This window comes from Rana temporaria, chromosome 2 (assembly GCF_905171775.1).
Source record: "Rana temporaria chromosome 2, aRanTem1.1, whole genome shotgun sequence".
Lineage (NCBI taxonomy): Eukaryota > Metazoa > Chordata > Amphibia > Anura > Ranidae > Rana > Rana temporaria.
The window spans coordinates 58926894-58998982 of NC_053490.1; the positions used below are offsets into that span (position 1 = coordinate 58926894).

Here is a 72089-nt window from a genome sequence, read left to right on the forward strand (position 1 = left end):
TCTTCCGGCAACCTAAAATAGATTCGACCTCAAATTCTTTTTCACCTTCAATCTCCACTGGAGGAGGTGGAAGTTCCTCCCTTCCTGGAAAAGAGTCTGGAATAACGGGTTTGAGCAGAGATGCGTGGAATACGGGGTGGATCTTGTATGACCCTGGTAATGTTAGTTCAAAAGCCACAGGATTGATCACTCTTTTAATTTCGAATGGGCCTATGAATCTGGGACCTAATTTCCGAGAAGGAATGGGTAACCTAAGGTTCGTGGCTGATAGCCATACCTTCTCCCCGACTTTAAAAACTGGACACTCCTTCTTTCCCTTATCGTAGGATCTTTTGTAATTTTCCTGGGCCTGTTGCATGTTTTTTTGAAGTCTTTGAAAATTTTGTTGTAAAGCAACTATATGTTCTTGGACAGCAGGTACAGGAATCTCGGGAATTGTATTTGGAAGAAAAGTTGGATGGTAACCATAGTTAGCCCAAAATGGAGTTTGGTTAGTGGATGAATGTAGAGAATTATTATACGCAAATTCTGCGGATGGTAGCAAAGACGACCAGTCATCTTGCGACGAGGAGCAGAAGCAACGGAGATACTGTTCCAACGTTTGGTTGGTCCTCTCTGTCTGACCATTGGACTGCGGGTGGTAAGCTGATGAAAGGCAGATTTTAATCTCCAGAGATTTACAAAGTTCCTTCCAAAACTTAGATGTAAACTGCACACCTCTATCCGAAACAATGCTTTTGGGTGTTCCGTGGAGTTTCACGATCTCTTTGAAGAAAACTTTAGCGGTTTCTGCTGCAGAGGGTGTGCCAATCATGGGTACAAAATGTGCAAATTTGGACAGCCGGTCGACCACTACTAGGATTGTAGTAAAGCCTCCAGAAGGTGGTAAGTCTACAATAAAATCCATAGAGATGTCCGCCCAGGGGCGTTCAGGAACAGGAAGAGGTCTGAGTAAACCCCAGGATTTGGCGTTTGGGCCTTTGTAACGCTGACACCGAGAGCACGAAGTTACATAGTCTTTACAGTCCGATCTCCACTTTGGCCACCAGAAGGAGCGGCTAACTAGTTCGGCGGTTTTCCGAGCTCCAAAATGGCCTGCTAGTTTATGGTCATGGAATATGCTCAGTACTAGTTGTCTCGTTTGTTCAGGTACAAAAATTTTGCCTCGAGACCATAGTAAACCGTCCCGTCTTTCAAGAGAGAGTGAGGGTACATCGGTAATTTGAGTGGAAGCCGTCTTTAAAGAGGAAAGTAGATCCAACTGAGAAATCAGAAAGAAATTTTGGGACGTCAAGATGGTACTGGGTTCTGACTGATCAGGGGTTTCAGTGAACATTCTGGATAGGGCGTCAGCTTTTCCATTCTTAGATCCTGGTCTGAAGGTTATGTGAAAGTTGAAGCGGGCAAAGAACAAGGCCCAACGGGCTTGCCTAGGTCTCAGACGTTTGGCAGATCGCAGGTATTCCAAATTTTTATGGTCTGTGAAGATCAAGATGGGATGAAGAGCACCCTCCAAGAGGTACCTCCACTCTTCTAGAGCGAACTTAATGGCCAATAGTTCCCGGTCCCCAACATCGTAATTTCTTTCCGAGAGATTTAGTTTTCGTGAAGCGTAAGCTACGGGGTGCAGTAAGGATTTGGGTCCTTGCCTTTGTGACAGGATAGCACCGATGGCTGTCTCCGAAGCGTCGACTTCCAGGATAAAGGGCAAGCTTGGATCTGGATGCCTAAGGATAGGGGCTGAAGAAAACAAGATTTTTAACTTTTTGAATGCTTCTTGAGCTTCCCGGGACCAATGAAAACGAAAACCTTGGTGAGTTAGACGAGTGATAGGGGCCACAATGGATGAAAAACCAACAATGAATCTTCGGTAAAAGTTGGCAAAGCCAATAAAACGCTGTACCCCTTTTTTGTCAACTGGCGCTGGCCAATCCTGAACTGCTTTGACCTTTTGTGGATCCATGGATATACCGTCGGTTGAAATGATGAACCCCAAAAACTGAATTGTAGTCTTCTCAAATTCGCATTTTTCCGCTTTAAGATAAAGCTTATGTTCTCTGAGGATTGTCAGGACCTTCTTAACGTGGGTGCGATGTAGTTCGAGTGATACCGAAAAAATGAGGATGTCGTCCAAGTAGACGACTAGAAAATCATCCAGATATTGACGAAAAATGTCATTTACCAGATGTTGGAAAGTGGCAGGAGCGTTGCAGAGGCCGAATGGCATTACCAGGTATTCAAAGTGCCCAAACCTTGATCTAAAAGCGGTCTTCCATTCGTCCCCATGCCTGATCCGGATAAGGTTGTAGGCCCCACGGAGATCGAGCTTAGAGAAAACCCGGGCTGATCGGAAGCGTTGAAAAAGTTCCGGAATGAGGGGCAAAGGATACCTATTTTTGACGGTGATTTTATTTAGCTCCCTGTAATCGATACAGGGCCTGAGGGAACCATCTTTTTTCTCAACAAAAAAGATTCCAGCCCCGGCTGGGGAAGATGAAGGGCGAATGAATTTCTTTCCTAAATTTTCATCAATATAGGCCTTTAGAGCCACCAATTCAGTCTCTGAGAGTGGGAAGATTCGACCAAAAGGGATTTTAGAACCGGGAAGTAAATCAACGGGGCAATCGTATGGCCGATGTGGGGGAAGGCGGTCAGCCTGTTGCTTATCGAACACATCCTTAAAGTCCGAGTATGCAGCAGGAACGTGTTGAAGATCCGATGGTGCAGACATCAAGGCGGAGCAGGAGGCTTTAACGGGAGGAAGACAATGCTGAGAACAGAAAGCAGAAGGGAATGTGATGTCTTTTTTGAGCCAGTCTATAGAAGGTTGATGCACTTGTAGCCAGGGTAAGCCCAAAATAATAGGGAATAAAGGGGAAGGAATAAGATCAAGGCACAGATACTCTCGATGGCCGGTGTCGGAGATAGCGTGGATGGGCAGAGTTTCCATGGTAACTAATCCAGAGCGGGGTAGAGAGCCGTCTGCCAGATGGATCTGTAACTGAAAGTTTTTTGGCCGGTATGGGACATGCAGCTTCTGGGCTAGGGCAGAATCAAGGAAGCAGCTGCAAGCCCCGGAGTCAACGATGGCTGGCAGCCGGACCGCCCCCTGCGGGAGCTGTAGGGAAAGAAAAAGTACAACGTAAGTCTGTGGTAAGTTGGAAATATGGCAATTGAAAAAAGACGGTAGTCTTGACTTACTGGGTCTTATGGGACAGGTGCGAAGAAAATGTCCTGCAGCGCCACAATACAGGCAGAGGTTGGACTGCCGTCTACGTTGTCTCTCTTCAGGGGTGAGAGGTGCCCGGAGTAGACCGAGCTGCATTGGTTCTGGATCTGAAGACGAAGCAACAGGTGGAACTGGAGCAGGTGGAGGAGCCGGTGAGAATCTAGGCGGAACCCAATTAGGACGGGATGTCTGGAAGCGTTCCTGCCGGCGTTCTCGAAGACGTCGATCAAGCTGGGTGGCTGATTGGATTAAGGCTTCCAGATTGGCAGGCGGGTCACCTCTGGCTAGTTCGTCCTTGAGGGATTCCGACAATCCTTGGCGAAACTGGTATTTTAGGGCAGTTTCATTCCACCCTGTATCAGCAGACCATTTACGGAAGTCGGCGACGTAGTCCTCTACGGGTCTCCTCCCCTGGGTCAGTTGATGGAGAGTAAGTTCTGCGGTAGCTGAACGGAGAGGATCATCGTATAACTTGGATAAGTGTTCAAAGAAAGTGTCCATGGTGTCTAATATCGGGCTCCTTTGTTCCAACAGACTATGGGCCAAAGCTTGTGGTTCATCTGCAAGGAGGGAGATCACAAAACCAACCTTTACAGCTTCTGAACAAAAAGTCCTAGGTTGAAGAGTCAGATATAGGGAGCAAGCGTTCTTAAATGCCCGAAACTTCTTTCGGTCGCCAGCGAATCGCTCCGGGGTAGGCACACGTGGTTCAGGATGAGTTACCAGCACTGGAGAAGCAGAAGAGGGTTGAGAAGAAGTAGGGCCTGTAGCTAATGCTGCGGAAGCAGTCGAGGATCCGGGGGTGACATTCATCTGTTGTAAGCGACCGTCTATATGCAGATAGCCTTCCTGAAGTTTCTGTACCGCTTCGGTGAGGGCTGAGACTTGTTGGCATAGCGTCTCAAAAGGCGAGCGCACCCTGTCGGCCTCGGACATCTGGCTGGTTTGTACTATCAGGTACTATCAGGTAGTAACAAAAGTACACTTACCAAGGCCAAGATGCTGAGGGTGGCTCCCTTTGCGACCCGGCGCGGTCTGCCCCCTGAATTGGGGACAGGGGAGCAGACGCACCAGGAGGCACCGGTACCGATGGGAAGGTGAAGGTTCGGTGCGTGAAACAGGAACAACCAGGCAGTAGTCCACTAGGGAATGGCTGAAGATATGGCAGGGAATTCCAGGAGGTCCGGGAAGCAGGATTGGTAGGAAACAGGGAAATCCAGAAAACAGGCTGTGGTCAAGGAAGTTCAGATAAACAGGGTAGTCCAAAGTTCAAGCCAAAAGGTCAAGGGCAGGTGAGATCAGAATAGTCCAATAGGCAAGCCGAGGTCAAGGTAGGAGAAGGCAGCAATCCGGTAGAGTATAGCCAAGGTCAGGTAAACAGGAACAAGATCAGATAAGGTTTTTCCAGGATCCAGGAAACACTCCAAACAAGCGCTGTGACAAACCAGCAACTAGCCACAGGAAAGGGAGAGGTTTAAATAGCCCGCTCAGGGCTCTGATTGGCTGGACGGAACTACAGATCTTGCGCGCCCGTGCGCGCGCACCTGCACGCGCCCGCGCGCGCCAACACCACGCACGCGCGCGCCAACACCACGCACGCGCGCGCGCGGCGCAAACAGCCGCGATTGCACCGTTCTGGAAGGCAGGTAAGAGTTAGTGCCCTGACACCACCATTCCTGGCTCAAACTGGCATGCTGTGAACCACCTCTGGGCCTGCCCTTGTACAGCTGAAACCATCTCTGCTCCGGTGTGGCTCCTTTCCTCTAGACAGACCAGCTGAGGCACTGCATGGCATCTTTAAGCCTGACTTATTGAATAGCTCCTTGAACACTTAGGGGGTACTGGTGGCTCATTGGACAATTCAGCAGAGGAGGGCATGAAGGAGGAGGGGGTGGAGCTGTCAAATCTCACTTCTAGCTGTATGGAGATGTGGCAGCAAAACAAGCTGCAGCACTGAGCCCTGCCCTGGATCCTTTCCGAGTTGCAAGCAGAGTTACCCAGTGTGCAGTGAACTAAATATATCGTCCCTGACCATGCTTGCTAGACCACGTGTCAGCAGTAACATGGACCTTACGGCTGAATGCCTTACCCAACGATGCCACAACATTGCCTTCCATGTAATGGTACAGAGCTTGAATAGCCTTACGTGAAAAGAAATAGCGACCAAAAACCTGCCATTGTGGCACAGCACATTCTGCAAATTCACAGAAGGGGACAAAATCCACCAGACAGAAAGGCAGGAGTTGTAAAGCCAGCAGCTTTGACAAGCTGGAATTTAGACGCTGGGCATGTGGGTGGCAGTGAATGTTATTTATTTTTCCGCTGTAGCAGCTGGGGCAGAAACATTTGCCTGCTATACTTTACAGCCCTTGGTGTGATGCTGGCAGATTGTCACAAACTATGGTGAACGAGAGTGAACCACAACTACGGTTAGGAAAAGGTTTCAATGCACTACTCTATGTAATGTGATTTTAAGTACTGGGCCCCAGGCGTCACTCTAATCAGAGAAAAAGAGGAATAGAGCCCCCATTGTTGGTTTCAATGGGAGGAATAGTGTTCCATGGTTGGTGTCAGTGGGAGGAATAGTGTCCAATCATTGGTGTTAGTCAGGGCTCAAGTCCTGCGGGAACGCGTGGGAACGGAGTTCCTGCACTTTTCTCACAGCAGGAACGCAGTTCCCTTTGCAGGACTAAAGCAGCCGAGCCACCCGAGCCAATCCTTCACTGAGTGGCGATGCCCAACTTGACTCACTGTCAGGGGCAGGCGAACCTTAGTAATCCTTTATGTTACTGGACGCTTCCTGTATATGGATTTATCGGGTAGTGTGCGGGTATTCCCTCACTTCCTCGATGCCGCAATGTCTCCTGGGAGCTTTTATCATTGTTCCAAGGAGACATTGCGGAGGTCTGCCGCAAATTATTGTGGGATTTAGAAAGAACTTGCTTTAAAAAAAAAAACATGCGCTTTAGTAATTATGCATATGAGCGTATCATTTTTTTTTTTTTGGTGGGGGAGTGGATCTTGGGTGGGAGTTCCCACACTTTTTTCCCCAGGACTTGACCCCTGGTGTTAGTGGAAGCAATAGTGCCCCAGTGTTGGGGTCAGTGGGATGAATAGCGCCCTAGCCTTTGTGTTAGTGGAAGGAATAGCGTCCCATCATTTGTGTCAGTGGGAGGAATAGAGCAACATCATTATTGTCAGAGTAAGAAGTTATGCCCCATTGTTGGTGTCAGAGGGAGGAGAAAAGTCCCAAGGGTCAGATAAAGGCATGCAAAGGGCTGCATCCAGGCTGTGGGCTGCAGTTTGGAGACCATTGTAGAAAATGCAAAGCAGCTTTTTATTATTAAAGTATTAAAACATACATTCCAAACCTACTTTAATACCCATGCCAGTTTCATGCAGCAAAGTGCTGAAAGTGGGCAGAAGCATGCAAGTTTGTAATGTTTTTAATAAACTGACAAAAGCTACATTTTATTACTAAAGATCCAGCAGCTGATGTGTTAAATAAGAGCGATCTATGGTCCTCGTCTGTGTCATATCCAGAGTAAATTGCTTTTTGTTTTTTTTTCACGTTGACAAAGTAGTGTCTGCTACATACTCACTGAACCTGAAAAGAACAGGTTTGAATTGTATGTCCATCAAGGATAAATGTGTTTTTTGTGATGAATGCACTTTTTTTTTTATAACAGGCTTCGTTTTATATTTGTGCTAAAAATGAGGCCTCAGGTTTTTCTAACAAAGTTGGAGCCTCATATGGACCAAAGATACGACATTCCAGCTGTGGGAGAACCAGCACCAACCCGGGTGAATGGAGCACTCTTATGTCGGGTACACATGGGCTGAATATCTAAATCAGCAGGTACAGTAGAAATCGGCTGACATTCAGCCCATGTCTACAGCTCCCTGTCCGGCAGAAGCCAGTCTTATGGCCCACTTCTGTCGAACTGGCATGCTGGAAAACCAGCATCCGATCAGTGCTTGCAGCCAATGGCTGAGATTGCTGACCCAAGTGTTCTGGGGGGGGGGGGGGGGAGGGGGTCCTCATGTCAGAACACAATAGCACAGCGGGGGAGATCGCTGTACTAACATTGCTTGTGTTAGTATAGAGATCTGTCAGTTCTTTTCATTTCAGCCCGCTGGGCTGAATGAAAAAGAAACGTATTGTGTGTACCAGGCTTAAGGACTGTATTTTTCTCTATCAGTTTGTGCTGGACACAATATGATTTTTACAGAATTTAGGTTCACCTGAATTCTGCTACCCTACCCATACATTGCACCCTACCCATACATTGCACCCTACCCACACACCTCAGAGAGACTCTTTCATGTTTAACATTCATAACACACATTCATGCATTGCATGAATGTATGTTATTGTTGCCAGCTGCCGCTGGTCTATTCAGATGGCCGGACCTTGAGCGCCGACCACCTGAATAACGGCAGCTGGTTGGCTGTGCGGAAGTGCCGCTGGCTCTCATAGGCTTTCCGAGTACAGCCCTCGTCTCCTGGATGCTTATCCTCGGAATGTACGGGGGGTGCGTTCCTTGGATAAGACTGACGGCCGTCTCAGCCAATCGGGTTCACCGATTCTAGTTATCGGTAACCTGATTGGCTGAAGCGTCACCAAGGTGGGAGAAGACATTGATGGACATGGAAGGAGAAAGGTAAGTGCATTTTACAGGGCACATCGGCGACAATGGGCACAGAGGCGACAAAGGGCACAGTGGCATCAATGGGCACAGTGGCGACAAAAGGCACAGTGGCATCAATGGGCACAGTGGTGACAATGGGCACAGTGGCAACAATTTAAGGGCACAGTGACATGCACAGTGGCGACAATTAAAGGGCACAGTGGTGACAATTGGCACAGTGGCGACAATTAAAGGGCACAGTGGTGACAATTGGCACAGTGGCTGCGTATGATGGCATGAAACAGTGGCTGCGTTTGATGGCATGGCTCAGTGACTGCGTTTGATGGCATGGCACAGTGACTGCGTTTGATGGCATGGCACAGTGGCTGCGTTTGATGGCATGGCACAGTGACTGCGAATTGATGGCATAGTGACTGCATTTGATGGCATGGCACAGTGGTGATAGTTGATGGCACAGTGGCTGCGTTTGACGGCATGGCACAGTGGTGACAATTGATGGCACAGTGGCTGCGTTTGATGGCATGGCATAGTGACTGCATTTGATGACATGGCACAGTGGTGATAATTGATGGCACAGTGGCTGCGTTTGATGGCATGGCACAGTGGTGACAATTGATGGCACAGTGGCTGCATTTGATGGGCACAGCAGCGGCTGTTTCAGGTCGGTTTGCAGGTGCTATTTTTAGCGCAATGGCGCCTGCAAAACGGTGCAGTGTGAAAGGGGTCTAAGGCTTAGTTTGCACTTGGCAACCGCTTCATGCATATATACGTCAGCAGAATTGCTTGGCTGGGCAAAGCAGCGTACCTGTACGTCGCTTCGAATTACATGAGCGCCTGCAGCAAGCTTCGTGACTGTGCCCGCAGGACCCGCAGACTCGATGTCCTCCGGGTGTCCCGCGATCGTGTCACGGAGCTGCAGAACAGGGGGATGCCTCTGTAAACAAGGCATTTCCCTGTTCTGCCTTGTGACAGGACACTAATCTACTGCTCCCTCTCATCAGGAGCAGTGATCAGTTTTCATTATGGGGTATTGCTTCTAGAATCTAGCCCATTGTGTGTAAATCTGCATGTAAAAACACATAGCACCAAACAGGGTATTGACAACCTCAGCTGTGCATGTTTCCTTATGAGACTGTGTAGGGCGGTGTCTATTCCCTCCATTCAGGTCTTGGATTACACTTAAAGAGGAAGTAAACCCTACAAAAATAAAAAATAAAACCCTGCAAGATAAAGGCATAATCAGTCAGTATGCATAGCGTACTAGCTCATTATGTATCACTTACCTCAGATCGAAGCCCCCTGCAGCCGTCCTCGTCTTCCCCTCCGGCCGCTGACAACTCTCCCGGTGCTTACTTCCGGGTATCTTGGCTCCGGCGCTGTGATTGGCCGGAGCCGCGATGACGCATGATGACGCGATGACGCATGCGTGTGGGAGCCACCGGTAACGGCACACGGACTGAAGCAATGGCACATAGGTGCCATTGCTTCAGTTTTCCCCAGTTTTCCCCAGTTTTCCCCAGTGCGCATGTGCCGATAACAGCGGCATATGCAGGGAACAGGTAATATCTCCTAAAACGCGTAGGTTTAGGAGATATCCTGGGTAGCTACAGATAAGCCTTAACCACTTGCCTACTGTGCACATACACCCCCTTCCTGCCCAGACAAGATTTTAGAATTTTGAAAAAAAAACCACAATATTTTCTACTTTTTGCTATAATAAATATCCCATTTTTTAGGCCGATACGTATTCTTCTACATATTTTTGGTAAAAAAAAAAAATCGCAATAACCTGGTTTGCGCAAAAGTTATATTGCCTACAAAATAGGGGACATAATGATTTTTTTTTTATTATTAGGAATGGCGGCGATCTGCGTTTTTTTTCGCGACTGCGACATTATAGCGGACACATCGGACACTTTTGACACATTTTTGGGACCATTCACATTTATACAGTGAACAGTGCTATAAATATGCATTGATTACTGTATAAATGTGACTGGCAGGGAAGGGGTTAACCACTAGGGGGCGGGAAAGGGGTTAAATGTGTATCCTGGGTGTGTTCTAACTGTAGGGGGAGGAAGGTGACTGGGGGAGGTGACCGATCTGTGTCCCTATGTACAAGGGACACAGATCGGTCTCCTCTCTCCCTGACAGGACGTGGAGCTCTGTGTTTACACACAGAGCTCCACGTCCCTGCTCAGTTACTGGGCAATCACGGGCACCGTGCACTGTGTTCCCAGTGACGCAACGGGTGCGCACACGCGCCCTAGAGGCTTTAAATGACAGGACGTCATATGACGTCCTGTCGGAACAATAGAGCATTCCGCCCGCCGTCATTTGACGGCGGACGGGTGTTAAGTGGTTAATATAGGCTTACCTGTAGCATAAAGTGGTTGTAAAGGGTTTACAACCACTTTAACTCTCTGCTCTATGCTGTGCAGTGTGTGACATCAGATCCTGTCCAATGCCTTATGAAGCTCATAAATGCTGTATAAATTCTAAACTTTGAACGACTTAGGCCCCATACACACGATAGAATCTATCCGCAGATAAATCCCATCGAATGGGTTTCAGCGGATAGATTCTATGGTGTGTACACTCCGGCGGATATTTATCCGCGGATATTTCTGAATTCCAGCAGATAAATATTTGTCGACATGCACAGAATATCTATCTGCTGGAATCGGATCCCACGGATGGATCCGCTCGTCTGTACAGACTCACCGGATCCATCCGTCCAAAGGGATTCCCCGCACGCGTCGTAATGATTTGACGCATGCGTGGAATTCCTTATATGACAGCGTCGCGCCCGTCGCCGTGTCATAATCGCGGCGACGGCGCGACACGTCATCGCCAGAGGATTTCGGCGCGGATTTCAATGCGATGGTGTGTACACGCCATCGCATAGAAATCTGCTGAAATCCTCGAGAGGATTTATCCGCGGATACGGTCCGCTGGACCGTATCCGCGGATAAATCCTCTCGTGTGTATGGGGCCTTAGAGGGGAGAGTGCTGCAGATAAACATGTACAACTTATATAGGCACATTTGTTTCATCTCTATGTGTCACATGAGGGCAGTCATTTCACTGGGTATATGTAAGGATTTAAACCACTTCAACTCTTGCTATCGGGGCTGCAGGAGCATAATTCACTGATGTTTTTATTGTTTCAGTTTTAAGTAGACTGCAGATGTCAGTTAACCAGTGTAACTGGAAGCACATTTTTTAGACATTTACACATATTATTGTAAATTTAATGAAGGCGATCAGCTCTACATACACACCTAAAAGCTTTATAAATTATAAATTGAATTTAAATTACAATAAATCAGACTAAATTCATGAAGGAAAAATGAATAGAAAACTCCACCAAGCGATTTTTCATTTATGATAGAATATACGATTGTTGTAGATGGGAAATTATGGGACATTTTCTCTACCAAACATTACTGATTTTGCTTAGTCTTGTATAGGATATAAAAGTGTTGCTCGTATGATCCTCCTATGAGCTGCTATAAACCTGAGCAAGAAGAGAATGTGAGAAAGACACTGGAAGAAAAACAAATTGCAAATTATAGTGATGGACAATTAGAAGGAGCTTGCCAGAGCTTTAGGTGTCCAAAATTCATTCCAAACCAGCCAAGACTGAGATATTTATACTGCCTTCCAAATAAGAAGTTTTGTTAACTCATCATCTATATAGATCAGCACCACATCCTTTAATTAATGAATAATACAAAGAAGATACAAATAAGGGATTTTTAAGGTTCAATATCACAAACAAATATATTAAATTGAAAAATGATTTATTTAGAAAAGGTTAAAATTCACATGAAAAAATCGAGTAATGTAATACAGTTTCATGAATATGCAGACTGAAAAATTCTCTCTACATGTTTCGCCAAGGTTTTTGGCTTCTTCAGGAGAATTGTTTTTTTTTTTCAGACACTATCTGGGAAGACAAAACATATATAAGAAAACGATACACAATACACATAGTTATACAAAATAATACATAGTAATAATAATTCCAAATTTGGTTGGAAATCCAAACAACAGACCTTCGAAGAAAGTATTTACCTGTATTATTACATTATTTTATGTATGGATGGATATATTAGGGCTGAGAGATCAAAGCAAGGTCCGCTGCTGCCTTTGGGTGGCCACAGAAAAGGTAACTCCTGCCCATGCGTGCTGAAATGACTCTGTCATACTAGCACCCAACTCCATTCTCAGCACCTTAAAGAAGACGGGAGACGGATGGGTCTTTATATTTCCCTGCAGCAGGCAGTGCGCAAATAAACATCCTGTAAGCAGGCAGTTGACAACATTTTTGAAAGAGAAAAAATAAAGTCTCTTCTCCCAAAAACTATACCTAAGTTTTTTAAGCTTAAAGTGGATATTCAAAATTTAAAACAAGTCTGCTCCCCTACATCCTGCGCAAGAACCCTACACCTCCACCACCCGCTTCACAAATATATATATATTTTTTAATTACTGTTTTCTAATTAAATAGCTTTCATGCCCCCACTCCCTAAACACCTAGGCCAGGGGCCTCAAAACTTTCCAAACAAAGAACCAGTTAACTGACCTTCTGACTTTGGAGGAGTCAGACTGTGGCTGGTGGGAGTAGAAAATGTTCTGCGGTCAATGGGAGTAAGCAATACCCCCATCATTGGTTTTAATGGGAGGAATAGTAATTCTGAGCCAATCAGAGTGCTCCTACAGCATTTGTCGAAATTGCGCAATAAATATCGCATTCGCATTTTGCGAAATTTCGATAAAATATCACGAATATTCTGAGCCAATCAGAGCGCTCCTCCAGCATTTGTCGAAATTGCGCAATAAATATCGCATTCGCATTTTGCGAAATTTCGAAAAAATATCAAGAATATTCTGAGCCAATCAGAGTGCTCCTACCGCAGTTATCAAAAATTCGCAATTATTTTCGCATTCGCAATAGCGAAAAATCGCAATCATTTAATTTCGATAAAATATCACGAATATTCGAATTTAGCGAATATATCTCGAATATTCTAATATATATTCGAGATATATCGCGAAATCGAATATGGCATATTCTGCTCAACACTAGTGCTCAATTGTTGGAGTCGTTGGTAGAAATATTGCCCCATCAATGGGCCAGTTATGATCAAAGGGCAAGATTAAGGCAAGCAAAAGGCTGCAACCAGCCCCCAGGCCACAGTTTGGAGACCACTGACAAATTATGTTAGGGCCCTCAATGTCACCTGGAATATGTGATGTGCATATCCTGGGAGGCTCCAGGAGCACTACAGTAATTCCATTCACTAAAGGAGGGGGCAAGCCTAGTGGTGCATCATCGGGAGGCAGCATCTAAACCCGAAAAGCACCGACAGCTTCCTGATGACGTTACAGGGGAACACGGCGGGACGGGATCTGAGCTGCGGCTGCAGAGAAGAGGCCCTCAGCTGGACAATGCAGGTTTCCGATGGGTGGGTGAGTATCTGAATGGAGGAAAACCCAACATCAGAAAAGCAGGGGGGAAAAAATGATTAGGGGGAGGGTGAAGTTCCTCTTTAAAAACCTCTTATCTAAACCCAAAAACAAAAATAAAGTATATTGCAGCCTACTAGGCCTTAGATAAGGTGGCAGCACTGGTTTTAATTTTTCATGCTTTTCTTTATTTTCACATAGTATACCTGTAAATAACACACTTACATGGGGGTGTGGAATTAGTATTTTGCAGAAAAAAACAAACCTATTTTCGTACTTCCAGTGTAGCTCATAGGAAGTAATGAGGACACACTGCATTTCTGGCAAGGTCGACAGACATTTTCCTTACTTGCTGAAAATATTCCTAGCCTGAAAAAAAGAAAAAAAACGCAGCCCCACATATGACAACTGGTAAACTGCTATATATTTATTCTTTTGTCTTCTTTAAGAATTCTATTGGACCAAGGGTGGGATTATGCCCTTTATAGTGAGTAGAATCATAGGTGTCTGATAATGTTGAGTTATATATATATGTATTTAGAGTCGATCACTTTAAGAATTTGTAAATACACTTTCTTGCTTTTCTTTAGACACAGAAGTTTTCAGTCTACGATGACCTTCACTGCCAGATAAGAAGCAGCAGCTTACTCCCTGTTTTCTCAGAGAAATGGACAGTCTTATCTATCTGGAATTATCCAGTTCTGCCATGTTTTCTTTCACTTTTTCCTTGCTACCAATAAGTTATTGACTTTCATTGGACTAAAACTATACGATCACACCTTTATCATGCCTAGAATACACTTGATACACACCCATATCTTATGAATATTTACACATATAAATTGTATAATCCATAGTTGTAAGCACAGAAACACTTTCACTTTTACTCGCTTATAGTAGCCGAGATCTGTGTTGTATTTCTCCATTGCAATGTTTGTATAATTAAAGCACCTACTTATCTTATCATTTTGATCTACTATCTCATCTGAATGTCTTGATTAAGACCCCCAAATCGGATTTAACAATAGCCACCCAATCAAGGCTTAGTTTGAACTACAAAGGTGAGAAAAAGATTAGGTACTCATTTATACATCATTTTTTTTAAGCTGAACTCCAGCCTTACCTTTACAAATGCACCGTTTTACAGGCTCATGTCCTGTAATGATATTGCTAACGGACTTCCCTGCACACCAAGAACATCTCACAATATGCTTTAGAAGCTTCAGCAAGTCAAATTAAGCTCACCTTGTTTTTGGGCTGGAGGATGTTCAGCATTATCCTGCTTTTTTATCTTCATTTTTTTTAATCATAAATGTTTAGCATCACATATAGGCATCACCTAGGAAAATCTGCATGCCTCGGAATGCCCACTGCTCCAGACTGACATCCACCCATCAAGGAATTTTGATATACCCACTGCTTGCATCATGATGAACTGCGGCAGGGTGCTGTGATGTTTTCAATAAGCTATATACAGCACCAAGCCAGCCTATCCCACCAGTCATGATCTGCCTGCATTGGATAGACAAGCACAAAGAACCCACGATGACGTATGGTCAAAAAGGTGGTTAATAAAAACACAAAGGTTTTACTTAAAAATTGCATGAGCATGTTGATGAGAGCGAAGTGGAGGAACCAGAGAAGGCAAAATATAAATAGATTAAACTTCAGCTTTAAATCTTTTATTTCATACATTTGATAAATCCCTCATTGTTATCATCATTTTCTTTGTGTGTATCCTTTGTAGCTGGTTGCTCTGCCTGCCATGTGCAGTTCTCTCTTACCTCTCCCACCAACCACCTCCTTGCTGTTGTGAGCACTGATGGGATTTCTATGTCTTGTGCAACAGACAGCTTTCGCCTCTTGCTTCCCTGCTGTGTGAGCAGAGCAGTCTGTGTTCCTCTCACCTCTCACTTCCCTGCTGTGTGAGCAGAGCAGTCTGTGTTCCTCTCACCCCTCACTTCCCTGTTATGTGAGCAGAGAATTCTGTGTTTCTCTCATCCCTCACTTCCCTGCTGTGTGAGCAGAGCAGTCTGTGTTCTTCTCACCTCTCACTTCCCTGCTGTGTGAGAACAGCAGCCTGTGTTGCTCTCACCCCTCACTTCCCTGCTGTGTGAGTGTCAGGGAACTCCTGTGAGACATTTTGCACACAGACGTGCGCAAGCGCATAGCCTTTGCCATAGAATGGCTCACAGGCACGTGCATGCCCACCAGAGCTCGCGATTGCGGGCACGCATGCGCACAGACGCGACCACGCGCGCACTCATACGAGCCTAATCCCGTTTGGCGCCAGACAGCCTATTTAAAAGGAGTCTGGGCTTTTGTGCTTTGCTGACTGATCTTCAGCTGTGTTCCTGAACCTTGCTCTGATGCTGTGTGTCTTCCCAGTATTTTGACCCGGCTTGCTCTTGACCTTGGCTCTGCGTTCTGTCCCTGTACTGATGCCCATCTCTGACCCGGCTCCGTTCCTGACTCTGGCTCTGTCTATGATTTGGTCCCTCTCTGCCTGCTTGCTGACGAACCTGGCTATCCCTGAGACCTTGCTCCTGTCTATGTTTCTGGTTGCTGTTAACCCTCAGTTACCTGCCTGGCTGTTACCTGTTCCTGCTAAGCTCACCACAGTCTGCTCCAGGCCGCTGAACCCTGCCAATCTGTTCTCCCGGGACCCCCGGCTCCAGGCACTCGTGTCCCTCTTGTCCTTCGGCTTTCTCTGTCTAACCTTCAGCGGAGCCAGGACATGAGATATAAGAGAGGCCGACCTCATCAAATCAGTCTCCCATCCGATCCCTGACAGTGAGCAGTGCAGTCTATGTTCCTCTCACCCCTCACTTCCATGCTGTGTGAGCAGTGCTGTCTATGTTCCTCTAAACCCTCACTTCCCTGTTGTGTGAGCAGAGCAGTCTGTATTCTTCTCACCCCTCACTTCCCTGCTGTGAGAGCAGAGCAGTCTGTGTTCCTCTTATCCTTTACTTCCCTGCTGTGTGAGCAGAGCAGTCTGTGTTCCCCTTATCCCTCACTTCCCTGCTGTGTGAGCAGAGCATTCTGTGTTCCTCTTATCCCTCACTTCCCTGCTGTGTGAGCAGAGCAGTCTGTGTTCCTCTCATTTCCCACTTCCCTGTTATGTGAGCAGAGAAGTCTGTATTCCTCTCACCCCTAACTTCCCTGCTGTCTGAGCAGAGCAGTCTGTTTTGCACTCCTCAGTTCCCTGTTGTGTGAGCAGAGCGGGCTCTGTGCAAAATCTCCATCTCACTCCTGGTTCCTTCCTCTTAGCAGCAGAGGATCTGAGCCAATCAGGAGGAAGGAAGATTTGCTATGCAGCTGTCATTGATTCTCGGAACTGTGGCAGGGCAGTGTTTATGATCATGTGACCGGCATGATTGGCTGTGACAGCAGTCACATGATTTCCGCTAGCTGCCGACAACTGTGCTGGGAGCACGCAGGGTGAGCACTCTCGGCACAGCTTGTTTTCCGATATTGAATGCAAATATGCGGCCGCTTGGCGTCAAGGCCCATCTGCTGAGAGGCCACATATTTACGTGCTGTAGGCTCCAAGAGGTTAAATGGGCAAAATGCAATGCAAGTAAAGGAATGCTGATGGAGCTGTGGACTTTATTACACGGAATTCCCTGCAAAACAGAGGAAGAGAAACAGGACTTTTCCCAGCAATATCTGTAGAGATCTGGGTCTTTTGCTGGTGGAAACCAAGCTACATAGATTGGTGCCAGAGCCTATGCAGTGCAGAGACAAGAGAATGTAGACCCAATGCTTGGGTGCCTGTACAATACACCAGAAAGGATGTGGACCTGTGACCGAGCTTAGAATTAGTAAGACTGAGCCACTGAGCGATCTCTACTAAGCTGGGAACAGAGCTAGAAGGATCAGTTACCGTTAGTGTCTACAGCAAGGGAGAACCAGTGAGGATCAGAGCTGAAAGACTTATAGCTAGATTCAGGTAGGGCGCCGCATCTTTAAGGCAGCGTAGCGTATCGTATTTATGCTACGCCGCCTTAAGTCAGAGAGGCAAGTACTGTATTCACAAAGCACTTGCCTCCTAACTTACGGCGGCGTAGCGTAAATGGGGCCGGCGTAAGCGCGCCTAATTCAAATGAGGATGTTTTATGTAAATGGGTGGTGACCCGACGTGATTGACGTTTTTTACGAACGGCGCATGCGCCGTCCGTGTACATATCCCAATGTGCATTGCTCCAAAGTACGCCGCAAGGACGTATTGGTTTTGACGTGAACGTAAATTACGTCCAGCCCCATTCACGGACGACTTACGCAAACGACATAACATTTTAAAATTTCGACGTGGCCATACTTAACATTGGCTACGCCACCTAGGGGGCAGCTTTATCTTTATGCGGCGTATCTCTTACGGAAACGGCGTATCTTTACTGCGATGGGCGCACGTACGTTCGTGAATCGGCGTATCTAGTCATTTACATAATCTACGCCAAACTCAACAGAAGCGCCACCTAGCGGCCAGCGGAAAAATTGCACCCTAAGATACGACAGCGTAGGAGACTTACGCCGCTCGTATCTTAGCCTAATTTAAGAGTATCTGGTTTCCAGAATACGCTTAAATTTACGCCAGCGTAGATTCTGAGTTACGACGGCGTATCTACTGATACGCTGGCGTAACCCTACCTGAATCCAGCTATTAGTCTTGTGAAGACCTGTTCGGGAGGAATGAGTCACCGTGTCCCTGATACCCGAGGACAGCAGCCCGCCAAGTGACCTGAACCGGATATCTGTGCACTAAAAGCAGGGTCATCTAATTCCTCTTGTACCAAATTGTAATGTAATTGTAATGTCTGCCTCCATTTTGATAAGCGCTGCACAAACTGTTGGCGCTATATAAATCCTGTATAATAAAAATAAGAGTGGTGAGCTTATCTCAAAACTAGCTATTAGCTATTTGTGCTTATTTCAAAACTGCCACAGTTAATGCAATATAGACTTCTCTTTGTTGAGCAGCCCCTCAGCCATCCAATGCCCACTTTTAAAGGGACGGCTACGTGCGCATCACGGTACAGAGAGGCCCCACCGATAGCTGGATAATATTGACATTTAGACACCCGTATTTTGCAGTCACCTCCAGGGGTACCCCTTCTTAACCCTGTTTGCATCAGTTTTAAATTGGATTAGCCTCACAACAGTTTAGTGATTGCCAATTTATGGGTCATAGTTCACAATATTTAGAATAGCATCTTTAAATCTGTTCAGTTGCCTACTTAATGATTTATGCATTGTTTAACTGCCATAATACATCCTCTTAGTCTACCACATACATGCTGCTAGTTTATTTTTTTGTGCATTGTTATAAAGTAGTAGCATACTAACGGTTATGTTAGGTGTGTCAGTGGGGATCGAGCAGCTTAAAGAACTGCAGCAGAAAAGAGAACCAGTAAAATTCATCAGCTCCTGTAGGGGTAGGTGCTACAGTTTATTTGTCTATTTATTCACATGTTTCATCCTGGGGACCCCTTGTGAACCTCCCTGCAGTCATGACTGTTGGTCTTTGTTTTAAGGCAACATAGACAATTTCCCTGGTGCTAGTTCCTACAAATAAGGTTCAAAGCTCTGCCACTTTCACAGGCTCAACAATGCCTTCTACATATGTTGCTTTAGGCAAGAAAAGAAGAGTAATGTTTTTTTCTCAAATAGATATACATCCTATGTAATCCACAGGTATTAAACTAGTACATAGTCAGCAAAATCCGAAATGTAACTACTAAAGAGACAATTATAAATATGATACAAATCTGCTGTAACTCTGTAGTTCCGTTGTATAAAAAGCCTAGGTCAATCATCATTCAATGCAAGATGATTTACTTTCCTTCATCCAGTTCCATGTTACATGTGATAAAACCAGCAGGCTGTTGAGTGTTTTTGCAAATCCAAGGAATACTGCAAGCCACATTCTTTTATTCTATGTACATACTGGTTTTGAGGATAAGAATTCTTCTTCTGGTGAATACAGAGAAATCTGCAAACCTTTTACTGATATATACTGCTAACCAATAGCTGCTTAAATGTAGCACTATGCACCATATCCCTGTAATTTAAATATAGAATATAACTACAAAAATTGTGACATTTTTAAGGCGCTACTTTGGATCACAATACAACAATATTTGTTAAAAAATAAGTACATCTTTTATTTATCAGCATAACATTTCATTGTATAAAAGAGATTTTCTTAAAAAAAATAAAAAATCAACAAGACCCTTTATCTAAATATGTGTAGACCTATTGTGAATTATCAAATAAATACAAGAACTTCTCAACCAAATTAGTACTCTGCTTCACCCTCTATATATAGTATATCATATGTACTATCTAACAACAGGATCACATGTAAGCACGTTTAGCAATTAAAAGGAAATCTATCCTGGGGAGCTGAGGTACACGTTTCTCAGGTTACTCTAAACCTGCTTCATCAGAAAGTGGCAAAAAATATTTATGAAATTATTCTGAGTTGGAGTTGGGGAAGGATTCAGGCAAGAGGGATACTGGGACACAAAACACAAAGATAGATATTTATGGGAACAGCTGACTCAAGGGCATGGGCGTCCGCTCCGTAGGGCAAGGGAGGGCCTTGCCCCCCCCCTAGAAACCAGTGCCATGATCCTCGGGGAGAAAAACAGTGGGCAGGAAGCAAGGCGGCGGCACGGCGAATCCAATTAGAGACGCTCTCTCTCTCTCTCTTCTAGCTCCAGCTGACAGAGAGGAGGAGGGGGGCGATCGGAGGAGATATAAAGTACAGCCAGCCTGCGGCTCTTCTCTCCCTGTCACAGCGCCGCTGCTCCATTTACCAGAGAACTCGGCAGTGGCGCTGTGACAGGGAGAGGAGAGCCGCGGGCTGGCTGTACTGTATATCTCCTCTGATCGCTCCCCTCCCCCTCTCTGTCAGCTGGAGCTAGAAGAGCGAGAGCGGCTCTAATTGGATTCGCTGTGCCGCCGCCTTGCTTCCTGCTTTCCTTGCCATGATTGGCCACAGCAGGGCCAATTTAGAAGATTCTGGGGACTGGGGGCATCATGGGAAATGTAGTCCCTTAAGAGTGGCAGCCCCAGCGTGTCCACAGACACCATGCTAAAGCCCAGCATGCAAGCACTCTGCTGGGGGGGGGGGGTTACAAGAGGAAAAAGGAGAATACTGTGCTCATGCTGGGGGAAGGCAGAGAGAGAGCCACGCTGTACCTGCACCAACCAGAGAGCCACGCTGTACCCGCACCAACCAGAATGCCACACTGTACCCACTAGAGATTGTTATTGCAGAAACTGGCACTGATCCTGGGGGTTGTTATATCCTTGGGGGGGCCTCCATTTTTTATGATATTGTTATTCAAAGTTGCTAGTTGCTTGATAGTTGCTTCTCAAACCTTTGCATGCCTGCGCTTTATGTGATAATGACTAAGCCCCTCCTCTTCATGACATTGTCAAAAAGGGACCGAGCATGGATGACCTTAAAATGATGCACCCCCCTAAAAAAAAAGTTAAGCGGACGCCCATGCTCAAGGGATAAACAACTGACCACCCAACTGGAGGTAAAGAATGTATGTCCACAAGAAAATGTCTCCTATTCAGTGGACAGAGACAAGGAGGGGATCCAATAATAAAGACTTAAAGGAGAAGTACTGCCAAAGCTTGTGTGGCTGTACTTCTCCTGTGGATCACAGGAGTGCAGATCGTTCAGCACTCCTGTGACCCATTTTCAGCAGACAGCGAGCTGAAGCCTGCTGTCGGCTGACAACACAGAGCCGACCATATGGTCAGAGTGCGCCCACATGCCTGGACCAGCATCCAGCTCAGCCTCTCAGCAAGCCGATGAGAGCCTGAGCCAGACACTCCTACCCCCTCCACAGCCCAGCGCTCCAGTGAGCACGGATGGGCTGTCACTAGCTCTCTGCTCAGGGAACTGTTAGAACCGAGCGATCGGCGGTGTTTGATAGCTCAGTTCTCTGCTTTAGAGCCAACAGGGGACAGATGCAGCATCAGATCGATGCTGCATCCACCCAGGTTGCTATGAGTAAAAAAAAATCCATACTTCTCTTTGAAGTCTTGCATAAGCAAAAAGTAATTTTCAAGCATTTTAAACTGGTGATCCTGCCATGAAGGTTTTTATTCAGGCTCTTTCTGTGGTCCCATCACTAAGTTGTGATCCTGTGTTGTCAACACGTTTTGGTTAGAATTGTAATTAGCTGGGTTACATTCAAAGCTCCCTGCATTCTAACTAGTGCACGTGTTGCACTAGGATTTTTCTAAAAAGTGATGGGGCACAAGCTGCTCCCCTGGATCAAGATAATATACAGTATCACCACCAAAACACATATTTAAATGCATAGACTTACACAAAGTAAATAACTAAAAATGACTTAATTTATTTATTATTCCTTGTGATACAATTATAAGCCACAATTATCAAGAACATAACATATAGACAGCTAAGTAACTGACAATTTAAAAATTAAAAAAAAACATATACAATTGCTACACAAGCCATATTGTAATTGAATGTTATCAAACATTACCTTACATTTCCAGCCCGCAGCTCTGTAATTTTCTGAAATATTCAATGCAATATTGCTACCTGGAGGTGTTCTGTATACAGCTGGTGTACAAAAGTTACCAGAAATGTCATTTCCAGCTTGTGTGATTGGCTCACTGGTTTTTCCAGAAGTCTCCACTAAGAAACAAGTCAGATTTTAGGCATCATCTGCAACAAAAAAATACATTTTTGGTGAGATACTCCCAAAGGGAAAATACTTCTACAGGAATGCAGGCCCTGCAACATTCCCTATTAAAACACTGCAAGTACATCGTCCTAACAATAATGGAAAAGTCATTCCCATTTAGATTCACTTTGCACACAACAAAGAGTTTTTTCTTCAGGTCAGAAACAGGTAGGAGTCTTCAACTAAGTTTGTTAGAACTGTTGCCATGTACATTGCTTACCCAGAGGAGATTGTTTTTCTTTTTCTTAACAAAAGTAGAGTTACAGTGCCGCGTACACACGATCGGTCAATCAGATGAGAACGGTCTGATGGACCGTTTTCATCAGACCAAACCGATCGTATGTAGACCCCATCGGTTATTTATCCATCGGTTAAAAAATTTGAAAATCCACGCATGCTCAGAATCAAGTCGACGCATGCTTGGAAGCATTGAACTTCATTTTTTCAGCACGTCGTTGTGTTTTACGTCACCGCGTTCTGACAAGATTGTTTTTTTAACTGATGGTGTGTAGACACGACTGATCATCAGTCAGCTTCATCGGTTAACTGATGGAAAAATCCATCAGACTGTTCTCATCGGATTGACCGATCGTGTGTACAGGGCATTACTCTTTAACTCTGAGACCTTGTACACACGAGCGGATCTGTCCGATGAAAACGGTCCGCGGACCGTTTTCATCGGACATGTCCGCTCGGAGATTTTGGTCTGATGGTTGTACACACCATCAAACCAAAATCCGTGCGGACAGAATACGCGGTGACGTGACGACGACGTGAAGGCGACGTGACGACGACGATGACGCGGCGACGTGCGCGAACCCGGAAGTTAAATGCTTCCACGCATGCTTCGAATCACTTCGACGTCATGCGCGGGTTCTCGGGTTCTACTGACCATCGGACATGTCCGGCGGACATCGTTCCAGCAGACAAGTTTCTTAGCATGCTAGGAAATTTTTGTCCGCCGGAAAACGGTCGGCTGGACAAATGTCCGCTGGAAAACGGTCCGGTCGGGTGTACAGACGACCGAACATGTCCGCGGAAACTGGTCCGCGGACCAGTTTCAGCGGACATGTTCGGTCGTGTGTACGAGGCCTAACAGAGCTACTATCTACAGACCTATTGCAATGAATAATTTAAGGACAGGTTTGATTTGGAGGTCGGTCATTCCTGATTAAAGGTTCTGTGACACACCAGATTCTCAACACAGTTCAATGATGGCTGCACTCACAAACAATGATATAGAGAGTGGCGCTGATGATGTCATTAACTCAACAACAATCTGTGCTTTACTGACTGCCCACAACAGGAAAAGATCTTAAAAGGACCTTGCATGGGGTATAATCGACCTGAAGACATCTGGAAATGGTGAAGTACTGGTGGTAGGAAGGGGGAGCTCAGAGTTGAATTTTAATAGCTCAGAGAAATAACTGATGCTAGGTGCAAACTTAAAGGGTTAGTTCACCTTTTCAGAAAAGGCGAACCTCAACTTTAAAAAAGAAAAATGAATTTGTAGAGAGCCCAATGTATAGTTCCAAGAGTATAAAGTCGATGCAAATAGAATCCATCCAGCAGATACAAAACAGAAAATCATTAAGGAAGCTTCCTTTTCCAAGAATTACAAGGAGCTGTGGGCTTTCCTAGAATTTATTGTTTGTTTTTCTTTTCTGAATGCCAAAGCTACCATTGATGAACCTCTTCATAGTTAATAAAAAAAAAAACTGGAAGTAGCTAAGGCTTTATAAGAAAGCTTTAAAAGCTGCAAAGAATCTTTTGTCCTGAGTGTAATAGTGTATGATAATTTAAAAATAATATAAAATGTGATGTCTCTCTGTATGGCGTTGCAAATGTTAAAACCTTCACTGTAAGTGCAAGATGTGAATCCCCAATTATTCTAAATTGTATGGCATGAATATATAAACCACAAATGATCAATCTTCAGATCATTCATTGCTTTTCTGGAGCTTAAAATTGGTGAAATACCTGAAAACATTTTAAAAATGGGGCCGTATTTACGATAAAAGCACTCATAGGCCAGTGCCTAGGCCAGCAGGGTTTGTGGAATAAGCACCAAGCTTCCCCTGTACCAATTGTGATAAAGTTTGAATTATTTTATCCATCTTCCAGCCACCTCTGAACATTTATAGCCAAATTGAGCAAGAGAACTATAGGGGCAAGGGGGTGCAGGGGATTTTGAGTTGAGTAAGACTGTTCTTTATAATTAGGACTATAGATCATCTCTCCTTTCTCATGTATGGTGGTTCAAAGAGTGGGAAATGTAATTTGCATATAAAGCACATATCACATTCAATTTCTTACTTTTGGCTAAATAATTTACAAGATGCAAGAGGTGGTGATTATACAAAAAGGTGCCATGGTTGAGGTGTGCCTAGACTTAGGCCCAGATTCTCAAAGACTTACTCCAGATACGCCGTCGTAAGTCCGAATGGCCGCCGTCGTATCTATGCGCCTGATTCATAGGAATCAGTTACGCATAAATTCTGCCAAGATACGAGCGGCGTAAGTCTCCTACGCCGTCGTATCTTGGGTGCATATTTATACTGGCCGCTAGGTGGCGCTTTCGTTGATTTCCATGTCGAATATGTAAATGAGCAATTTTCGCCGATTCAGGAACGTACGTACACCCCGTCGCAATTAGTTACGCCGTTTACGTAAGACATACGCCGGCGTAAAGATAAAGCTGGTCTCTAGGTGGCGCAGCCCATGCAAGGTATGGACGTCGGAACAAGCGTATCTTTTTACGTCGTTTACGTAAGTCGTACGTGAATGGGGCTGTGCGTAGGTTACGTTCACGTCAAAGGCATTGAGCCGGCGTATCTTTGGGCGTAAATACAACGTGATACTGAGCATGCGCGCACATGCGCCGTTCGTTCGGCCATGCATCTACATGGGGTCACGCTTAATTTAAATACAACACGCCCACGACCTGCCTACTTTAAATTCCGCACGCTTACGCCGGCCGATTTACGATATACCGCCATAACTTAGGACGCAAGTGCTTTGTGAATACAGCACTTGCCTCTCTAAGTTGCGGCAGCGTAGCGTAAATAAGATACGCTACGCCCGCACAACGTTATGCCGCCCTACGTGAATCTAGGCCTTAATGTCTAAATGTGGCCATGAAAAAGAATGTACTTTAAGCCTACTAACATAGGAAAACCTTCACTGGGGGGAGTAAAAGTATAACTAAAGGTAGATTTGGATAGAGGGGAGAAGGATTAGAATATCTGTCAGTTTTTATTGCTGCTTGTGTCCCCGTTAAGGAGATTCATCCTTTCTATTTGTCCATTATTATTGAATGTGAACGTAAAAGAAAATCCCAAATTATGGGTTGCCCTCAGAAAAGTAATGGAGGGGAAATCTTCCAATGGTGATACTAGTTCTGGTGACCTGGGGACCCCAAGGAATTCAGTTAACTTGCAGGGATTTCCTATCACTTCCTGTTTGGCTATGGGACAGGAAGTGAAGGTTATAACCCTTCCTTGCTCTATCCAATATGAAAAAAAAGTATTTCCTATAGTTCTACTTTAAGCCCACCCAGTATATAGTTTTAACAAAAGTCTGCTGCTTCAGTGTTTTTAGATCTTTTTGTCAGATGTTACTATGGTATACTGAAGTATAATTACAAGCATTTCGTAAGTGTCAAATGCTTTTACTGACAATTACATGAAGTTTATGCAAAGAATCAATATTTGCGGTATTTTTCAAGACCTCTGCAATTCGCCCATTAACTTCTGGGTCACATCCTGACTGATGGCAGCCCATTCTTGCATAATCATTGCTTGGAGTTTGTCAGAATTTGTGGGGTCCTCAATGGGGTTATAGTCTGGGCAGTTTCCTGGCCATGGACCCAAAATTTCGATGTTTTGTTCCCCAAGCCACTTAGTTATCACTTTAACCTTATGGCAATGTGGGTAGGTACCGGAGCATGATGGGACTGTGACATCATAAGAGAGGCCTATATAAATCGGATGCAAACCGCGCACCCGTCATTGCAGCGAGAAGAGGCGTTGTGTCAACATCGGAAGAAGGGAGAAGAAGAGAAGAAGACGTCACAGAAGAAGAACGGGCTGGCTACCGCTAGTAATTGAGCTAACACACAAAGATAGCGGCGGCCAGCCCTGAAGGAGAAGGCACCGGACAGCGAGCGGGAGAAGAACCGGGGACTGCCGAGTCAACAGCGGAGAGTGGAGAAGATAGAAGAAGACCCCCGGAGAGCGGAGAAGAACCCCGGAGAGTGGAGAAGACCCCCGGAGAGCGGAAGAGAACCAGACGGCGGTGAAGAAGAAGCCCCCGTGCTAAAAGAGCCAAAGAAGACAGGGGGGCCCCCGGGGCAGACTAATAAATTATCTTAAAACCCTGTGTCGTGTGTTTATTTACTTTTACACTTTGCCTCCAGGTGAATGGGTAGGGGTACGATGTACCCCATATTCATTCACTTAGGGTGGGGGGCTGGTATCTGGGGGCCCCCTTATTTAAGGGGGCTCCCAGATTCCGATAAGCCCCCCGCCCGCAGACCCCGACAACCAACGGCCAGGGTTGTCGGGAAGAGGCACTGTCCTTATCAACATGGGGACAGGGTGCTCTGGGGTGGGAGGGGTACGGCTCAGGAGGGGGGGCGCTCGCTCGTCCCCACCCCCATTCCTGACCAGCCGGGCAGCGTGCTTTGGATAAGGGTCTGGTATGGATTGTGGGGGAACCCCCCACGTCGTTTTTTCGGCGTAGGGGGGAGTCTCCTTACAACCCATACCAGACCTAAGGGCCTGGTATGCTCCTGGGTGGGGGGGAACCCATGTCGGATTTTTATTTAAAATTTGACATGGAGTTCTCCCTCTCAGGATTCATACCAAACGCCGCAGCTAGAATTGGCGGGAATCCAAGTCGGATCTCCCGTCGCTTCTATGACAGCTTTGTCTCCATCGCGGCAAGCCAGCTCGGCGCTGGCTCCCCCCATAGGGCTCGTAGGTGGTCAATCTCGCTGAGAAAGGGAGCGAGATTGACACAATATTGCGGTCACCCACTGTAGCTGCCCTTCTTGACACCAGGCAATCCTCCAGAATTCTTCTCCCTCACTCACACTTCTTGAGCAAGCTCTGTACTGGTGGTGCCCCGATCCCGCAGCTGGGCCAACTGTAGGAGATGGTCCTGGCACTTGCTGGACTTTCTTGGGCACCCTGATGCCATTTTAAAAAAAGCAGTAGAAATGTTTTTGATGGGATTAAGTTAATTTTCATGGCAAAGAGAGACTTTGCAATTAATTGCAATTCATCTGATCACTCTTCATAACATTATGGAATATATGCAAATTGCCATCATAAACATTGAGGCAGCAGACCTTGTGAAAATTCATATTTGTGTCATTCTCATAACTTTTGGCCACGGCTGTAGGTGTTTTGGGCCAAATCCACAGCCCCGCAGCGCAACGTAACTTAAGTGATTTAAGTTACACTGCCGCAAATTTCCTAAGTTAGGTATCGATCCACAACACACTTACCTGGAAATTTGCGGCGGTGTAACTCAAATCCGTCCGGCGCAAGGCATGCTGAATCTAATGGGGCAAGTCCCATTTAAATTAGGCGCGCTCCCGCGCCGGACGTACTGCGCATGCTCTGTCGGGTAACTTACCCGACGTGCATTGCGCTAACTGACGTCGCTCCGACGTCATTTGCTTAGACGTTAACGTAAATGGCGTCCAGCGCCATTCACGAACGTCTTACGCAAACGACGTAGAGTTTAAAATTTCGACGCGGTGAACGACGGCCATACTTAATAGGGCTTAGTCAAATAGGACTCAGCCTTATTTTTACGCGGCGTAACTCGACGTAAACGACGTAGATTTAGCGCAACGGGCCCGTCGGAACGTTCGTGGATCGCCGTAAGTGTTCATTTGCATATTCTAGGCCGGCCGCAATGGCCTCGCCACCTAGCGGCCGGCCTAGAATTGCATCCTTAAGATCCGACAGTGTAATTCAATTACACATGTCGGATCTTCTGCCTATCTATGGTAAACTGATTCTGTGGATCAGTTCCATAGATAGAAACAGGGATACGACGGCGTATCAGTAGATACGCCGGCGTATCCCTTTTGTGGATTACCCCCTTTGTTCTCAGCTTACTATCATCTATTGTATTTCTAGCGTTTGCCTCACATCTAGCATTTTTTTGCATTCATATAGAGAATGGTGAAACTAGTAGGCAAGCTTTGTCCATGTAGTCTGATGCTGCTAAATATGCCAAATCACAGAGATTGATGGACTTACTGTGTCACCAGGGGTGACAGACAATTAACAGGCAGGGCAGACAGAGGCAATCAGAGTCAGGTTCTAGGCAGGTAGACATGGCAATGTCGATAGTTGGAGCAACTGATAATAGCATAATAGCAGAGAAAAAGCTGATGATCATGATAAGCACAGACAACTGACTACAAACACAATCCATTTGGGACTGCAGTTTTCAATGTGTGGGCTTCTCACTCATCTGTACTTGTTATTGATAGGATCTTGGTGTTTCAATCCTTATCCATACATTACCATATGCTGCATCTGGATGTCTTGTTGGGGTGTCATGGGCTCCTTCTACAGCTCCTGGGTTAGACACCCTGCAGCGGTTGTCATTTGGAGGTGGTACACCAATGTTTTTATACCATTTATCAAGCTGGGTTCTTACATACTCTATGTGGAAGGCATCTACTCCTGAGGAAGTGAAGATAATGTTCACAAAACACGTTGAGTTTTAGGATGTATTCCCTCTTTTTTAATGAAAATTTTTATTTTAAGAATTGTATACTTTATGTTGCTACTTGTCAGGTAGAAGAACCAACTTGTTATGTTTAACCCTCTGATGTAGGTATTAACAATTTCATGTGTTGTTGAACAAATCGATAATGCATAATGCATATGTCATGCCTCATTTAAAGTCCGACGGGCAAAATACAGTATTTATTGGCATAAAAAATGCACAGGCATATAACATGTACCTTCATTTTAAGAGGGAAGTTCCAGGAAACATTTTTTTTTTAAATAAAGGACTTTAAAGCAAAATAAGGGTCAGTGCCCATCAATGCAGCCTGATCAATGCCCATCTGCAGCCTCAAAATTGCCCATCAATGCATCTTGATCGATGCCCATCTGCAGCCTCATCATTGCCCATCAATGCAGCATAATCAATGCCAATCTGTAGCCTCACAATTGCCCATCAATGCAGCTTGATGACGGCCCATCTGCAGCCTCCCCATTGCCATGAATGCAGCCTGATCAATGGCCATCTCAGGGGCGGGATAAGCACCATCAGATTACATACAGCGAGAATCTGCTGTTTACTCACCGGCCTCTTTAATTCAAAGTCCCGCCTCCTGGACCAGCTTCTATGATAGACAGAACATTGGTTTAATGCCGGCCAATGAGACAGGACTTTCTATTACAGAGGCCGCTGAGTAAACAGGAGATTCTCCCTGTATGTAATCTGACTGCGCTCATCCCGCCCCCATCCCATTCTCTCTGAGGCAGCCAAAATTGCAGTATCGCCGTATAACACATACACACTATTTGCAACCGATTTGCAGGGTGAAAACGTGAGTGTTATACACCAACAAATACAGTAATTCTTTGTATTGTATATGTTGAAGAGAGATGGAGGCATTACATTTTAGGTACCAGATCACTATTTTTTGTTAATTGAAAAGAAAAGGTATAGGGCAGTGATGGCAAACTTTGGCACCCCAGATGTTTTGGAACTACATTTACCATGATGCTTACCTACACTGCAGAGTGCATGAGCATCATGGGAAATGTAGTTCCAAAACATCTGGGGTGCCAAGGTTCGCCATCACTTGGTATAGGGCATGAACAAGCAAAATCTTTCAGAATTCAATATAGGGCATGAGCAAACCTACTAATCTGTCCAGCAATCTAATTAAGATTAGGACAAGTGTGCTCTGATCTGCAGAGCCAAATTATGACTAAAAGATGGTGAAGACTCAAGACTGATTGCTACAGGGCAGCTACAAAATACACTCATGTGAACTCAATGAAAGTTCACCTTTTGGAACATGTTGCATGTTCCAGCTCCCGCTGTCAGCTCCCCCGATCCCTCCTTCAGTCTGACTCTGACAGTAGGTGAGGGATCTTCTCCTCGCACCCGCTGTCACACGTCATTTATGTTCCAGCTCCTGCCACCATTTCCCTCGATCCTCCTCTCAGTCTGACAGTAGGTGAGGGATCTTCTCCCCACACCTGCTGTCACAATTTAAAAACAGAGCGGCCGTGCAGGACTCCGCTCACATGGCCTCGTCATTCATTCATTCACAGTTTCAGGACTGCAAGCTGCCACCACTGCTGATGGCTTGTGGTTCTGAATGAACTGTGAGGGCGTGGATGAGCACTCTTATTGTTCATTCACACAACCAGCAGTTTTCATCAGACAGCCCGTATGAATGTATGAAAAGGGTGAAATTCCGCGCCAAATCAATATAAAATAACAATAATTAAAATTAAAAACAGCTGCTCCTCTTAAACAATACTGAATTGTAATGGTTGAAGAAATAGATAGAGGGCGCTAAACCACAAAAAATAAATGGTGATTTAAAGATAAATATAGAACAATAAAGTGTAATAAATACCAATATAGTGTAATAAATACAAAATCAATACATTTACAGATAACTCTGTGTCATAGGTGAACCCAATAAATTTACAGATGTCTCTGTGTCATAGGTAAAACCAATGACAAAAAAAGTCCCAATACTGTGCATAAATAGACAATGAAATCTTCTTATTTTGCTGTGATCTTGCTAGAGTGAAAAAAGTATAGAGTGCCACCACCACACTTTTATCTTCTTTACACCCAAGGTGTGTTGAAAATTAAATGCTCTTACCAGAACGAGTTGACTACTTTAGTTAAAAAGATAGTCACACAGACTTGAGCAGGATTGTGCCTGTACACATGATGATAGGAAAAAGATATGTAAACCTCATCTCCAGGCGTTCCAATATAAAAAAAAACAGGAGAATCCAATAGCGTGATATTGCTTTAATTAAAACATCAATAAAAACAAAGGAAAGCCAAATGGCCTCTTACTGTAAAAGTGCCTACCTGGCACTGGGGCTGCAGACGTTTTCACCGCCAATCTGCGGTTTGAATATCGGTTACAGGGATAGACGCCACCGCCGAAGCGTTACCACGAGTTCCCAGCTGTCAGCTCACAGGACGGGAAGGACGTCACGTGACCAGGTACTGCCTCCGACGTACGTTTCGTTGGATGAATGTCTTCAGGGGGGCGTATGAATGTATGGGCAGAAAGCTGCAGGGCTTGTCTGCTGAAGCCTAACTACTGCTCCTCTAATTTATTTATTTTTAAAACTAGGTATGAGAACGGGCTGTAAATGGCCAAACAAGTAATCGCCACAACTGCTTGTTATTCAGCAATGTGCATAGTTCAATGAAAAATAGCCTTTGTGTTTTTATTAGTTTGCCAAATGCAGTAATTCAGTATTTGTACATTAAGAATATTTATTTTGGTCCTAAAATGTCAGTAAAACAAAGACCAGTGTACACGTATCGCTATTAAAATTTCCATCAAAATTTAAATGACTTAATTTCTTCACTTAGCTTCCCATAGAACATAAACTGCAGTGACCATGAGAGTAAATTTATTACAGTTTTATTTGTCTGATGGAAAGATAATTTTACTGTTAATAAACTGGCTTACAGAATTTTAAGAGCAAAAGACAAATGCAAATCAAACGTAGTTTAATTTAAACCATTACTAAATGCAAAACTTTTCTTTTGGAGTTACGGAGAACGGTTAGAACCGCTGTCAGGTTTTAATTGCTGACATTCAACATCCTGTCCTGCACTATCATTCAAAGTAATTAACGTGCATGGCCAGTGGTGGGACTGCATACATTCAAAATAAATATAAATAATTCCTTACACTAGATATTAAATATTAAAAGGAGAGGTTTTAGTAGAATATATTTTCAAATCTATGTGGAAACCACACTGCCTTGTTAGGGCCCCCTGCACAGCGGGGTCCCCAGCTCTAGGCTACCAAGCACCCATACTGGGACATACATGGTAATAAATAGACTAAAAACAGCTCTGCCTGGAGGTATCTAATTTCTGCTTAAACTTCTCCTGCCCGCACTATAGCTGAATGGTGGCGCAGACCTTAATTGCCTGTGGGGCACACGTGGCATGCTCTGTGATCACAGAGTCTATGAGACTCGGCTGATCACAGATCGGAGTAAGGGGCTGATCCCGGCCCCTTACCACATGATCAGCCATCAGCCAATGACAGCTGATCACGTGATGTAAACAGAGGGGGCCGGATTCAGATACAATGGCGTATCTGTCCGGCCCGCGTAACGTATCTCGATACGTTACGCCGCTCTAACTTTGGGCGCGAGTTCTTTATTCAGAAAGAACTTGCGCCCTTAGTTAGAGCGGAAAAGCGTATATGTTGCGGCGTAAGGCCGCGTAATTCAAATGGGGATGTAGGGTTTTTTTTTTTTTTTTATTTCTGTTCTGTTGAATGATGACTTTAACAGACAGCTTACTCAATGAATAAAGACTCCAGAGGTGTTTTCCAATGCTTCTTTATGCTTCAAGATAACAAGGAATTTAAACAGGCTTTTCCATAGGTAAATTTCCAATGAAGTTACACAGCTCCCACACTCTGCAGACTTTTCAAGCAACTAAGCAAAGATGGGGTTTAGAGCAGGAAATGGTGGGTGGGAGCAACCAAACTAGCTAGAACAGCAGGGGGGTAAGGATCATACCAAATAACATAATAACATAACATGTAATAACTGCTAGACAGTAAAAGCTGCATGACAGCACACTCCCCGCCTGGTATCGTGAGATACCACTATACTCTGTTCTCTTACATATTATTAACATTGCATACAGTAACATGCTATCTAGCCTTCTCAAGTCTATAAGCTAGCTATATTAAAGGTCTTAAGTGACTCCTTCACATAACACTGAATCAGAATTTTTGGAAGCAGGCATTATTAGGATTGTCTGTGACTGGTCACAGGAAGGTTTTTGAAGCCCCATCCTTAACGATCCTGACTTCCACACTTCGGACTCTTCCCTCATCACTGGTGATGGCCTTTTTGAAATAAGTCCAATTGGCCACTGAATTCGGTGAGCTTGCTGGTCTTTAAGCAGGTTTGACTTATTTAGTCGTCTGCCGACTCGAAGCATGTCTTCATTGTCGATTATTGGGTTCAGTTTGAGTAGTGGGCTACTCTTTGAGACTGGTCTATTGCCTCTCAAGCATTTAATCTCTTCTGCAAAGACTTCTTCTTGCACAAGACGTATGATGAATAATTCTGCGTTCTCGTACTCTAACGCATTGGGTGACTCCTTGCAAGTGTGCCATCCATGACAAGACGATGTCTGATTGGGCTTGCGGAAAGTCTGAGCAATATGTCTCAATCTTGCTATAATCTTGACCAATCTTTTCCAAGAAGAGAAACGTTTAAAGCGTCTTGCTTCCAAATGTTGGAACTCAATGTTATCACTTCAGGGCGGATTTCTGGATCAGTATCTGGATCCACCAGGTGGAAATTGATATCTTCCTTTGAGTTTGTAGAAGACTGGTCTGATAAAAACTTGGGTCCTGAAAACCAATTGGTTTGCGTGAGGACAACTGCTTACATTGACCTCGTTGCAATGTCTGCGGGATTCAAACCAGTTGGGACATAGTTCCATTGTTCAGGTCTACTGGCTTTTCTTATTCGTTCTACTCTGTTAGCCACGTACACATAGAACCTCCTTACGCTGTTGCATATGTAGCCAAGTACGACCTTGCTGTCGGTGTAGTACTTAACCTGATCAATTTCAGAGTCCATTTCATTTTGCAGGAATTCTGCGACTTCGATAGCTAGGGTTGCGCCACACAATTCTAATCTTGGAATAGTGTGAGCAGGTTTTGGAGCTAACGTGGCTCTTCCTAGTAGAAAACCGACATAGGATCTCCCGGAGGGATCTATGATCTTGAGATAAGCCACAGCCGCTATAGCCTCGGTAGATGCATCGCAAAAGACGTGAATCTCTTTCCTCAGACTTCTTGAAGTTGAAGTGGGTGAATAGCAGCGTGGGATATTAAGTTCTTTCAGTACTTTCATGGAGTTTCTCCATTTCTCCCATTTAGGCAACAGGTCTGGTGCTGGTTCAGCGTGAAGGTTATCTAAAATCTTCTGCATAAATGCTAGAAGGTGCTCTTGCATCTCAGGTTTGTTACAGACAGTGGGCCATATTCTGAGTAAAGTTACGATGGAGTAACTCAGGATACTCCATCGTAACTCCCTTTTTTGACCCGTGTATCTATGCTCCTGATTCTTAGAATCATTTTTGCATAGATACACTTAAGATCCGCCATCTGTAAGTCACTTACACTGGCGGATCTTAAATGCAATGACGCCGGCCGCCGCTAGATGGCATTTACATGAAGGAGTCATTTGCATATGCAAATGATCCTTCTACGCCGATTCACGAACGAGTTCGCGTCGCGTAACCGTCGCTAACGTCGTTTGCGTAAGCGGAAACTTACCCCTGCTATATGAGGGGTAAGTTTCCGCAAGTCTCGCGTAGGCCATGTTACGGATGGCGTCGGGTCCCCGTCGTGTTTTTTCGTCGGATACGTCGTTTACGTAAGTCGTTCTTGAATACGACTTTACGTCAATGACGCACACGTCGGCGTCATTGACGTTTTCCGCCGAGAACTAGAGCATGCGCACTGGGCTTTTTGCAGCCCGGCGCATGCCCAGTTCTTTTGCATCGGGGGCGCGCTTCATTTGAATAGAAGCCGCCCCCTTGGAGATCCGCCTGGCTACGCCGGGACACTTACACTCCGCTGTCCCAACTTATGGAGCAAGTGGTTGGGGAATACAACACCTGCTCCAGTAAGTTGGGACAGCGGAGTGTAAGTGCCCTAAGCGAAGCAGGCGGATATTTAGAGAGAATATGGCCCAGTCTTCTTAAGTGCAGCAAATCTGGTTAAAGCTTGTCCTTGATTGTTAGGGAGGGTAAGCCTTGGTACTCGGAAGGGTAATGGAGCTACCCAACTGTTGGAATTGTCCTTGAAGAACTCTTCATCCATAATCTTGATGAACTCCTTGTCTTCGACTGAAAGGGCAATCTTGTTGTCATCGCAAGTAGTCTGGTACACTGAATCGCCAAGGTCCTTCTGAGAAGTGAGCTTGCAGTTTATACCTTGGAGTGCTTGATATGGAACTTTTGTTTTTAAATTCAAGTCTTTCCTTCGCATAATAATGCAATGGACATTTCATCGACCGATAGGCAACATTGGTTTTGTAGGAAGCTACATCCCAGAGCTTGTGAGATTGGTCTAAACAGACTTCTCCTATTATCACCCATCCAAGATCAAGTTTCTGGGCCTGAGGAGCATCGTCTGGACCGTTACATAACTCTCTTATTTTATGGACTCTAGGAACGTCTCTCCCTAGTAGAATCAAGATCTTAACATCATTGTTAAGTGGTGGAATGTAGTCAGCAATGTGGCTTAAATGGGGGTGATGACGTGCAGCCTCTGGTGTGGGGATTTCTTCTCTGTTGTTCGGTAGCTGATCACATTCGATTAGAGTTGGAAGAGGAAACTCTATGTCCTCATATTCTGATGCCACTATGAAGCCATGGGCTCTTCTTCCAGAAGTATTGATCTTTCCTGCACATGTCTGCAAGGTATAGGACCAGGCCTCTCCATGAATGTTGAATAGGTCAAAGAATTCTGGACTGGCCAATGAGCGATTGCTCTGATCGTCGAGTATGGCATACATTTTTATGGAATTTTGTGGGCATCCTTCAGGAAAAACCCTTACAAGACATATCTTGCTACAAGACTTGCTATGAAGCCCTTCTCCACATACCTCTGTACACCTTGTGGTTACGGGGTTGGCATGTTGCTCAGTTCTCTCCCCGCCATCATCTGATGTAGGCTTGGGGTTGCTGCCGGGTGAAGGTTTCCTTTTGAACAGGTCTGAATGAAGAGCGTCCACATGTTTGGCACTGTTGCACAGAGAACATCTGATGGTGATCTTACAGTCTCTTGCTAAATGATCGGAGGATGCACAACACTTGAAACCGATATTATGCTCTTTGAGAAATGACTTGCGTTCTTCAATAGGCTTGTCCTTAAATGCACGGCATTTGGAGAGAGAATGTGGCACATTATGGATAGGACACTGTTGATTGAGATTGCTTGCCTTAATGCCTGTAGCCAAGACGTTGGATGCTACCTCTGTCTTCCTCATGGCAATAGGATACTTTAAATCCTTGAACTTACTGTTGGTGGCAATACCCCTTGAGGTGGTTAAAGGAGTGGTGGTTGTATCTGGATAGAAAAAGCTTGGGTCATTCTTGGATTTTGCAACCTTCCGCACAAACTCTGCAAAATAAGAAAAGGGAGGGAAGGAAACATGATGTTCATACTTATATTTTGATCCTACACTAGTCCACTTTCCCTGAAGATAACTAGGCAACCTTGCTACAATAGGATTCACGCCCTGAGCAGTGTCTAAAAAGCTAAGACCTGGTAAACTAGGATCTAGCTTAGCAATTTCAAGTTCATGAAGGAGGTCACCTAACTCTCTAAGCTTATGATTGTCCTTAACAGAGATCTTAGGAAAGTCGTTTAGTCTCTGGAATAAGGCAGATTCAATGACTTCCGGACTCCCATAGTCTTGTTCTAGACATTCCCAGGCAGCATCAAGGCCTGCGTTAAAGTTATGAATGTAAACAGATTTAAGTCTCTTTACTTGTTCTGAAGATTGTCGCCCCGAATACCTTATTAGTAAATCGAGTTCTGCTTGAGGTTCAACGGGCAAGCTCTTGATTACGGCCTTAAATGTAGATCTCCAACTCCTGTAGTTCTCTGGGCGGTCATCAAATTTATACAGTCCAGTTGTGATCAATTCTTGTAAAGCCATACTCTTGCTGAGCTCCGTAGCGTTGATGCTTTCAGTTTTTATAGCCACCGGGGATACTGATGGTGCGCCGACTTGAGCCATGGTTGGTATCTGAAGTTGGCTGGTTGGTGGAGCGAAAGGTGTTGCAGATGGGTTCAATCTAGGTAAGGGTCTGATGTCTGAAGGTCTCTGAGCATTTGAAGTTGAAGAGAACTGTATCACAGGGGTCATAGAGTTCATCCTGTAGTCTTTTGCTGTACCCTTGTAATCTCTATTCGCATAGGGTTGCGGTGGCATGTGAGCCGCGTAGGTTGACTCACTTGATTTTGTGACATGCGGTAGTTGCGGAGTGTCTCTGTTAGCAGGTGTGTCTAGTTGACCAGCTTGATTTTGTGACACGTTGCCTTCTGGTCCACATGCTGGATGATTATGAGAAAAATCTCCAACTGTAGGTGGGACTGTGATGTCGTGGTTCTGGCTTAAGATGAACTGTAGGGTCCTTTCAATGGGGTCTTGACAAGCAGCCAAGCTGGGACAAGTTGCTCCTTCTTCTTCCAATAGGGCTTGTTCCAAGACAGATAATTCCGCCAATGCTACTTCCTTTTCTTTACTCTTCTGAAGGATTTCTAGCTGAGCCTCTAGCTGAGCCTCTGTTTCTGCTTGAATGCATTTAGCTTCTGCTTTGATGGCTGCTTCTCTTTCAGAGCAGGCGGCTTGAACCTGGGCTGCTGCGACCTTCTGGCGAGCTTTGAGTATTTGGTCGCTCAGTGTTGACCTTACAGAGCAGGACCGCAGTGACTTAGAAGAGGATTTATGATAGGAGCGGGCAGATCTAGAAGATTTTCCTGAGTGTCTGGAAGAAGCAGATTTACAGGATGTAGTTTCATGTAGCTGTGCTAATCTACCTTCTATCTGTGCCTTTGCTTCAAGATATGTGCTATGCCTCTGCTGGTCAGTAGAAGTAAAGTCCTTTAATTCTACTGCGGCTTCCTCTATGCTGTAATGTGACAATAGGGAGCAGAACTTTTCAGAAAGTCTTTTATAATTCTCAAATGCCTTCTTAACCCTTGAGAGAGCAGTGTTCAATTGCTCAGGATTGTTGCTAGTTTCATTAGCGTTTTTTATACAACTTAAAGTCTTATGCCATAATGCAGTCAGGTTACTAGATGTTTCTTCCTTACTTTCTTCATAAACCTCTCTTGCCTTCAAGGATGGATGAGGGCCTCTAGCGGGACGAGCAGAATGAAGTAAGGAGTCTGCTTTATCTTGATTAAATGCAGGTGACTCTGTGGGATCTCTGTGAGGCCCCGTACACACGACCGAGTTTCTCGGCAGAATTCAGCCAGAAACTCGGTCGGAGCTGGATTCTGCCGAGAAACTCGGTCGTGTGTACACTTTTCAGCGAGTAACCCGTCGAGGAACTCATCGGGCCGAAAAGAGAACATGTTCTCTATTTCCTCATTGTTCAATGAGGAAAGTCGGCCCGCCGAGCTCCTCGGCGGCTTCCACACTGAACTCGACGAGGAACTCGATGTGTTTGGCACGTCGAGTTCCTCGGTCAAGTGTACGGGGCCTCAGACATAATGACAAGTGCTGTAGTTTTGGTGTCTTGTTACAAATCTGCCAGAGCTGACTTCTGATATTAGGTAGATTGAACTGAGGAGCTGGATATTTGTGACATCTAGTGCTGCAACTGGTTCAGACTGGATGGCTCAGCTCACTGCACAGTTCACTATCACTTTATATAGGCAGGAATACACAGTTATTTCAGTAGATTCAGGTATTGGATTCACAACCAAAAACAGCTTGACAATGATAAATCCTAGGGACTTGATGAAGCTATGATACACAGTCTTTGAGCAGTTCGAAAGGTACTTATTGCTCCCCAATAAAGGCAAAAGTCCCTGGCAGTGAACAGTTATGGAGCATTCAGTAGAAGGCTGGCTTCATACACAGAGTAATGGTGGCTGCAGGAGTCACACACAGGCCTAACTCTCAGTGCACAGCCTGCAGATGGTTTCCTGTGTTAGGATGTTTGTTCTTCACACACACACGTGGTTACTCACGTTTCTGGGTAAGGATCATACCAAATAACATAATAACATAACATGTAATAACTGCTAGACAGTAAAAGCTGTGTGACAGCACAATTTCCCTTGACCCCGCGTTTTTTACGTTTTACATGAACGGCGCATGCGCCGTCCGTAAAATAAGCCTGGCGGGTAGGGGGCGTGTAGTATTTAAATTAAGCGCGTTCCCGCCCTGAGCGTACTGCGCATGCGCCGTCCGAAAAATATCCCAGTGTGCATTGCTCTAAATGACGTCGCAAGGACGTCATTGGTTTCGACGTGAACGTAATTACGTCCAGCCGTATTCGCGAACGACTTACGCAAACGACGTAACATTTCAAAACTCGGTGCGGGAACGACGGCCATACTTAACATTAGCTACCCCTCATATAGCAGGGGTAACTATACGCCGGAAAAAGCCGAACGCAAACGACGCATATTCCTCGTGTAAACAAACGGAAGCGCCACCTAGCAGCCAGCATGAGATTGCAGCCTAAGATCCGACAGTGTAAGTCACTTACACCTGTCGGATCTTAGGGATATCTATGCGTAACCTGATTCTATGAATCAGGCGCATAGATACGACCGTCAGAACTCAGAGATGCGACGGCGTATCAGGAAATACGCAGTCGTATCTCTTTCTGAATCCGTCCCCAGATCTGTAATCAGTTTATTTATGCTGTCAGCATGATGGGGGAAAAAAGACAATCACTGGCTTCTGTCAGAGGGACCTTCAGTGCTCTTCAGTGTCCCTCACACAGAGAGCCGTGGCTGCCTCATCTGTGTCCACCAGTACCATCTGACACTGCCACCTATCAGTACCCACCAGTGCCACCTACCAGTGCCCCCAGTGCCACCTACCTTTGTCCAACAGTGCCACCTATCAATGTCCACCAGTGCTGCCAATCAATGCCTATCAGTGTCACCTACCAGTGCCAATTAGTGAAGATCATCAGTGCCACCTATCAGTGCCGCCCATCAGTGCCACCTATAAGTGCCCTTCAGTGCCACCTATCAGTACCCACCAGTGCCACCTACCAGTACCCCCAGTGCCACCTACCTTTGTCCAACATTGCCACCTATCAATGTTCACCAGTGCTGCCAATCAATGCCTATCAGTGTCACCTACCAGTGCCAATCAGTGCAGATCATCAGTGCTGCCCATCTGTGCCACCTATCAGTGCCCATCTGTGCCACCCATCAGTGCCACCTCTCAGTGCCTATCAGTCCCACCTATTAGTGCCCATCAGTCCAACCTTATCAGTGCCCATCAATGAAGCCTCATCAACGCACATCAATGAAGGAGAAAAATTACTTGTTTTCAAAATTTTATAACAAACTAGGAAACTGTTTTTTGTTTTGTTTTTCAAAATTTTCGGTATTTATTCATCTTTTTAGCAAAAAAAAAACAGCAGTGATTAAGTACCACCAAAAGAAAGCTCTATTTGTGTGGAAAAAAATAATAAACATTTAATTTGGGTACAGCTTTGCATGATCGTGAAATTGTCATTCAAAGAGTGACAGCGCCAAAAGCTGAAAATTGGTCTGCGCAGGAAGGGGGTTTAAGTGCCCGGTAAGCAAGTGGTTAAAGGTAAAGAGACACAACACAGCACAAAGGCAGCTGAAGGCCTCCAGGGTGTTCCAGCAATCAATGGCTAGCTTTTAAAGAAAGGTGCATGTTTCCAGCACACCTACCAGTCAGTCAACAAACAAATTAATCAATATATATGAATGTGCCAAGAATGGGTAGCATATATATTTTGAGGGTTCTGGTGACAGTGACAACCAAATAACTAACATTCAACATCCTGTCCCAAATATACAGAATGCAGGGGTCAGCAGTATGTAATGTACAAAATGCAAATGTCAGCAGTATGTAATGAACCGATTGCAGGGGTCAGCAGCATGTAACATACAGAATGTGGGGGTCAAGAGTATGTAATGTACAGTGTGCAGGAGGAATAATAGTAACTTACAGCCAGTGTTCTATCAGTGGACCAGTGTTCTATCAATCACAGGAGCTGGTCCAATGCCGATGGCGGAGGCGGGACTGTGTATGTGACTGCCGACGCGACTTAGAGCCGAGTGAACAGGAGATGACGGCTCAGTGATTCCCTCACTGCACGAGAGATGGTGAGGCTGCAAATGGGCACATAGGCTGCATTTAGGCTGGAGATGGGCACATAGGCCCAGATTCTCGTAGGAGTTACGCCAGCATATCTCCAGATACGCCGTCGTAATTCTGAGTGTGAGGCGTCGTATCTAAGCGCCTGATTCTTAGAATCAGTTACTGTACGCATAGATTTGTCTTAGATCCGACCGGCGTAAGTCTCTTACGCCGTCGTATCTAAGTTGCATATTTACGCTGGCCGCTAGGTGGCGCTTCCGTCGATTTACACATCGAATATGGTAATGAGCTAGATACGCCGATTCTCAAATGTACGTGCGGCCGGCGATTTTTTTTACGTTGTTTACGTTAGGCTTCTTTGGGCGTAAAGTTACCCCTGCTCTATGAGGCGTAGATGAGGCGTACCAATGTTAGGTATGGACGTCGGAACAGCGTCAAATTTTTCACGTTTTACGTCGTTTGCGTAAGTCGTCCGTGAATGGGGCTGGACGTAAGTTACGTTCACGTCGACTAGGCATTGAGCGGGCGCAATTTAATTAGAAAATTCTACATGATACCGAGCATGCGCGCGCATGCGCCGTTCGATAAAAGCGTCAATTACGTGGGGTCACGAATAATTTCCATAAAACACGCCCACCACTTCCACATTTGAATTAGGCGGGCTTACGCCGGCCCAGTTACACTACGCCGGCGTAACTTAAAGCGCAAGTTCTTTGAGAATACGGGACATGCCGCTCTAAGTTACGGCGGCGTAGTGTATCTGAGATGCGCTACGCCCACCTAAAGATAGACGATTCTAAGTGAATCTGGGCCATAGTCTGCATTGAGGCTGCAGATTGACCACAAATTTAAATAAAACGTTTTTTTCCTGAAACTTCCCTCTTAAATTGGGGTGCATGTTATAGGCCGATAAATACGGTACATGCATTCACTAATACACACACACACACCAGCTGTCACTTACTTTTCTCTTTTAAGTCTCCTAAACCCCCCCCCCCCCAAAAAAAAAAAAAAAAGATTCAATTGCAGCTCACCAATGTTCTCTGTTTGTTAGCATTTTTCCTTTATTTTCACCTGCTCATCCTGTCAGCAATTCTGCAGATTTTCAACTTACTTTAACAGATCGAGCTTGAGACAAACAATGTACCACAAACAGGTGCTTACAATGGTCAGCTATTATTCAATTATGTAAAATCTTTATCTTCAAGGAATAAAAACAAAATAACTGTTTGCTGTAACTGCTTAAGAAACTTGCCTACTGGGCACTTTTACCCCCTTCCTGCCCAGGATAATTTTCAGCTTTCAGCGCTGTCACAGTTTGAATGACTTGGTAGCGCAGGAATAATATTTAAACACGATGAGGCTGCACTGATAGGCACTGATAGGTGGCACTGATAGGCTGCACTGATAGGCTGCACTGATGGGCACTGATGAGGCTGCACTGAATGGCAGCACTGATGGGCACTAATAGGTGGCACTGATCGGCACTGTTTGGCAGCACTGAGGGGCACTGATAGTCAGAAAGATAAATAAGTGCAGCGATAAAACTGAGTGGCCTTAAGCCCTGTACACACGATAGGTTACCAGAGGACAACAGTCTGAAGGACCGTTGTCTTAGGCCTCGTACACACGACCGAACATGTCTGCTAAAAACTGGTCCGCGGACCAGTTCCCGCGGACATGTTCGGTCGTCTGTATGGGCGAGCGGACCGGACTCCTGTCCGAGCGGACAGGTTTCCAGCGGACTAATGCTATGAAACATGTCCGCTGGCACCTTTTCCGTCGGACATGTCCGATGGTCTGTACGACTCATCGGACATGTCCGCTGGGCCGCAATCCCTCGCATGCGTCGAAGTGATTCGACGCATGCGTGGAAGCATTGACCTTCCAGGGTCGCGCACGTCGCCGCGTCATCGTCGCGACCACGTCACCGCGTTTGTTTTACGTGGGGATTTTGGTCTGATGGTGTGTACAGCCATCAGACCAAAATCCGGCAGCGGACATGTCCGATGAAAACGGTCCGCGGACCGTTTTCATCGGACATGTTCGATGGTGTGTACGAGGCCTTAGGTTAACCGATGAAGCTGACTGATGGTCCGTCACACATACACACCATAGGTTAAATAACCGATCGTGTCAGAACGCGGTGACGTAAAACAAAACAACGTGCTGAAAAAAATGAAATTCAATGCTTCCAAGAATGCGTCGACTTGATTCTGAGCATTCGCAGGTTTTTAACCGATGGTTTTGCATACTAACAATTGGTTTTGACCTATCGGTTAGCAATCCATTGGTTAAATTTTAAAGCAAGTTGGCTTTTTTTAACCGATGGTTAAATAACCTATGGGGCCCACACACGATCGTTTTTTACCGATGAAAACGGTCCTCCAGACCGTTGTCCTCTGGTTAACCTATCGTGTGTACAAGGCTTTAGAACAAACTAAGACTAAAATTTACTTGTGCATAGTACGTGAACTATTTAAGTGAACTTAATACATAAGAACAAAAAATATCAAATGGTGATGGTTACAGTTCAAAGCAAAAAACGTCCTTGGAAGTGAAACAATTTTGGGGGTATTCCAATATACAAACAACAAGTGAAAGTTTGTCCAGAATGATTTGTGACAAAATAGATCATAAATGTGAATGAGACGTTGTGTCAAACAAATATCATAGAAGATCCACCACCAGAAACACCAAACGCTTACCAGAGGGATTGAACTCAGATAGGTGCACACCTAGTGAGTCAATCAGGCTTTATGGTATGTTAAACCCAGAGAAGACTCATGCCGCGTACACATGACGAGAAAGATGCATTTTTTTAAATTGGTCGTGAAAAACGGTCGTGTGTAGGCTCCAGAGCATTTTTCTCGACGAGAAAAATGCCCGTTAAAAATTTAGAACCTGCTCTATTTTTCCTCGTTGTTTTTCACATCGTAAAAAACGGTCGCGCGTAGGCTTTAACGAGGGGGAAAAACGTGCATGCTCAGAAGCAAGTTATGAGACGGGGAAATTAGCAAAAGCAGCCCAAAGGGTGGCGCCATTCAAATGGAACTTCCCCTTTATAATGCCGTTGTATGTGTTGTACGTCACCGCGCTTAGCTCGAGCATTTTTTTACACGAACGAGGCAGGCTCGAGAGGAATCACGACAAATCAGGTCGAGAAAAACGTTGTTATTTTTCATGACATGAATAACGGTCCTGTGTACGCGGCATCAGGCTCCCTCAGCGAACACAGCCTCCAGGTAGGTAATAGGTTCAGGACAGTGGACTTCAGTTGGTATAGTTTAAACGGGCACTCAGAACAAATATTCAGTTTATAAAAAAGAAAAAGAAGGAAGGCACCTAGTGTAATTCCGTCAGGAAATTAAATATTTCATAAATAAAATGGAAGACATTTCTGCATTAAAGCGGAGGTTCACCCAATCTTACAACATTATCCCAAACGACTTATTGCACTAACCACATACTGAATTGGCACAACTTATTTTCTTTTTTTAAATAAATACCGTAACATAGCCATCTGAAAATTTACTTCCTGTATTCCCTCCCGCGGGATTGGGCATGTCTGCTCCTTTCCCCAGAGCCGCAATGCGTTGTGGGACATGAAGTGACGCGTGACGTCGGTCACGTGACAACGGCATCTCTAATGGCGCCATTTTATGAACTGGCATGCATGTAAATATTGCCATTAGCTAACCTAGTCTACGTAAAGACTGCGCAGGTGCGAGATTGAGCGGTGAATGCTGGGAGATGAGCATTCACCGCTTCCCGGAAGTATGTGCTTGTGGGCTTCACAATGCCCACAAGCAAAATGGCAAATTCCTGCATCGTTTTTTATAAGTTATTATTTTCTAAGAAATCAGACAGGGATGATTGAAAGGGTCAAACAGGTGTGTACTAGCATGGTAACTGAAACAACATTCAATGCAAAGATAAAAAACGATGGACCGCAGAACCTCCGCTTTAAAAAGCGATTGTAAAACAACAGTGACAGCGGTATCAGCATAGCCTCCCAATAGGCAGCACTGATAGGCGGTACTGATAGGTGGCACTGCTGGGCACTGATTGGCGGCATTGGTGGGCAATGATTGGCAGCACTGTTGGCCACTGTTGGGACTGTACTGATAATCAGGACACTATTAAAATAGTATTTAATAAAACAGGTTATGGCAATTGTTTATCCATTTAGGATTTAGATGGTATTTAAATCTACAACTAGCTGACATCTGAATGAGTAATAACAAATATTGTTTGTTTTAGAATAGTTACAGTTTTCACCTACAATTTATTTTTCATACTACAGGATATACAGTTTTATTCATAATCTGTCTACATATGCCTAAAGGATCCAATCTTTAATTCCCTAATCCCAGTATCACGACTAAGTCCACTCTATTTTCATGACATCTGAAAGGATTATATCCTGAAATAAAGCATTCCTTTGCAGTTTCAGTTTCTCATAGAGATCAGTCCAAGTGCAGCTTTAATAGATCACACTCATCCCCGTGGTACAAATGTTAATACCTTTGAGTGTCATGTGTAACCAAAAATGAACAAGAGTGATGGGAATACAGCTCTGGTCAATCAGTCCTATACATGTGTAATTTTCTAACCTGTACTAATTATGTTCTATAGGTAACACCGCCAGTTTCCGGTATGAGAAAAGGGACGTCCCAAAGTCCCACTTTCTTTTTTCTCATGCCTGAACCAGGGATGGAGACACATACCGTGTGCTTCATTTAACAACTCCCCCCGATTAATCCACCACCAGTTTCCTTTCTTGTAGGTTTTATACATGCTGTCCATACAGGTACGGGTTGATATAAGGTAGAGTGAAAATTTTGTTCCCTATGCCCACTAGAGGAGGCAGGGCTCCGTTTCATCGCCAAGAATCGGTATAGCTGCACTAGGTCCTGGAGGGCATCATGGAGTACGAGCAGCAGTGCAAGGTGGCCAGCCTCTGGGGCCATCAGTGTGAGAAGGCCACCGTCATCAGAGAAGTGCGATGTCCTGCACTGTGATTCTTGCTGCCTCCTCTGTCATCCGCCCTGGGAACCGCTGGCCAAATACTGCCCAGTAAAGCCCACCCAGGCCCCGGGACCCAAAGACTAAGGCCCCGTACACACGGTCGGACAAAACCAATGAGAATGGACCGAGGTTCAGTTTCATCGGTCCAAACCGACGGTGTGTATAGCCCATCGGTCTGTTTTCCTTCGGTCCAAAATTTTAAAACATGCTTCAAAACCGAACCGATGGACCGCTGCCCGATCGGTCCAAACCGATGGTTAGTACCGATTCCGTTCAAAACCCGCGCATGCTCAGAATCAAGTCGACACATGCTTGGAAGCATTGAAATTCATTTTATTCAGCACGTTGTGTGTTTGACGTCACCGCGTTCTGACCCGATCGGTTTTTGGAACGATGGTGTGTACACACATCAGGCCACTTCAGCGGTGAACTGATGAAAACGGTCCGTCGGACCATTATCATCGGTTTTGTCCGACCGTGTGTACGGGGCCTGAGCCTCCACCTGTTCTCACCATGAGCTGGAGTTCAGTATAAAACCTCCATGTGCTGCCAGCATCCAGAAGAGAAAAAGGCTCCATAGCCACGAAGTTACGTTTCTGGGGGCCATATTGAAGCTGCACAAGGTGAGGGGGAGATACAAGGGGGGCATGGGTAAGCTCTACAAGGTGAGGGGTGTAGAAGGAAAAGGTTGGGGGGAAGGGGAAGCTGTACAAGATGAGAGGAAGGGGTGGGGCCACACAAGTTTGGGGGTGCAGCCGTTCACAAGGTGAGGATGGGGAGAAGGACAAGGTGGAAAGGCTGCAGAAGGTGGGGGTACACAAAATGAGTGGAAAAAGGGGATGCTCAAGATATGGGGGAAGGGAAGCTGTACAAGGTAAAGGGGGTGCACAGGTTCGGGGGGCAGGGTGAAGCTGTACAAGGTGAGGGGGAAAAGAAGGACAAGGAGTCTCCAGGAGACATCAAAGAATGCATTTTGCCTTAAATGCTGATTAACTTGAAAGTAATAAAAAGCTTACTGGCTTCAGAGACTGGCACTGGACTGTATTTTGGGTCCAGGTAAACTTCATATGAGGTTGTAAGGAGGTTGGGCTGTGAAAGACTCGTACAACTAGAGGTGTATTTATTTGAAAAAAAAATGCATAGCAATTCACCTATTGAAAGTGCATGTAAATTAGTTCTGTGTGAATGGGGCAGAAACAAATGTTATTAGGCTATTTCCTTTCCCGGTTGAATGTTTTTAATTGATTTAAAGTGGAAAATACCTAATTTGATCACTAGACAGTGTTAAGTCCTATGATACTCAATCTTTTGGCTAAATTATGTATTTTTCATTCTAAATCAACGTAAACCATTCAACCAGCATAGGAAATAACCTAATAACCATTCTTTTTTTTGGCCCCTTTGCATAGAGCTAATGTACATGCACTTTCACTAGGTGAGGGTTAATAAATATTCTTTGACCATCTTAAGAGCTTGTTAGACTAAACTCTCCTGCACAATATTCTGCCAGCTTTGCCATGGTAACATGCAGAGGAATTCCAGAGGCCTTAACATACCATTTCCAGGTTTACACTTAGGACCCGTACAGACGACCGAACATGTCTGCTGAAACAGGTCCGCGGACCAGTTTCAGCAGACATGTTCGGTCGTCTGTACAGCCGAGCGGACAGGATTCCAGCGAACATTTGCCCGCCGGGCCTTTTTCGAGCGGGCAAATATTTCTAAACTTGCTTAGAAACATGCCCGCTGGAATCCTGTCCGTCGGACATGTTCGGTCGTCTGTACAGACCTACCGTACATGTCCGAGCGGCCGCCATCCCTCGCATGCGTCGAATGACTTTGACGCATGCGTGGAAGCATTGAACTGGCAGGGCCGCGCACGTCGCCGCGTCATCGTCGCGGAGACGGCGCGGCCTCGTCGCCGCGTATAGAGTACGCGCAGATTTCTGTATGATGGTGTGTACAGCCATCATACAGAAATCTCCGGGCAGACATGTACGCTGAAAACGGTCCGGCGGACCGGTTTCATCGTACATGTTTGCTCGTCTGTACGAGGCCTAAGACAATGGTGATGATAAAATATATACTTTTTTTTAATTATATTACTAATATTAATGTTATTATTGTCTATTATTGGGTTATCCTGTCACCTCTGCAGATGTTTTGCAAGGATGCTGATTTTACTGTCTAATACAGTATACAGTTATCCTCAAATCTATATATCTCATATGATACTGAAATGTTGAATAGCAAGCACACGCACTACAAGCTTTACTGCTTGTTTCCGTTTTACCTACTTAAAAGGAGTTGTAAAGGGAAAAAAAATTTTGGCTAAAATTAATGGGGCAGATTCACGTAGAATTGCATGGGCGCAGCGTATGGGAGATACGATACTCCGCTGTAACTTACTTTTTGTTGCTTCGAATCCAGAAAGAATTTGCGCCGTAAGTTACGGCGGCGTAGTGTATCTCTTGCGGCGTAAGGGCGCCTAATTCAAATCGGCGAGTAGGGGGGCGTGTTTCATTTAAATGAAGCGCGTCCCCGCGCCAAACGAACTGCGCATGCTTCGTCCCTAAATTTCCCGCCGTGCATTGCGCTAAATTGGTTTTGACCTGGACGTAAATTACGTCCATCCCGATTCACGAACGACTTACGCAAAAAAAAAAATTCAAATTTCGATGCAGGAACGACAGCCATACTTAACATGGCAAGTCTAACTATACGCCGCCAAATAGCAGCTTTAACTATACGCCGGAAAAAGCCGACTAGAGACGACGTAAGAGAATGCGATGGCCGTGCGTACGTTTGTGGATCGTCGGAAATAGCTAATTTGCATACTCGACGCGGAAAACGTCGAGAACTCTACCCAGCGGACGCCGAAGTATTGCAGCTAAGATCCGAAGCCGTACGAAGCCATACGCCTATCGGATCTAACCCAGATGCCGTCGTATCTTGGTTTGAAGATTCAAACCAAAGATACAACGTGGGAATTTTGAAAGTACGCCGGCGTATCAGTAGATACGCCGGCGTACTCTCTTTGTGGATCTGCCCCAATGTCTGCAAGGTAGACAGACAGAATAGTGTAATGATTCTGTTAAAAAACAAGTAAATACCTATTAAATGCGGCGCTCGTTCATGTAAGAACTACATTTCCCAGTATGCATTGCGGCACACCCAGAATTCACACCTCCTTGAAGTCTCTAACACGTAGAGAGCGCCCTGCCACACAGATGTAGTTCCCAGGAGGGGGTGAGCACGTCACTCACCACCGCAGTAAAGCCTCCCTTCACGGTGGTGAGTATAGGGTGGTCTAGGGTCCCCTGATGTCAAGTGAGACTGATATAGGGACCATAGTCCTGCATTGGACAGGAGGATGCTAAGGAACATTACACTACCGGCCAACGGGGAGCGCTGCCTGCATGGGGAACAGAGGATCAGGTAAGTAAAAGTGCTTTTTTGACCCCTAGACATAAATGGGCAGTTAACCCTTGCAGTGCAGATGCAGCCCCACTGAAGGGGATGGTTTAGCTTTCCGAGAGTTGGGCTTTAAAGCTTGGCACAATGTGCAGTAATGCCGCGTACAAACGGTCTGAATTTCCAACAACAAATGTTCGATGTGAGCTTGTTGTCGGAAAATCCGACCGTGTGTATGTTCCATTTCCGACAACAAATGTTTGAGAGCTCGTGTGTAGCCAATTCCAACGCACAAAAAAACGCGCATGCTCTGAATCAAGCAGAAGAGCCACACTTGCTATTGAACTTAATTTTTCTCGGCTCGTCGTGCGTGTTGTACGTCACTGCGTTCTTGACGTTCGGAATTTCCAACAACATTTGTGTGACCGTGTGTATGCAAGACAAGTTTGAACCAACATTCCGTCGGGAAAAATAATCCACGTTTTTGTTGTCGGAATGTCCGATCGTGTGTACATGGCATAAGTATGTATTTCTCTCTATTATACCTAGTTGAGCCCTGGGGAAACTGGAAATCACTGTAGTAGTTGGCTCTACGGCCCCATACACACGAGAGGATTTATCCGCGAATACGGTCCAGCGGACCGTTTCCGCGGATAAATCCTCTCGAGGATTTCAGCGGATTTCCATGCGATGGAGTGTACTCACCATCGCATGGAAATCCGCGCCGAAATCCTCTGGCGATGACGTGTCGCGCCGACGCCGCAATTATGACGCGGCGACGCTGTCATATAAGAAATTCCACGCATGCGTCGAATCATTATGACGCATGCGGGGGATCCCTTCGGACGGATGGATCCGGTGAGTCTATACAGACCAGCGGATCCATCCGTTGGGATGGATTCCAGCAAATAGATTTGTTTGACATGTCAGCAAATATTTGATCTGCTGGAATCCATCCCAGGGGAGAAATATCCGCGGAAACAGATCCGCTGGAGTGTACACACCATAGGATCTATCCGCTGAAACCCATTTGCTGGGATTTTTCAGCGGATGGATTCTATCGTGTGTATGGGGGCCTACCACAGTGATATCTGAAATTTTCCGGGTCCCATTGGTGTTTTGTGTGGACGGCTTATCTTCTACACCACAGGTGTCAAACACAGAGCCCTCCAGGCCATTTCATGTGGCACTCGCACCTCCAGCCCTCCTCAGGACCTCCTCCAGTCCCTTACTTTCTGCTTTTAAGCAATGCATCCAGCTTCTTCCCAGCAGCAGCATAAGGAAAGGGGGGGTGCACTGTGATGTAAGGGAAAGTGGGGTACTCAACTTCTGATGGTGGGGTGGCTCTTGACATCTAATGTAAGGGGAGCGGATGCGCTGGACATCTAATCTTAGGCCGTGTACAGATGACCAAACATGTACGATGAAACTGGTCCGCCGGACCGTTTTCACCGTACATGTCTGCCTGGGGATTTCTGTATGATGGCTGTACTCACCATCATACAGAAATCCGCGCGTAAACAATACGACGTGGGCGGCCCTGCCAGTTCAATGCTTCCTCGCATGCGTCAAAGTCATTCGACGCATGCGAGGGATGGTTGGGCGCTCGGACATGTACGGTGGGTCTGTACAGACGACCGAACATGTCCGAGCGGACAGGATTCCAGCGGGCTGTTTTAAAACAAGTCCAGAAATATTTGCCCGCTGGAAAAAGGCCCGGCGGGCAAATGTATGCTGGAATCCTGTCCACTCGGGCCTACACACGACCGAACATGTCTGCTGAAACTGGTCCACGGACCAGTTTCAGCAGACATGTTCGGTCGTGTGTACGGGGCCTTACAGATACAACAGACCCTTTTGAGGACAATCATAATGCTGATGCGGCCCACAATGAAATTGAGTTTGACACCCCTGTTTTACACACTGACCACAGGGTGTAATTCACTGGGCACTACCGACATTCACAGAAGGTCTTGTATTTTTATTTTTTTTTGTGAATACAAGGCATTCTCTGGATGAGAATCACAGGAGACATTCTATGAATGCCGGCAGTGCAGCGTGAGTTACCCCTTGTGGTCAGTGTGCAGAGGGGAAGCTGCCCACACAGAACACCAGAAGGACCTGGAAGGTCAAGTCTACTACAGTGATTTTCAGCTCACACAGTGGTTCATCAGTTACAGTATGAGATATGCATACTTACAGTGTACCAAGCTGGACCAAACTACGAGGGGTCTGCAAAAAGTTTTCACACTTTAGTACATATAACTTTGTTAAAAAAAAAGTGCGAACGCTTTTTTAAGAACCTTCGTAATTATGCAATCCACAAAATTCCTGGAGTTCATTACTGTGGTTATTAGGAAACAGACAACCAGAAAGTGTGGAGATCAGAGAAGAATTACAGCAACTTGAGAGCAAAAACTAACAATGAGGACATGAAAACAGCACTGCATTAAAGGGGTGGTTCCCCCTAAAACACATTGCTAACAATAGATTCCCAAGACCCGTTACACTGCGGGTAGGCTGGCTTTTTTTTTTTTTTTTTTTAGTACATACCGATATCTCCCCGTCTCGTTCCTTGTCGGTGGGCGTTCCTAGTTGATTGACGTTCCTCGGAGGGGCGCGTACGTGACGTCACGACTTTCCGAAAGAAGCCGAACGTCGCTGCGCATGCGCCGTATAGAGCCGACTCTATACGGCGCATGCGCAGCGACGTTCGGCTTCTTTCGGAAAGTCGTGACGTCACGTACGCGCCCCTCCGAGGAACGTCAATCAACTAGTTCCGCCCACCGCCTAGGGACGAGACGGGGAGATCTCGGTATGTACGAAAAAAAAAAAAAAAAAGCCAGCCTACCCGCAGTGTAACGGGTCTTAGGAATCTATTGTTAGAAATTAGTTTTAGGGGGAACCACCGCTTTAAGGTAAAGGAAGCTATTAAGAAAAAAAAAAATCCTTTACAAACCCCTTAAAGCCCAATTCCAGGAAAACTAAAAACCCTCCCGTGCAGCCGCCCCCGTCCCTCATGCCTCAGCAGTAGAATGGTGCTTGTCATCCTCCTGTTCTGTGCAGGGCTATGGTCTCATCATGAGTCAATTGATGTCAGAAGACCCTAGACCCCAGAAGCATAGGGGAGAAGAGGCTGCAGGGATTGGTCCCCGAATATGGAGGAACCTGCAGGAGCAGAGAATTGGGTAAGTAAAATTGCTTCACTAAGTCAAGTGCAAGTTCAGCTTTAAGGTAAAGGTTCCAGTCCAAGTTCAATATGTCTACCTGCTCTAGCCTGGAGTAGGAACTTCATTTTTTAATGACTTTGCCAAGTGGGTGGAGCTGGGAATTCATGTGTAGAGATTTCTCAGCATATTAGGCTTCCTGGTGATTCCATCTCCAGGCATTCATTCAAGACTCATTTCATAGGGCACTGACCTTCCGAAGCACACATAAGAATCCATCACTCAACTATGTTTTTTACCTATAGGTATATTTTAATCTAATTGCATATAGTGTGTATAAATGAAGATGTATGATCGGGAGCAAGTTAACAGTAACAGTTGCAGGAATGTTGTGCTGTACGAATTACAAAATACCTTGGGGCAAAAACTTTTAAACCACTTCCCCACGTATATGTTTTTTTATTACCATTTTAATTCAATGTATTATATATTAAAACGTCAGTAATGACATTAAAATGCAAATGTTCTCCATTTTACTGTGACATTCAGGTCATGTTAGTTAAGAAAATATTTGCTCCATATTTACAGTACACCAGTGTTTTTTTGTGATTTATTGATGCAGAACGTGCTTTGGTTGAGAAAGTACTTGGGCAAGATGTAAATGGACTTATAAATATGTCATTCGTCTCATTAGCGGAAGATGGATGGTGTAATAAACAAAAGCTTATGAAGAAAATCTGAAAATATAATTTGCATATTAGAAATAACTTTAGATGTAACAGTTCATAGAATGCCAGCTTGTTCTGTATCTTGTTTAAAGGCGGATGTTCTGCATCGTGTGCGTACCTGTAACAAAATTACGCATTAGTTTGTTTGCAAGAGAGCTATTTTCTGCTGCCCTTCATTTAAAAAGGTACATACAGGCAAAATATATATACACAGTCCAAAAAAATAATACAGGGAAAATTAACTTTGTTCTCCTTTACCTGTTAAAGAACTTATAAATCCATTTAGTCACCCATGACAAATGGTATAGCCAGTCTCATAACTTTTCTCTTGGTCATTGGCCAGATCCCAGCCTGCCGATTGGTCAGTGGAAGAACCATCACCACACCGGTACATCAGAGCTTTCTGTGCCAAGAATATATGTGAAACCTGCAGCTCACCCAATATGTTACATAGTATTGCTAACTGCTGCATTTTTCTGCAACACATTGGAGCTCATCGGAAGTCACCATGACACCATCTATCACAGTACTGCAGCTCCGGTGCATAGAAAAAAGCATGAAATAACATTTAAAATGTAAAATTTCAATAATAATAATAAAAAAAACAATGAAAGGCATCCCCCCACCAAGGTGCCACACAGCAGACACCAGCCAGCACATTTAAACAGATAATTTTAGCATGTGGGCTGGTGTAAACAAGCCTTAGGCAAATATATGATTTAGGGCTCATTTAGGCTTGCAGTTGGGGAGCATCCAAACCATGTAGATGAGTTGCATTTTTAGAGTTTTCCAACTGCCCCCCCCCCCATTAACTTGCAAAGCCAGCAGGCAGGGGTGTTTACATATAGTTAAAGAGGTGGCCTACGTGTTTTGTCATATATGACGTCATCATAAATGGAGATGTCAGAGCAAAAGAGGGTTGAAAGTGAAATGTGGATGGGGGATGCAGAGGTAAGCAGCTGTGGAAGAAGGCTGAACTCGGCATGGTTCTACATGGTTTGGATGCCCCCCCAACTGCAAGCCTAAATGAGCCCTAAATCATATCTTTGCTTAAAGCGGAGGTTCACCCATAGCTTACACTTTTTAGCCTTAGATTCCTGCTCGTTTTGTCTAGGGGAATCGGCTATTGGTTTTAAAATATGATCCGTACTTACCCGTTTACGAGATGCATCCTCTCCGTCGCTTCCGGGTATGGGCTGCGGGACTGGGCGTTCCTTCTTGAATGACAGTCTTCCGAGAGGCTTCCGACGGTCGCATCCATCGCGTCACGATTTTCCGAAAGAAGCCGAACGTCGGTGCGCAGGCGCAGTATAGAGCCGCACCGACATTCGGCTTCTTTCGGCTACGAGTGACGCGATGGATGCGACCGTCGGAAGCCTCTCGGAAGACTGTCAATCAAGAAGGAACGCCCGCTCCCGAAGACCCATACCCGGAAGCGACGGAAGAAGATGCATCTCGAAAACGGGTAAGTACGGATCATATTTTAAAACCAATAGCCGATTCCCCTAGACAAAACGAGCAGAAATCTAAGGCTAAAATAGAAACAAAAACCGAATTGGGTGAACTCCCGCTTTAAGGCTTGTTTAAGGCTGAACTCTGCATGGTTAAACAAAACACAGGCAAAGATATGATTTAGGGCTCATTTAGGCTTGCAGTTGGGGGGGCATCCAAACCATGTAGATGAGTTGCATTTTTAGAGTTTTCCAACTGCCCCCCCCCCCCCATTAACTTGCAAAGCCAGCAAGCAGGGGTGTTTACATATAGTTAAAGAGTTGGCCCACGTGTTTTGTCAGATATGACGTCATCATAAATGGAGATGTCAGAGCAAAAGAGGGGTGAAAGTGAAATGTGGATGGGGGATGCAGAGGTAAGCGGCTGTGGAAGAAGGCTGAACTCTGCACTCTGTACATAGCACACCCCGATCTCTATACTCTCTGTGGTAACCCCCCACCAAACTCTGCACTCTGTACGTAATGCACTCCTGGTATTTATTGCCTCTAAAGATCCTCCCACTGTTAGTGAAATTTGACCACAGCCACTAATAGATGAGGTGTTTGGAGGGTGTGTGTGAAGGGGATTGGGCTTTGGGGGGGGGGGGGGGGGGCGTGGTTGAGTTCCTGCACCTATTCTCTGAGAAAAAAAAAAGCCCTGGTTATACCATATGCCCCTAAATTGACCAATCTGTAGTGAATGGTCAATTTCTTCTGGTAGGCCTTGTGGCTACTGGGTGGAGATCTTTGGAATCTAGCACACCACAACATATGACTTGTGCTGCACTCTTGATCCACTACTGATCACACTTTTGGATTGAATCACTTGGACTTTTGTGGACTTTTATCAATTTTTACTATTTATTTCAATTGTTGCATTGTTTGTTTTTAATAATTTATTATTTTAATGTGACAGGTGATCACTTCTTTTTAGATATGTATGGGGACATTAGCGTAACATTTATGTATAACTATATTTTCTATACTGTGTTTGTATATCACATGGTATGTTGCAGTTTTGTCGTTTTAGTTCTCTTCTTTCACTTTACACATTTACAAGAGGGGTATTTATATGTCATGGTCATAATGCTTTTTTTTACATCCACAGCATAAACTATCAATGCTGTTGCTTGGGTGGGCAGTAAACCTGCCCAACGCAACCCAGCCAAATGAATGGGCAGGGGCCACAAACGCCCCTCAACCACATGCACTGAACACAGTTGCGGTGCATTGGTGCATATGTTAGCAGCTCAAAGGGTTAGTGCTCTCAGCTTTGGCTAAGAATATGAAATCTATGGAATCTATTTTCAGGAGTGTCAGATTAAATAGCTGACAATTTCTCATTTACCATAGTTAGTTAGGAAAAAACATCAGAGGAAGAGCTATCATTTTAATGTCTTTTTTTTTACAAGGATAGAAGGACAGACTACTAAGGAGAAATTCTGTACATATCTCCTGGCAAACCAGTGGGTGTTGCAACACATCGTTGGCCACCTAGAACTACAATACCAGGATCTCATGTAAATTAATGCTGCTTGTCACTGGAACATGGCTGGATACTAAAAATTGACTTAAAAAAGATATACAGATATATATATATATATATATATATATATATATATATATATATATATATATATATATATATATATATATATATATATATATATATATATATATATATATACACACACACACACACACAGTTGTGTTGATACGTTTATATACCCTGGCAGAATTTATGATTTCTTGGTCATTTTTCAATGAATATGAACAACACAGAAACATTTCTTTCACTTTTTAAATCAGAATGACAACAGAAACTACCCTAATGACCCTGATCAAAAGTTTACATACTCCGGTTGATTTTGGCCTGATAACATGTACACAAGTTGACACAAAGGGGTTTGAAAGGCTATTAAAGGTAAACCATCCTCATGTGTGATGTGTTTGCTTGTAATTAGTGTGTGTGTATATAAGGTCAATGAGTTTCTGGACTCCTGACAGACCCTTGCATCTTTCATTTAGTGCTGCACTGACGTTTCTGGATTCATGGGGAAAGCAAAAGAATTGTCAAAGGTCCTGCGGGAAAAGGTAGTTGAATTGTATAAAACAGGAACGGGATATAAAAAGATATCCAAGGAATTTAGAATGCCAATCAGCAGTGTTCAAACTCTAATCAAGAATTGGAAAATGAGGGGTTCTGTTGAAACCAAACCATGGTCAAGTAGACCAACTAAGATTTCAGCCACAACTGCCAGGAAAATTGCTCCGTTACAAAGAAAAACTCACAAATAACTTCAGATGAACTACAGGACTCTCTGAAAACATGTGGGGGCAGATCCATGTAGATCGGGCGTAGCGTATCTAAGATACACTACGCCGCCGTAACTTATTATTTTTTTTAATCCTCAAAGAATTTGCGCCGTAAGTTACGGCGGCGTAGTGTATCTTTGGCGGCGTAAGGGTGCGGAATTCAAATGGCTGTGATGGGGGCGTGTGTTTTGTAAATACGTTGTGACCCGACGTAAACAAAGTTTTTTTTGAATGGCGCATGCGCCGTCCGTGGGGGTATGTGCGCATGCTCGAAATGAAACCGGAACAAGCCAATGCTTCCGACGGTGACGTCATTCTACGCAAATCACTATTCGCGAACGACTTACGCAAACGACGTAAAAAATTCAAAATTCGACGCGGGAACGACAGCCATACTTAACATTGAGTACGCCTCATAATAGCAGGGGTAACTATACGCCGGAAAAAGCTGAACGCAAACGACGTAAAAAAATGCGCCAGCCGGACGTACGTTCGTGGATCGCCGTAACTAGCTAATTTGCATACTCAACGCGGAATTCGACGGAAACGCCACCTAACGGCCGGCGGAAAAATGCATCTATGATCCGACGGCGTACTAAGACATACGCCTGTCGGATCGATCCGAGATGCAGTCGTATCTTGTTTTGTAGATACAAAACAAAGATACGGCGCGGGAAATTTAAAATTACGCGGCGTATCAATAGATACGCCGGCGTAATTCTTTTGTGGATCTGCCCCCCGGTGTGTCTGTTTCAAGATGCAGAATAAGGAGGCACTTGTAGAAAGATGGGCTCACCAGAAGAAAGCTGTTACTATGCAAAAGCCACAAAGTATCCTGCTTACAATACGCCAAACAGCACAGATACAAGCCTCAAACCTTCTGGCACAAAGTCAAGTGAGCTTTTTGGCCACAACCATGAACGCTACATTTGGAGAGGAGTCAACAAGGCCTATGATGAAAGGTACACCATTCCTTCTGTGAAACACGGATCGCTGATGTTTTGGTGATGTGTGAGCTACAAAGGAACAGGAAATTTGGTCAAAATTGATGCCAAGATGAATTATTAATTTGCCAGGAAGCTGCGTATGGGACGTACTTGGACATTCCAACATGACAATAATCCAAAACACAAGGCCAAGTCGACCTGTCATTGGCTTATCTCCCCTCCTCCCTATATGCTTAACTTTTGGTGGATGGAAGTATGCACTATGGACAGTTTACTGTTCTCATGTTGCTACAATATATTTACAGCATCTTTACATCTATGATCCAATTGTTTAGTTTCACTCTGGGTCTTGATCCTGGAGAGGTCTAGGGGAGAAAATATTATTGTTTTTTACTAACATCTGATCAGCCCCATACGGCTCATGACCCGTGGTGTTTGTTTGCGATTATTTGGGCAGCTTGCTTTGGCCTGGTTATTTCTCAGTTTCGGGAGCTGCGGTGCACACCGGATGCCCCCCTTTCCCTCTTTGCCTTCCGGTGCTGGGGAACGGGGCGGACGTCACACTGTGCATCGACGCCACGCCCCCAGTGCCGCACGTGTGACGTCAGCACATTGACGCTGACATGAAGGCGCTGTGTCTTAACATCAGCGTTCCTACTAGGGGAATTGCGCCAATTACCGAGTAGAAGTTTTCTGCTCAGGTGATGGCTCCCTCTTTTTTGCTTGCGTGACGTTGGTGTTTACCCCAGACCCCATTAGAGTATTTATACTCCCCTCAGCTCGATCCATGCCCCTTGAGGTTGTTGGCCCCCGTGGATTTTTGGCACTACTATGGATCATGTGTGTTAGATAGAAGGACAGCCCATGGTTGATTTTTTCACAATTATTTCCTGTTTCGGTGTGTAGCCTTTACTTGTATATACCAACTCCCGTGATTTGACCTAATACCTTGAATATCACCTTCTCACTTTATCTAGAAATGGGTTATTCCTTGTATAACTGTACATGTATGTTGTTTATACTATTGAATATGTATGTATCTCAATTTTTTTTTTTTTTTGCATCTCAATAAACATTGTATTATTGATTAAAAAAGAAATGGGTTATTCCTATCTAGTTATTTACTATTTCTCACTATCCCTTGGTGCAATACATTGTTTCTTCTTTATTCATATTTAGCTAGCATACTACACAGTACATTCAACTTACATGATTATTTTTATACCCATTATAGATTGTTTTATGGCTATGCTAATCACTTTCCACTCAACTATCCATGGGGTATCCCACTCCCAGGGGCATTTTTCCTCTGAGGGTACTCTCCAACACCTATCTGGGGATTGACCACCTCAGTTCCCGTGACTGAGGACTTGTACGGCCAGTTTGCAGCCCATATCGCTATCAATCAGACCCACAGGTGATCTGTACGTTTTGGGATATACTACTATTTCCCTTTGCCCCATACTAGTTTATACTCTCTCTGCCTTCTTCCCCCTACACCCTCCTGCTTATCTAAGACCTTGTATCAATAGTTAAATTACAAATCTTATCAATTTCAGATATTTATCAGCATCTGCTCCTGATGAGTGGAGAGTTTCACGAAACGCGTCAAGCTATTCTGATGCTACTATCATGTATTACATGGGATCATCTTATTATTTCTATTATTTTTCTTTTACAAAGATTTTATTGATAGAAAAGTAGTCACAACAAATTAGTGCAACAGTGTGATGGTTACAGGAGAATCCCAATAACGGGATGCTATATACATGGTACAATATTCATTGATACAATAAGGAAGTAAGAGAGAAAAAAAGGAAACAAACAGCAATGGTACAGTACACCATAATAAAAGTCAATCAATGTCCCAGAGTATGCTATATGGAAGGCAAAAAGCTCAAAAACTCCAAGCAACTCAGAGAAGAGCACATGGAAAAAGGAAGAGAATAGATAGACTACAGGGAATAGGGCAAAGGACCTACAAAAGTGAGAAGAAACAAAAGAGGGAGGAGAGAAGGGGGGGGGAGTCCATCGGGATGGGGGGGGGGGTGCATCCAGAGGCTATTTCTATTCTTTTTCAATTGTATTATGCTGTAACAATTTTTATATGGTTATTATGTGATATATGGAGCAATGTGCCTGACGTTTTACCAATATTTTACTATTTTACTATTTACTATAATGCTATTATGCTACAATGTATTATATGTATATATTTATGAAATAAATGTTACTGTTATGTATTATTGTCCTGGGTATTGAGATTCATCTACCGTGTTTCCCCGAAAATAAGCCCGGGTCTTATATTAATTTTGGCAGCCAAAAACACACTAGGGCTTATTTTCGGGGTAGGTCATGCCATGGTATGTAAACCTATCATGCCATGTGCTGTCTTCTCTCCCCCATGCCTGTCAGAAATGTAAAGTGCTTGTAAAATCCTAGAATCCACTCATACAGCACCACATATTGAAAAATGTGTATGTCTCTGCAATCCATTAGTGCCACATACCTTCTTATAGTGCTTGGCACATCTGTAACCCACCAGAGCTCTCTTCCCCTCTTCAATCACTGCAGAGGGAGGGGGGCCTGACATCCCCCGCTGACAGCTTGCAGAAGAGAATGAGGGAGGGGGGCTTGAGATCCCCCACTGACAGCTAAGAGGAGAGGAGAGGAGAAGAGGAGAGCAGCGTGAGATCAGCGGGAGGTCAGCGATATGCCGAAGGTATTTGGCACAACTAGACCGCATAAACACACACACACACACACACACACACACACACAATCTACACTTAATAACACTGTAATAGAATGGACTCTAGTATTTCAACAGCACTTTAAACTAGGGCTTATTCTCAGGGTAGGGCTTATATTGCAGCCCTTCCCGAAAATCACACTAGGTCTTATTTTCGGGGTAGGTCTTATTTTCGGGTAAACACGGTAGTACAGTGACAATATTCATTTTATTGGTCAGACACCCATTGCCCGTTATCACCCTTTAGGTGCATGTTTCATATAAAGTCACAACCTTCCTTTCAGCATAACTGTCATTGGCTACAGCAGAATATCATTGAGCCACTCTGGAGAGATCTCAAATGTGCCGTTCATGCAAGACAGCCCAAGAATTTACAGGAACTGGAGGCTTTTTGCCAAGAGGAATGGGCAGCTTTACCATCTGAGAAGATAAACACTAATCACGAGTAAAATAAATGTTTTTGTGTTATTCATATTCTCTGAAAAATGGCCAAGGAATCATAAATTCTGCCATGGTATGTAAACTTATAAGCACAACTGTCTGTCTATCTATCTATCTATCTATCTATCTATCTATCTATCTATCTATCTATCTATCTAGATATATATACTGGGCCAGATCCACATAGGTAGTACGCCGGCGTATCTACTGATACGCCGGCTTACTTTCAAATTACCTGCGTCGTATCTTTAGTTTGAATCCTCAAACCAAGATACGACGGCTTCTGGGTTCGATCCGACAGGCGTAGGCGTAGGCGTAGGCGTACCCGTGCCGGGTATGCAAATTAGCGATTTACGACGATCCACTAACGTATGCGCGGCCATCGCATTTTCTAACGTCGTCTGTAGTCGGCTTTTTCCGATGTATAGTTAAAGCTGGTATTTTGCGGCGTATAGATAGACTTGCCATGTTAAGTATGGCCGTCGTTCCCGAGTCGAAATTTGAATTTTTTTTTTTTTTTGCGTAAGTCGTCTGTGAATAGGGGTGGACGTAACTCACGTCTAAGTTAAAAAAATGACGTCCTAGCGACGTCATTTAACACAATGCACGGCGGGAAATTTCGGGACGACGCATGCGCAGTTCATTCGGCGCGGGGACGCGATTCATTTAAATGAAACCCGCCCCCAACCAGAAATACACTACGCCGCCGTAACTTACTGCGCAAACTCGCTGAGGATTCGAATATACGCCAGGTAAGGTACGGCAGCGTAGTGTATCTCTGATACGCTGCCCTGATCGAAATGTATGTGGATCTGGCACACTGTATGTATATATATATATATATATATATATATATATATATATATAAAAAAATAGATATAGATTTATATCTATATATCTATAGATATATATATATATAGAGCTTGTATAATAAAATAGCACCCGCAGTCTCAAATGCAGTTTTGCCAAGGCTCAATCTGAGCAATCAGTCTACAGTTTGTTGAGGAAATACATCAATATGCTGAGTCCCTGCTAGGACACAGCTAAGTGTATTTTTCAAAAGCATATCCCTTACTGTATAGAGTGCAGTAACTGTAATTAAGTGATTTGTATTAGCTGCTTTACCTCAGCTCCTTCAGGGTAAATTACTTTTTCTTCCTTAGCTGTTTTAATATATTCATAATCCAGATACACTACTAGCTGCAGGCACTGGAGTAATACACCATGCTAACAACATTTTAGCAGAGTTGAAACGAGGTGGAACATGAATATAGTTTTCAAGTTCCAATGTTTTTATTTTGACTTAGATATTTCATTTTTTTTTATTTAGTGATGTCTTTATCATTAAAACTTAGATTGGTTTATATCTATTTAGTTCTTGCTTAGTTTAAATGTAGGCTCTATAAATCACCATATTGGCCCGGATTCACGTTGAGCAGCATACATTTGTGCGGGCGTAGCGCATCTCATATGCGCTACGCCGACGTAACATAGAGAGGCAAGAACAGTATTCACAAAGCACTTGCTCCCTACGTTGCACCGGCGTAGCGTAAATTGGTCGGCGTAAGCCCGCCTAATTCAAAGTAGGAAGGAAGTGGGCGAACCCAGCCCCGACAGGGAGGGAGTCTTAAGTACCCTCAGACTCCTCCCACAAACTCAGGCTGGCCTGCGGCCAGCCTTCTAACAAGTTGTGCTCACAGAGCGCTTACATTATGGCAGGTATGTAACAGCTTGTATGGATGTAAATATATCCAGGGATGGTTCCACTGCATGGGTCTCCAGCTGCTGTCTGTCACTGTGGATGGTTTCACAGGATCTCTCCTTGGTGTGTGCTAGAGTATAAAGCAAACATACATCCCATCACATCCACTTGAGGTATATAATTATTTATTTACTTATTCAGATTAAGCAGCATTTTTGTTTTTTTACCTTCATCTTTTATATTTGTGTGGTGGCGCGGAAGCACTTTTTACTTTTTTATCATACATATCTGAATAATTTTGGTGGATAAAACAAACATCAACTGGGTTATTATGTGAAGATGAGAAGCCAAAGCAATGAATCAACAGAACAGCTGAGCCTAAACTCTGAGGAGTTTTTCCAAGAACGTGACACATTAAGAGTAATGATGATGATTCTGGTGACAAAACTTCCTACCCATTTAGATGACAGGGATGCCAAGTCCAAATTAGCATGTCTGATTATCCGGATGTATTCCAAAGGTGATTAAAATATAAACGAAAATAAAGATATGACATCAAAGAGAGCCATTTCCAGCTAAGTCTTGGAACTATGTATGTAGTTTTTGATGTTGGTGGCAAACTGAAGAGAGAATTTTCTTCTGCTTCAAACACAGCCGTCACCATCACTCATAGTTGGCCTTATTTTTTAGCTAGTCTGAAATAACAGTTGACTGTATTACTACTTACCAACTCGCCAGAATAAAAAAATCATTATTTAGATCTGATTGGTGTGTTTGGAGGAGTAAAGTTTGAGGATGGACTTGATGTCTGTTCAGGCAAAAGGAACGTCATCCCCCTGTGTTTCCTGCTGGGGACATGGGGGATCCCCATGGAACTTGCCAGCCACCTACAACCAACCCCCTGCCTTCCTTCCTGTATTACATAGTTACATAGTTACATTTGGTTGAAATAAGTCCATCCAGTTTAACATTTTCCTTATGGTTAACTGCTTTAATTGAATGAATCTAATAAAGGTAAAGAATCTCACCTGTGGTCTGCTACACCAGTTTGGATCTTTCTTTAGTCAAGCTGTTATCTCCCCTCCCTCCCTCCTTTTGTTAGGGCCTAAAAGTGATTGTAAAGTAAAAAAAAAATTCTAATAAAAATAACAAACATGTTATACTTACCTGTTCTGTTGCAGGGACTTTCACAGAGCAGCCCCAATCCTCCTCTTCTCAGGTCCCTCTTTTGTGACTCTGGCTCCTCCTTCCTCTTCATTGCCCCCACAGCAAGCAGCTTGCTATGGGGGCACCTGCGCCGAGTCACAGCTCTGTGTCTCCATTCAGAAAAGGAGCCCCGACCCGGCCCCACCCACTTGATGTAGAGGAGGCCCTGATATAACCTCAGGGCTAACCCATTCTGCCGTTTGATTCAAATTAATAAGGTGAGATATATAGATCAGACAAAGAATCAACATCTTGCTCACCTTTCAGCTTGGCTCCAACAGGAAGAGGAAGCCCTCCTCACTTTAGTTTTATTAACCATATGAAATCACAAAACATGCATTGATTGGTTCACATCATACAGATACACCCACTCTACCCTCCTCCTCACCCACCCCCTGTGTGGTTTGTCCTTGGCATGATAGCCCTCATTGGTCAGTTCATATAAGGGTCTTTTCCTGTTCTATCTTCTTCTCACAAGTCCATTCCATGCTCTTCTTGCAAATCCATGTGTCATAAAAAAGTTCTCTCAGTAAGCAGACAAGTTTCCTCCACAAGCTTTTAGGAGATCCGAGTGAAAAGGAGGGGGAGGGGAAGGCTTAAAGTCCACTTTAGAATGCAGTAAGGTGAAGGGGGGATGTAGTGAGTGGATGACACATCTGCTTTCACTTAATCACATCCTGAAGGGTTGGTTAACTCTATAATGCCTCTTAAGGAAAATAATTTTCTAATACACTCACATACATATGTATTACACCTTATATCGATCAAGAAATAACGGAATATAAAAACAATATAAAAGAATATAAGAAAAGCAACATTTAAGTGATTCTAATACTAGTAAAATATTCATTTTATTTTCAAGTCCATTAGACACTCTCTTTACTGATTGGCTAGCTAACTTTGATTGACAGCCAATGGCTCTGTCCCAGCCAATCGGGAGGGAGAATCTCGAGTGGCTGAGACACTCGTGGACATCGCTGGACAGAGAGGGACCTCAGGTAAGTTTTAGGGGGGGGGGGCTGCTGCACACAGAAAACTTTTTATCTTAAGATAAAAAAACTTCTGCCTTCACAACCCCTTTAACTTAATTGGGACCATTGTTATCTACCCATTTGTTAACTAAACAGTGTTTATGGTGGCACTTAGTGGTTGATACAGTCAAGCCGGGTACACACTACAGCTTTTGCAGGGTTGCACGAAAAAAAAAAACTGACAGCTCCGGTTGGAGCCGCTGTACTAACCATGCAAGGTAAGTTCAGCAATCTCCCCTGCTAAGCTACTGTGTTCTGACAAGGGGACGCCTCCCCTCCCCCTGCCAGAACACTCCGATCAGCGCTCTCTGCCATTGGCTGAGAGCTCTGATAGGGAGTGAGTCGGATACTGGTTTTCCAGCATGCAAGTTCAACATACACACGTGCCAAATGTCGGACGTTTTTTTTTTTTTTACCGGCTGTTGTCTCCTGATATTTGGCCCATGTGTATGGGGCTTTACTGGGAGCTTGAGTCCAGAAAGCATGAGTAGGTGGTTGGTTAAAATTCTGAACGTGGTATTGGTCTGTGTGTTTAAAGGTAAAGGTCTGCTATAATAATGGTTATCATATTATGTTTTCAACCACAGTAAAAAGCAGCAGCCGTAATTTTCCACACTGGTTTTCTTTATTATCATGAATGATCATATGGTTACTACTATGTGGGTGTTATTGGGGTGGTTGTTCATAGGGTTGTATAATCCCATTGTATTTCTGTTAGCTCCTTACCTTTACTGTTATCCACAAAACTCTTCTTTTTTCCGTGGGGCCACATATATGCCTTGCTTCCTTTGTGCTGGGAGCACGCCGCACTGCGCCTTCTGAGCACAGAGACTGAGGTTTTGCCCAGAGAGCCCCGACCCTGTACTAACGATCAGGACCCAGATCTCCTGATTCGCTGTGGTTTATGATTGGCTACCACAGTGATCAGTCACTGTGAATCCACCCCTGTGCTTTTTTTATTTCTGTTAATGGAGAGATGGATACATTGGCCCGGATTCAGATACAATTGTGTATCTTTAGGCGGGCGTAGCGTATCTCCTATACGCTACGCCGCCGTAACTTTGAGAGGCGAGTATGGTATTCAGAAAGATTATGCACCCGAAGTTACGGCGGCGTAGCATATAAGTAATGTATGGAAGATGTGGGACGTGTTTTATGTAAATTAAGTGTGACCCCGCGTAAATGACGTTTCTAACGAACGGCGCATGCGCTGTCCGTGAACGTATCCCAGTGCGCATTCTCCTAATTACACTGCAAATAGTCAATGCTTTCGACGTGAACGTAACTTACGCAAAGCCTTATTCGCGAACGACTTACGCAAACGACGTAAATGACGCAAAATTCGACGCTGGCCCGACGTCCATACTTAACATTGGCTACACCTCATATAGCAGGGGTAACTTCACGCCGAAAAAAGCCTTACGTAAACGACTTAAAAAATTGCGCCGGGCGGACGTACGTTTCTGAATCGGCGTATCTACCTAATTTACATATTCTATGCGTAAATCTCCGGAAGCGCCACTTAGCGGCCAGCGTAAATATGCAACTAAGATACGACAGCGTAAGAGACTTACATCAGTCGTATCTTAGCCAAATTTCGGCGTATTTTACTATCTGAATACAGAAAGAAGATACGCCGGCGCATCCTAGAGTTTACTCGGCGTATCAATACATACGCCGACGTAAACTCTTTCTGAATCCGGGCCATTGTATCTTTGTCTTTCCATTCAAAAATAAAAAAAAAGAGTTTAATAAAAATAAAAATTAAAAGAATAAATAAAGAAACAGTACATAGATCAATGTTAGATTTAGGTCAGAGCCAGGGTTAGTGTTTGGGTCAAGGTCAGGGTCAGTATATTTTTAGCAGGATTTTTTTTTTTTTTAATTAGCATCAGTGTCAAAATTCTGAAGATCTATCTACTACTAAACGAAAGCCCAATTTGTCCAGAAAAAAAACAAAAACAAAGGTATAATCCACCTGGATGTATAAAATAGTTGTGATGATATGTACGGTTTTACTAACACATGTAAACATTGCAAAATTGTGCTTAGGCGTTTAGATTCGTTTTTTAGGTGTGAAGGGGTTAAAGAATTGTATCAGGGCCGGTTCACACTAGATGCAATCCAGTTAGTTTTTTTTTTCTGTATCAGAAACACGTGGACAGTAGACTACAGTACATGTATTCTGGTGGCCTACTTCACTCCAGTGCGGTCAGTTCCAGTGCAGAAAAAAAAGTAGAACATGCTGCATTTTTTTCTGCACAGTGCTGTTCTGTAACACGCCAAAATACACCAAAAATGCATCTAAAAGCATAAAAAAAACGCATTACAGTAAAAAAACGAACACAGGAACATTGAAAACGCATCAAAAAAGCATTAAAACGCACTGGAACATTGCAAACATGCCTAAAAATGCACATGCAGAAATGAATCCGGGACACATGTGGACTGTGTTTCTGTGCTGTGAACTGGGAGCCCCCCCCATCTTAGCATACAGTGCCTTGAAAAAGTATTCAACCCCCCTTGGCATTTGTTGTGTTTTGTTGCCTCACAACCGGGAATTAACATGGATTGTTTGAGGATTTGCATCATTTAAATTACAGATTTGCAATAAAGCAAAACACATTATTCCAGTTGTCAGAGGCAACAGCAAAAATCCCGGATGAGTCCCCACGTGTAGCACTACCCCCAAAGGAGCTGCTGGTTTAATTTGGGCTTTTGCACGTTACCTCTAAGTTCATTGTCAGGGGAAGAAAGTCTTTAAAAACTGCAATGTCCACATAAGATGTAAAATCTTCAACTGTTAGGTTTTATTTTCGCTGCATAAAACGTGTGAAGAAAGTGGAGAGTATAGAGTGAAGGGGGAGGTTCAGGTACACGGTTCAGAATACACAAAAATAGTTCAGTTCCAGTATTCACCACTCTCTCTTTTAGTGGGTATTGCTCACCCGGATAGGCCCCTCTCACATGGCCTAGCAGCCAGAATGATGCACGGACAGTATGGAAACAGTCTCAGCCACAGACCTTCTGAGAACGAAATGGATAGCCAGGAATCCTCTGCCACAGGATTTTAGTCCCAAACTTCCAGCCTTACAGTAGAAGGGCCTATAAGCCGACCTGGAGGACTGTAAGACATACAGAGTTGTGGATCCCTTGTTAACAAATTCACCAGGCCTCCCCCCGAGACATCAGCTTGCTTTGCTTGGTCTCCGCCAGGGCAGGTCCTCCCCCAGTCTCCTTCGATAAGCAGCTTCCTCCACTTGGACGGCCAGCTTGGGATCCCTTCCAGAATCATAGGCCCCAGCCAGCATAGATGGGCCTACTGAACAACGATGCAGCCTCGGACCAACGTGGCCCCGGGGCCAGAATCACACACACATACCTCGTGCCAGGAGGGCCACAAGGCGAAGGACCCCAAAAAACGGCGTCTGCCCCTTAAGCATCCCCTCTCAACATGCACAGCGTGGCACCACTCCAACTATTGGCTCAGACACCCCTAAATTTATAATAGCGCCCCAATCATTGGGAGCAGGGAGCTACATTGGTCTTAATGGCAGTGCTTGGTTAGTGGAGCCTCTTGCTTAGGTGTTGCAGCCTCTGGGGCCTTTCAAAAAGGTGTGTATATGTAATGATCATGTGACACTTAGGTGGACATCATTTCACTAATTATGTGACTTCTGAAGGTAATTGGTTACACCAGAGCTTTTTATGGGCTTCATAACAAAGTGGGTGAATACATACTCACATGCCAATTATCAGTTTTTTATTTCTGAAAAATTGTTTTATGTATTTATTTTTCTAATTTTACTTCACCAACTTAGACTATTGTGTTCTGATCCATCACATATAATTCAGATTACAAAAACATTGAACTAAAGGCTGTAATGTAACAAAATAGGTAAAAAGCCAAGGAGGGTGAATACTTTTGCAAGGCACTGCATTCTATGATTTCTACAAATACATGCAGTGAAGGTTGATAAATAAGAACAGGTGATAATATACACCAGAGGCATTGCTAGAGGGGTGCGGGGGGTGCGGTCCGCACCCGGGTGACACCCGCTAGAGGGGTGACACCATCCCGACGATGAGGAATTTAGAAGTTACACAGCGATGCGCTCCTGTCCGGCCGGGTTCTCGGCACCCGCCCGCACTCCCGCAGCATCGCTCGCTGCCGCCTGTTACACTAGAGCCGGGGGGGAGCCGCCTAGGAAAAGCTTTCCATCCCCGGCTCTAGTGTAACAGGCGGCAGCGAGCCATGCTGCTTAGCCGAGAACCTGGCCGGACAGGAGGAGCGTGTGGAGCCTAGCAGGAGGGGCAGGTCTCGCACTGCTTTAAGCCGCGCTGTATCTGAGGTCTGTGTTCGGAGGGGTGATTTTTAAAGTGTGCCAATTATACAGGAAGGGGAGTGGGTGTCTGTGCTGGGAGAGGGAAGACAGCCCTGCACCCACCTGCACTCTGCACTCACTTGCACTCTGCACTCTGTACCCACCTGCACCCTGAACCCACCACCCACCTGCATCTACCACCCACCTGTACCCTTCTACACTCTGCACCCTGCAATCTGTACCCACTCTTCACCCTGCACCCTGCACTCTGTACCCACCTGCACCCTGCACTCTGTACCCACCTGCACTCTGCACCCTGCACTCTGTACCCACCTGCACCCACCTGCACTCTGTGCCCACCTGCATTCTTCACCCTGCACCCACCTGCACTCTGTACCCTGCACCCACCACCCACCTGCACCCTGCACTCTGCACCCTGCAATCTGTACCCACTCTGCACCCTGCAATCTGTACCCACTCTGCACCCTGCAATCTGTACCCACTCTGCACCCTGCACTCTGTACCCACCGGCACTCTGCACTATGTACCCACCTGCACTCTGCACCCTGCACTCTGTACCCACCTGCACTCTGTGCCCACCTGCATTCTTCACCCTGCACCCACCTGCACTCTGTACCCTGCACCCACCACCCACCTGCACACTGCACTCTGTACCCACCTGCACCCTGAACCCACCTACACCCTGTACCCACCTGCACCCACTTGCACCCTGCACCCACCACCTAAGTGCACTCTGTACCCACCTGCACTCTGCACCCTGCACCCGGCACTCTGTACCCATCTGCACCCTGCATCTACCTGCACTCTGTACCCACCAGCACTCTGTACCCTGCACTCACCTGAACCCTGCCCTCTACCCCCCCTGCACCCTGAATTCTGTACCACCTGACCTCTGCACCCTGCACCCCACACTCTGTACCCACCTGCACCCTGCACCTACCTGCACTCTGTACCCACCTGCACTCTGTACCCTGCAACCACCTGAACTCTGCACTCTGTATGTAGCACCCTCATGGTATTTAATGACCCTTTAGGACCCTCCCACACCCAGTTGCTGTGGCACGCGCAACCCCCCACCCCCCTACTTTGGGGGAAGGTGTGGTGCGAGGTTGAGTTCCTGCACCTTTTCCCTGAGAAGAATGTCCTGGGTGACACTATCAATTAGCACTGCGGCAGGCTGGGGAACGACGACATGAGAGGCGTGTAATGCCCTACTGCCTGTCCTGCTGGGGGAGGGGTGACACCATGTTTCACCGCACCGGGTGACACCAACCCTAGTGACGCCACTGATATACACAAAGACAGTATAGAAAGCATGGATGAAGCATCAACCATAAAAACCTGTTGACAGCAGTCATAGCTCAGCACAATGATTTCTGACTGTGGGAAAACGGCAAGTAGCTCATCAATTTATAATTAACAGGAAAGGTGCATATGAGAGGAAAAATTTTCTACAAATGAAGCAAATAAATTCAGCCTTGCTAGCTAGAGGAGACCTAATTAAAGCAGACTTTGTATATTCTAGTGAAAATGTAAGTCTCAGATGTATACATTTGCAAACATTTTCAAAGGCTTTCTGATTAGTCGCTATGGTTATTGCTAGACTTTGCTCTTTGCCTTCTTGAATAAGCACATAACCCTAGAATTATCTTGGGTGATTTTACAAACAGGGATATTTAATGAAGGCAGTGCAAAGAGCAGTGATGTTGTGCCAGTTGCAGTAACCCAAGGTAACCGATCATAGTTTATCAGTAAAGAGGTTGTAAACCCTTGTTTTTTTTAAATAAAAATAACAAACATGCCTTTACTTACCTGCTGTTTCTGAGGTCCCCCGCTCCAGACCCCTCTTTATTGGGTGCCCCTGCGGAAAGCCCCTTTTTCCTGGGGCAACCTTATGGGCTCGCTCCCGAGTCCTGCTGCTGCATCCATTGACACAGACAGTAGGACTTGGTCCCATCCCCTCCTCCCAGGTCACTGGATTTGATTGACAGCAGCGGGAGCCAATGACTCCCGCTACTATCAATCTGTTCAATGAGTGAGACAGCGGCTGGAACGGGTAGGAAAAAGGGAGGGGCTGGGGGGAGCTTCAGCACAGAAGGTTTTTCACCTTAATGCATAGAACGCATTAAAGTGAAAAACCTTGAGGCTTTACAACCCCTTTAAATCATTATTAAATTAACCGCTTCCGGACCGCCCGCAGTACATTTACTGCAGGCAGGTGGCATGGGCAGGCTGGATCACATACCTGTACCCCATACAGCCTGTCCCAGGAT

The 72089-nt window shown here is 44.9% G+C and overlaps 1 protein-coding gene and 1 long non-coding RNA gene across 2 annotated transcripts; both read right to left on the minus strand.

Annotated features, from left to right (window-relative positions):
• Positions 1-35269: 35269 nt before the first annotated feature.
• Positions 35270-46854, minus strand: LOC120928207. The gene is made up of 4 exons (XM_040339317.1): positions 46789-46854; positions 42360-42373; positions 37730-38345; positions 35270-37684 (listed from the first exon to the last, which is right to left on the minus strand). The coding sequence occupies exons 1-4, from the start codon at positions 46852-46854 to the stop codon at positions 35270-35272; spliced, it is 3111 nt and encodes a 1036-aa protein (XP_040195251.1).
• A 6292-nt stretch (positions 46855-53146) lies between these two features.
• On the minus strand, positions 53147-54116 carry LOC120928523. The gene is made up of 2 exons (XR_005747202.1): positions 53844-54116; positions 53147-53703 (listed from the first exon to the last, which is right to left on the minus strand). It is a non-coding gene; the product is annotated as an uncharacterized LOC120928523 (long non-coding RNA).
• Between the last annotated feature and the right edge of the window lie 17973 nt (positions 54117-72089).

What these genes read in the sequence shown, in the direction of transcription:
- LOC120928207 (XM_040339317.1), bottom strand. Translation starts at nt 46,854, where the DNA reads ATGGAGCCTTTTTCTCTTCTGGATGCTGGCAGCACATGGAGGTTTTAT. An exon ending in AAAGAGAAGCAGCCATCAAA is followed by an intron (nt 37,685 to 37,729) that starts GCAGAAGCTAAA and finishes GCTCAGCTAGAG; the next exon opens with GCTCAGCTAGAAATCCTTCA.